Below are 72,089 nucleotides of genomic sequence, written 5' to 3'. Positions count from 1 at the left end.
CATCAACGACTGCATCCTCTACCGCGGTGAATACGAGAATTTGAATGAATGCCCGGTATGCACTGCATTGCGTTATAAGATCAGAGGCGATGACCCTGGTGACGATGTTGAGGGCCAGAAACCCAGGAAGAGGGTTCCCGCCAAGGTGATGTGGTATGCTCCTATAATACCACGGTTGAAACGTCTGTTCAGGAACAAAGAGCATGCCAAGTTGTTGCGATGGCACAAAGAGGACCGTAAGTCGGACGGGGAGTTGAGACACACCGCAGATGGAACGCAATGGAGAAAGATCGACAGATGGTTCAAAGATTTTGCAGCTGACGCAAGGAACATAAGATTTGCTCTAAGTACGGATGGCATGAATCCTTTTGGCGAGCAGAGCTCCAGCCATAGCACCTGGCCCGTGACTCTATGCATCTACAACCTTCCTCCTTGGTTGTGCATGAAGCGGAAGTTCATTATGATGCCAGTGCTCATCGAAGGTCCGAAGCAACCCGGCAACGACATCGATGTGTACCTAAGGCCATTAGTTGATGAACTTTTACAGCTGTGGGGTGGTGTCCGTGTGTGGGATGAGCACAAACAAGAGGAATTTGACCTACGAGCGTTGCTTTTCGTAACCATCAACGATTGGCCTGCTCTTAGTAACCTTTCGGGACTGTCAAATAAGGGATACAATGCATGCACGCACTGCTTACATGAGACTGAAAGTGTACATTTGCCAAATTGTAAGAAGAACGTGTACCTTGGGCATCGTCGATTTCTTCCGAAAATTCATCCAGTAAGAAAGAAAGGCAAGCATTACAACGGCAAGGCAGATCACCGGCCGAAGCCTGCGGAACGCACTGGTGCTGAGGTATTTGATATGGTCAAGGATTTGAAAGTCATCTTTGGAAAGGGTCCTGGCGGACAATCAGTTCCGAAGGGAGCTGACGGGCACGCAGCCATGTGGAAGAAGAAATCTATATTCTGGGAGCTAGAATATTGGAAAGTCCTAGATGTCCGCTCTGCAATCGACGTGATGCACGTTACGAAGAATATTTGCGTGAACCTCCTAAGCTTCTTGGGCGTGTATGGGAAGACAAATGATACAAAGGAAGCACGGCAGGACCAGCAACGTTTGAAAGACCCTGATGACCGGCATCCGGAATGGTTTCAAGGTCGTGCCAGCTACGCTCTGACCAAAGAAGAGAAGGTCATCTTTTTTGAATGCCTGAGCAGTATGAAGGTCCCGTCTGGATTCTCGTCCAATATAAAGGGAATAATAAACATGGCGGAGAAAAAGTTCCAAAACCTGAAGTCTCACGACTGCCACGTGATTATGACGCAATTGCTTCCGATTGCTTTGAGGGGGCTCCTGCCGGAAAATGTTCGAGTAGCCATTGTGAAGCTATGTGCATTCCTCAATGCAATCTCTCAGAAGGTAATCAATCCAGAAGTTCTACCACGGTTACAGAACGATGTGATCCAATGTCTTGTCAGTTTCGAGTTGGTGTTCCCGCCATCCTTCTTCAATATTATGACGCACCTCCTGGTTCACCTAGTCGAAGAGATTTTCGTTCTCGGTCCTGTATTTCTACACAATATGTTCCCCTTCGAGAGGTTCATGGGAGTATTAAAGAAATATGTTCGTAACCGTGCTAGGCCAGAAGGAAGCATCGCCAAGGGCTATGGAAATGAGGAGGTAATTGAGTTTTGTGTTGACTTTGTTCCTGACCTTAAGCCGATTGGTCTTCCTCGATCGCGGCACGAGGGGAGACTAAGTGGAAAAGGCACGATCGGAAGGAAATCAACGATATGTATGGACGGCCATTCTCTGACTGAAGCACACCACACTGTACTGACCAATTCCAGCTTGGTGGCTCCGTACTTTGAGAAACACAAGAATATTTTACGCTCGGACAACCCGGGGAAGCCTGAATCCTGGATTAGGAAGGCCCACATGGAGACTTTCGGCAGTTGGTTGAGAAAACATTTAATGAATGACAATGATGTTGTAGATCAGCTGTACATGTTGGCCAAGACACCATCTTCGACTATAACGACTTTCCAAGGGTACGAGATAAATGGGAATACATTTTACACGATCGCCCAAGATAAAAAGAGCACCAACCAAAACAGTGGTGTCCGCTTTGATGCAGCAACCGAGAATGGGCAAAAGGTCACATATTATGGTTACATAGAGGAGATATGGGAACTTGACTATGGACCCTCCTTTAAGGTCCCTTTGTTCCGGTGCAAATGGTTCAAGCTAACAGGAGGTGGGGTAAAGGTGGACCAGCAATACGGAATGACAATGGTGGATTTCAACAATCTTGGTTACCTTGACGAACCATTCGTCCTAGCGAAAGATGTCGCTCAGGTTTTCTATGTGAAGGACATGAGTAGCAAACCGAGGAAACGGAAAGATAAGAAAACGATCAGTGCATCATGCGATGATCCAAAGCGCCACATTGTTCTTTCAGGGAAAAGAAACATCGTGGGAGTGGAGGACAAGACAGACATGTCAGAAGATTATAATATGTTTGCTGAAATTCCGCCCTTCAAAGTGAACACCGACCCAAGCATTAAGTTAAATGATGAGGATGCTCCATGGATACGGCACAATCGTAAGCAAGCAGGGACACAAGGGAAGAAATGATGTGTAATAATTTATTGTATCAAACCTTTTGTCAAACCTTCAAGGGGTTTTAAAATGAATTAGTTTTATTTTTCTGATTTTTTGATATATAATTGTATTTTTAAGATTTTAAAATGAATTAGTTTTATTTTTCTGATTTTAAAAGGAAAAAGGAAGAAGAAGAAAGAAGGAAAAAGGAAGAAAAAAACAGAAGAAAAAACAGAAGAAAAAAGGAAAAACAGAAGAAAAAAACAAACAGAAGAAAAACATAAAAAAAACAGAAGAAAAAAACAGAAGAAAAAAGGAAAAAGGAAAAAAGGATATCAAACCTTTTGTCAAACCTTCAAGGGGTTTTAAAATGAATTAGTTTTATTTTTCTGATTTTTTTGATATATAATTGTATTTTTAAGATTTTAAAATGAATTAGTTTTATTTTTCTGATTTTAAAAGGAAAAAGGAAGAAGAAGAAAGAAGGAAAAAGGAAGAAAAAACAGAAGAAAAAAACAGAAGAAAAAAGGAAAAACAGAAGAAAAAACAAACAGAAGAAAAACATAAAAAAAACAGAAGAAAAAAACAGAAGAAAAAAACAGAAGAAAAAAGGAAAAAGGAAAAAAGGAAGAAAAAAAATATGCCACCTACTGGGCCACCACGGCCTGAATACGACTAGAAACCCATTAAAGGGCCAGGATTCAGGCCCGCAGAAGGCCGAGTAGGCCCACAGGCACATAGTGACAGAATAGGCCCGTAAGCCTGCATTTGAGAGGAGCTCGAAGTGGTGAGCGCAGCCGCGCTTATAAACCACTGTCGAAGCCTCTCGGCTAGCGAGGTGGGACTAAACATCCCACCGCACCGCGCCAGTTCTAGCACAGACCTTTAGTCGCGGTTGGGGAGGCGGACCGCGACTAAAGGGTACCTTTAGTCGCGGTCCGCCTCTCCAACCGCGACTAAAGGGTCTTTCTGCGCGGGAACGGAGGCGGCGCCAAAACCCTTTAGTCGCGGTTGGGGAGGCGGACCGCGACTAAAGGGTACCCTTTAGTCGCGGTTGGGGTGGCGGGCCGCGACTAAAGGGTACCTTTAGTCCCCAACCGCGACTAAAGGGTACCTTTAGTCGCGGTCCGCCTCTCCAACCGCGACTAAAGGTGCGTCTATAAATACTGCACTTCGCAGTTTTGCCACTTCCCATTCTCCTCTCTCTCGACGCCGAAGCGCTGCCCCGGCCGACGCCGACGCCGAAGCCCTGCCCCGACGCCGACGCCGACGCCAAAGCCCTGCCCCGACGCCGACGCCGACGCCGAAGCCCTGCGCGCCGCCGCCCCCGTCCCCAGTGAGCGCCGCCTCCGCCCGTGCCCTGCCCTTGCCCGCTGCCCGTCCCTTGCGCCCTTGCCCGCCGCCCGCCGCCCGCCGCCCGCCGCCCGCTGGCCCTGCCTGCCGTCCTCCGGCCCTTGCCCGCCGCCCGCTGGCCCTGCCCTTGCCCGCCGCCCGTCGTGGGAGAAGAAGAAGGAAGAAGAAAAAGGAAGAAGAAGAAGAAAGAAAAAGGAAAAAGGAAGAAGAAGAAGAAAGAAAAAGGAAAAAGGAAGAAGAAGAAAGAAGGAAGAAGAAAACAAAAGAAAAACAGAAGAAAAACAAGAAAAAGGAAGAAAAAAGGAAAAAGGAAGAAAAAAAGAAAAAGGAAGAAAACAACAGAAGAAAAAAAGAAAGAAGAAAAAAAAGGAAGAAGAAAAAAAGAAAGAATTTTTAAAATTAAATACGTGAAAATACGTGAAAGAATTTTTTGTGTCTAATAAAATCAATTTTTTGAAATACACGAATAATTTTTAAACACGTGAACTATTCTGAAATCCCTAAACATTTTTTGAATACACAATATGTTTTTATTCCTGTTTTTTCCACAAAATCATCAATATTTTTTGAATACACAATTTGTTTATACGGAGAGGGGCGGCGAGGGGGGCGGCGATGCGCGCGGTGTTTTTTTAGGGATCGAGAGGGGACGGCGAGGGTTATAAATGTGTTGTCCTCGCCTCCCCTCTCCGTGACGCCGTCGTCTGCCGCCCCGTCTCGCGCTCTACCGCGACACCCTCTCCCACCCCTTCCTCGCCCCCTCCTTTCGCCACCGCCCTTTCGCCACCGCCACCGCCACCGCCCCCCTTCTTCACTTAATTAATTTGTTTTTACTACATGTTTTCAGGACTGACATAATGGCGGACGATAGAGCTGACCCGATTATGGACAACTATGATCCGGACGGTGAAGCACATATGTTCGGCATCATAAACGGCGATATTCTATATGTGCCGACCGGAGAAGAAGAAGATGATATCTCTTCTTATCTGAACCTTGACGGTGAAGATGAAGGGCGCCGTCAGCAAGATGATGCCGAACAAACGTCGATAAACGACGATCTTCAAATGGAAGTAGCAACCACCTCCGGCGCCGAGGTATATATATACATTGAGCCTCTGGTGATACAAACTAACTGATTTGAATAAATATGTGTGTACTAACGCGCGCGACTCTTTCTTATTTTAGCCCTCGGCCGGATCGTCGAAACAATCGAGTACGTCGTCAAAGCGTGGCGCAACCAAGACGATGAAACAAGGAGAAACATGCACCATCGAGGTTGTCGACAGTGCAACCGGCAGGCCGCTGGAGCCCCGCAAGAACGCCACCAAGTTTGTCAGCCAATGCGGAGCCATTGTTAGAGACAACGTCTCGATCACCGTCCAGGAGTGGAATGAGCCAAAGAAGGCACGAATTGATGGTTTCACTTTTGTCGATAAGAGAACAAAAAAAGATTGCTTCAAGAAGCTTATGGAACATTTCGTTCTACCTCCGGAATACAACAAATTCGATGAGGAGGGTAACAAGATTGAGGAAAACAAGGAGAGGAGGAGGCTAGTCAAACAGTTCGCTCTTCATAAGATGGCCGACGCATTCCGGAAATTCAAGCAAAATCTAGCCCATGACTTTGTCAAGCAGAACAAGACTCCGGATTTCAAAGGACAATATGAGAAACTGAAACATGATTGGCCAGAATTTGTGAAGCAAAAGAAATCGGAGCAGTTCATTCAAATATCGAAAAAAATAAGGAAAATGCGGCTAAGAAGGAGTACAATCATGTTATGGGGCCAGGAGGGTATCGCCTTTGGGAGCCTAGGTGGGAGAAGATGGAGAACGAGCTGAGGGCGCGAGGAATCCGTCCAGGTACGGAGGGATGGGACCCAAGGGCCAAAAGCTGGTGGTACGGGCATGGGGGAACGCTGAACCCGGAGACAGGGGAGTGTGTTTACCGGGGCAAATTAATTAAACCCACCCAAGCCCTTATTAACGCAATGAGGGATGCTCAACAGGGGAAGATCAAGTTCAACAGAGAGAACGACGCGCTGACAAAAGCCCTCGGGAATCCTGAACACGGAGGACGTGTACGAGGCATGGGGCACATTCCGTGGAAAATAGGGTTCCCCCAGAACGATGACCCGTACGGTTACAGAAGCCGTAAGAGAAAGATGGATCGGGAAGCAGATGTTGTGGCGCGGTTGGCATCGGAAATTGATGTGATGAAGAAAACCATGAGTGTACTAGTAGCCGAAAGAGATGCAGCTCGGGTGCAGCATGAAGATCATCCAGCGGATCTCGGAAGCCAGCAGCGGAGAAGCAGCGTGGCTTCCACGGAGGCCCCACCGGCTGGTGCAGATGCACCGACGATCGAAATTACTGCACCGGAGCCTCTGGTGGTCCAAATTACTGCACCGGAGCCTCTGGTGGTCGAAATTACTTCACCGGAGCCTCCTCGCTACCCCGTGGACGATATAAAGGAGATGAAAGAATGTCATCTGTATTATCCTATCGGGAACATGTCCATGAAGGTAGCCATCGGCAGTGCTTTACCATGTTTACCTGGAGCACTCCACCACAACAACCCCATTCAAGATGGCTATGCTCGTGTCACGGTGGAGGACATAGTCCAAGGGTTTGAGGACCTGGAGATTGACATTGCTACACCTGAAGGGGAGAAAAGACTTGGAGATGTCAAGCGCCATTTCATTCTATGGCAAAAGAAGTTTATCAAGTTTCCAGGCGAGGCGCCAAGGACAACAAGTCCACCCCCCTACGGTGGTGGTGGTGGCGGTGGCGGTGGTGGTGGTGGTGGTGGTGGTGGTGGTGGTGGCGGTTCACCTACACCTCCGTCACGTCAGCCGACGCCGCCCCCCAGTCCACAACGTCCGGCGGGTGATCAGCCGCCGCCCCCAGTCCTCGTCCGGCGGGTGATCAGCCGCCGCCCCCAGTCCTCGTCCGGCGGGTGATCAGACGCCGCCCCCCAATCCACCTCCGGCAAAGAAGCAGAAGCAGTCCTGGATTATTAACCCGGACCCTTATGTACCTAAGACCACAAAGGTACCGGAGCCATCACTGAAGCCTCTCCCCACAAGGCCTTGGGAACGTAGTGCCGAGGAAGTCGACGCGGCCGCGGCTGCTGATTTGGAGAAATGGAAGGCGGACTGCAAGAAGAAAAGAGAGCCCGAGCCCAAGCCAGTATTTTCTGATGAGCAAAAGAAGTGGGCTAAGTCATTTTTGAGCACACCGTCCCAAGCCGCGAAGAATCTGCCTAACGACTATGCACGTGAACTTCGCAGGCAGGCACTCATGTTTAAGGAGAACAAAGAGCGGGAGAAGGCCGAAAGTAAAAAAAGCGGGAAACAAGTTGCCCAGCTCGGGGAACAAAGTAAACAATCGATTGCCCCGCTTATAGTGGAAGCCTTCTGTCCGGATGCCCCCGAGATCATACAAGCTGCGGCAGCACAGGGATTGACTGTAACGAGTGCCAGAGAACAAGCGGCCAACTTAGGTATTACTCTTCGTGAACTGTTAGGCCTTGATGAGGCGCCAGTGAAGGAGGTAGTAATTACATATGTCAAGAATGGGCCTCTCGTCGAGCCTGCAGAGGAAAAGGATCTACCTCCACAAATGAAAGGTCTGCTGAAATGGTACAAGGGTTACATAAAAAATAAAAACGCCAAAGAATATATTTATGCGGAAGTTAGACATGAGCATCACTTCAAACATTACTATGTACAAATTGAACTGAGTGAATTGTTCCAGCTTTTCAATCTGCGCGAGCTCGATAAATCTATCATCAGTTGCTACGTTCTGTAAGTGATTTATTAATTTCTACCCCATCTCGTTCATATTGCCTGCACTATATATATGTCCTAACTATATTGTTGTGTCCGCTATTATACATGCAGAATGAAGATTAAGGAATGCAGAGTAAGGAACATCCATGATGTTGGGTTCATTGACCCACACATCGTTAATGGACATGTGTTGGAGCGTTACCCCGCCGACGTGGAGGCAGACCTGTGGCAGTTTCTTACAAAGCAGGAACTCAAAAGTGATATTCTATTTCCTTACCATTTTGAGTGAGTGTTTCTGTCTTGAGCACATTCTCTTTTGTTTACTCCATGCATGGTATGTGGCCGGCTAATCGATGAGTTATGCATGACGTACTGTGCATGTATCGTGTCCGCAGGTTCCACTGGATTCTGCTAGTAATTAAAGTTAACACCTCAGAATGTCTCGTCCACGACTCTGTGAATATGGATCCAAAGCTTTGGGGCGGCATGAGAAGAATGCTGCAGAAGTAATTATTTTCATTCATTTGCGCTCTATATCGATCGGCCTATTTCGTTCATTTCCTAATATCAAGTAACTAATTAATAACTCTCTTGTTCATTTAATTTTCTTTGCCTCGTAGGGTTTGGAGACGGTTCGTAGATACAAAGGTCGGTGAATTCAAAAAAGAGCTAGAATTCAAAATGTTAAAGGCTAAGAATGCTGGGGATATTCAGCCACCGGAGACCAATCTATGTGGATACTATGTCTGTGAGATGATCCGGAGATACACCTCTGAGCGGGTTCCGAGTGATACCAATGCTAAGAGGAATAACCTCCGGTGGATGCTTAGTCCAGAAGCTCGCTTCCGACCACTTCAAGAGGAACTAGCTGGATGGTTCAGCAGGGAAGTCCTCCATCCTAAAGGAGAACACTATTACGAGGACGTAGAACTTTATATGCATTAAATCATGTATGGAAACTTGTTCAAAATTGTATATGGTCATCCGATGATATTGAATATATATTGTATATTCCTCTTGAATTCTTTTTGGTTCTAATTTCAAATTTATTTGAAATTGTACATTCATATGCATGTATGTAGTACCGTAGAATATATGAAACTCCTTCAAAATTAAAATAAAGCACAAAAGAAATAAAACAATACAAATTAAACAGAAAACAGGTTTAAGGGGGGGAGGTTTAGGGGGGGGGGCTAAAACCCTAAACCTGCGGTGGCCTTTAGTCGCGGTTGGCCAGAAGAACCGCGACTAAAGGTCCTCCGCCCCGACGGCCACCTGGCGCCCACGTGGACGGGCCTTTAGTCGCGGTTCTTAAGCAAGCGCGATTAAAGGGGGGGGCCTTTAGTCGCGCCCGGTCGGTCGCGGTTGCGCAACCGCGACTAATGGCAGTTGCGAACCGCGACCAAAGGCCTTTTTTCCACCAGTGGAGGTCTTTGATACTAATCGTTGTCGGATCCAAAGACGGCTACATGGTACTAGTGTTACTTGGTGCCTTTTATTCTTTCTTTTGTTTGCTTTTCAGCCGCTTCGTAGACCTAGGGCTTTTGCTAAATTTGAATTTGTAATAATTATGTTGTAAGTTGTGTGCCTCTTCTTGGTGTAGAGGAGAAGTGAATTTTCTGTAAAAGGAAAAAAAAACTTGTATAAGTAATTTCTCATGAGACCTTTTGAAGGGCTTTGTTTTTTGCCTTTTAGGGAGGGATAGACAGACAGAGAGAGAGAGAGAGAGATGGTGGGGGGGGGGGGGCGGTAATCAAAGGAACCCTCTATTTTTTAGGGTGGAAAACACAACCAGATCTCAGTGATCGTTTGGTTTTTTATTCAGGGGAAGGTCCAATTTTCTTCTTATAAGCCACATGTGCTCGTTTTGCTCTCAAATTTGTTTTTGACGTATCTTTTTTTTGAGTTGTTTTCGACGTATCAAACCTACTATACTCTATCATATCTGAAGTATTTTAGCTCCTACCACTATTTGGAAGTAAAGTTGGACATGAGCGAAAAAGAAAACCATGCATGTAGGTAGTATATTCGTGAAAAGTTTGATCCCCAAATACCCGTGAAAAAAGAACAAGACCAATTTTTGTTTATTTTGCATACGTCCAGAGTTGTCATATTGAAAAATCAACACATATATGTGGTACTTCATATACCGCCCACGTTGTGGTATGCTTTTTTTAGCTTTCCCTATGAATTTGGTACTCCATAAACCCAAGGGGGAGGGGGGAGGGGGGGGGGCTTAAGAGAGCTTGACGATAATTTGGATACTAAAGTGAACCAACAATTTATTATTTGAAGATGCATGGATAACAGACTCAAACATAACTCAAGTAAGCCTATAGTTCTTGAAATGTTTTCTTCGAAAAGATCAAATCTATTACAATGATTCACCTGAGGTACAAAGCATCTCAAACATAATAAAAAATACATCAAGGTTAAGAAATCCCGTGTGTACCTAATCCATGTGTTCTTGGTGTAATTTTTTATCTATATAATAGCAAACAGTATAACCGCATGTTTGTCTAGCCAAAAACAATAAAATTTATCAACAAAAATACATAGTTCATTGAGCGTGGGCTTCCAGTTAGATGTTTTTACATGGTAAACAATCAAACTTGGAAAAAAAAAGGCAAATTTTAACATGCTCGGAATTACCCCTTCTTTTTACATGTGACGTAAGAATCTAAGAGTTAATCAGACCACTAATTAATGGGACAAATCTAATATATATTCTTACCTCTCATGTGAAAAGATGAGGTGGGGAGGAGCATGTTAAAACTACTCAAAATGGCAAATTTTAACATGCTCAGAATTAGATTTTAATCAGATCTACACGGTGGCTAAGTTGTCATTTTGATTCCCACAAAAAAAAAAACAGATTTAATTTTGATTTCAATCAGATCGGAACTAGATCTGTGCTGTGAGGTGACTCGTGCTTGATTGTGGTTGTACCCTGTCCGGCATGCACACTCAGCGTAACAACTTAAAGATCAGAATTAGATCGATATAAAAGCATGGGCTTTTCAGTTAGTAGATCCTTAATTTTACCATAAACAACAATCTACGCGGTGACCGAGATATCATTTTGATTTCAATCAGATCGGAATTAGATCGATATAAAAGCATGAGCTTTTCAGTTAGATCCTTAATTTTACCATAAACAACAATCTAGGCGGCGACCGAGATATCATTTTGATTTCAATCAGATCGGAATTAAATCGGTATGAAATGAAAAAAAATGATTCAAAGTATTATTCATCATCCAAAACCGCGCAATAATAATTTTAAAATCAGTCTAGCAAAACGAGATATGACGATGAAGCAACCTGCGGAACAGAGCTGGCGATGCGGACGCTGGTGAGCTCAGTGGGCTGGAGGTTTGTTTCCTCGGTGATAGTAGTAGTAGTAGACACGACTCCAGCAACCTGAGGAGGTGGTGCGCACATGTGTTTATTTTTGACGTAGATGCGGTGGATGGTGAAGCACATGTATGTATGTATGTATGTATGTATGTATTACATACCGTGGAGAAGACGTCCTTGATTGGCTGTAGACTGACCGACATGATTTCCGTGTAGTAGCGGAAGGAGACCCTGCTGTAGTGCTGCTTCAGGCAAGAAGTGGATTCTTTGCGGTAGCAGGTGGTGTTAATTAAGGAGGATAAGTCGAGTCATGACTTATGAGGAAGGGGCACGGATAGGGTATATATAGCTGCAGACGAGTGTGGATCCCGGTCTTAAGGTGAGAGAGACTCGTCGATAGGTACGTCAAAGACACTGCCACGAATATCTTGGGCGTCTAGCATTCGCAGATTATTTTTTTGGCGGATGTCTCGCTGCAGGTGGGCCCTCACGAATATCCTCGAGCATATTGTGCACCTGCCACCTGGAGTTGGATTCACACCCCGCCCAATCCCCCGCCACACATCCAGATCCTTCGCCGCCGTTAAACGCCCGTCCATGCTCCTCTCGACCACGCACCATGGGTCCCCGCTGACGCCTTGCCTTCTCCGCCGCCAAACCTAGGGTTTGCTGCTCCATGCTACGTATTTCTGCTTTTGATTGATTGTCTAAACGTACGCCATAAGTATTTTCGATACTCCCTCCGTCTAGGTGTGCAAGGCTAGTCATAGTGGAGAGTAACTTAGACTAGTAATATGCATATGCTACAAGTCTATGTTACCATCTTCAGGCTGGTTATAGTGGGGAGTAACTTATATTAGTGTCATATGCGTGACACTAGTCTAAGTTACTACCTTCATAATGCAAAATAACATAACAGTGGTATCATAAATAGCTTCATTTATTAACTTGTAGACTCATCTTGTCTCGAGAAGCTCTATGTTACAGTAACATATTGTCTTACCACCTCTTATTAACTATTTGCTACATAAGCAAGATTTTCTTGGAGTGCGCTATGTTACTACCTAAGTTACTCCCACTATGACTAACCTCATAGTGGAGTATGTGGTATCATGCAAGCCATCATTTATTAAGATGTAGACTCATTTTTATCTTGGGATGTGTTATGTTACAGTAACATATTATGTTACTCCAACCATCTCTCTCCTCATTAAATACATTCCATGTAAGCAAAATTTTATTGGGATGTATTATGTTACTTGCTATGTTATTCCCACTATGACCAGCGTAAGTCATCTTACGTCACTAGTAGAAAACGAAGCTTTATCATCGGTTCGTAAGGGCCTTTAGTGCCGGTTCTGCAACCGGCACTAAAGAGTGGAGACTAAAGCCCCCCTCACTTTAGTACCGGTTCGGCACCACTAGTGCAGAACCAGGCTTTAGTCCCGGTTCGTAAAGGCCTTTAGTGCCGGTTCCATAACCGGCACTAAAGGGTGGAGACTAAAGCCCCCCTCCCCCTTTAGTACTGGTTCGGCACGAACCGGCGCTAAAGTGCCACCACGTGGCACGAGCCAGGCCACGGGTGCGGTAGATCATTAGTACCGGTTGGTAACACCAACCGGTACTAAATGTTTGTGGCTTTTGGTTTTATTTTTTATTTTTCCTTTAAATTTATGTTATCAATTTAATTTAGGATTGTTCTACGTTATAATGAGTTGTTAAATCATTAGGTGAAATTACCGCAGATTAGTTTCGACTGGATGCATGTGGATCCTATATATAGCTAGCTGAGTGATCAAGTATATGCCATATCCATATTACTTGATCACCTAAGTGATCAAGTAATATGGATATGGCATATACTTGATCACTTAGCTAGGATCCATCCAGTTAAACTAATTTGCGGTTTCTTTCATAAATGATATATATAATAACTCATCATCATTATCATCATCATCACCACCATCATCACATATTAATATATAAACTCTTGCATCATATCATCACCAACAACATTATACTAGCTAGCTAAAAATCATCATAGTCATTACCGCTATCTAATCACTACCAACACTAGCTTAAAGAAGAAACATTCACTTATACCAGAAGCAAAGATATCATCGAGTTCAACATGGTCATGATATTATAAGCATTCGTAACAAGCAAATCACTCTTTGAGATTAAGTTCAGGACGAAGAATGCGGACATGAGAAGACAAGTACTAAGAGCATGAACTAGCTAAATCACTCATGTTGCTCCCTCTCAGGTAAAATAGCATAGAACATGTATAGCTCTCCTGATTCATCATACTGGAGCATGCAGATGAATCTGTCTCCTAATCGTGGGATGCGCTTCTCCTTGCTGCCCCTAGCACTTCTCTGGGATCGTTAACAATTTTGCTCCAATCTTTCGCTATTAAGCATTCATCGCTTTCAGAAATCCTGAATGCACTCATGTGCAATGTAGGATATCTTGGTCGTAAGCTAACCATTGACATGCGACCTTTAGTCTCGATCCACTGAGGCACAACTGTCATCGGGAGTCCCCGTTGAAGAACATTGTATAGTAATTAATGTACTTAGCAATGAAAGTTTAGCTCCAAAAATAATGTATGCAAAAGATGCACTAAGGACAAATAGTAAAAATCTTACTATCTTTCCATTATAGATGTGACCGTAGTTCAATACGATCATTGTTGGTCGCACATTTTGAGTACTAACATTTCTAAGTGCAGGAAGAAAATTTGTCTTGACAGTATGAAGATCCTCAAGCCATGAAACATAATGACTTATCTCCTCGCAGTTTAGTTCATCCCCGGGACAGTAGTAGGTCCTGTCTACCAAGCGCCGGACATGTTTGCTTGAACCGAAATAAGTTGACAATAGAAATTAGTTGTCAACTATTTTTGAATAAAAAATATCAAAGACATAAACATGGTTGAGAAAAACTCACATAATGGTAGAACTGGAGGCGTCTGCACATCGACCCAGATGTCTCTATTACCTTTAATATCATCTTCCGGACGAATATCAAAGGTGATAATCATATCAGGCTCAAATGCATAAACCTTGCATGGTTCTTGCTAAGTTTTGCATTCAAAATGGGTGTACGTATCTGCATTGTATAATTTGACGTTGAAAGTATACCCATGCTCGGTCTTCAAGTAAACTCTCTTTACCTCCATATCATTCATAGCACTGAAATCTATCTTATCCAAGACAAAAATTCTTGCATGACAGGGGATGCCCTAGTAGAATAGTAAAAATTTAAAATTATAAGTTGAAGCAAATGAAGCATAAGTCATGCTTTATTACGAAAAAATAATTGCCGTTGTGACTTACTGTATCCACTTCGAATGTCTCATCCAGCTTGATGCTGAAGCGCCTATCATCAACAAGGAAATTTTTTTCGCACAGGCCGCCTTGGTCTTCACAGTGTTCACACATAATGAAATCTTTTTCATCGTCAGACGACATTTCGTATGTTCATATAGGTGAAACATTAAACACTTACTATCTAACATTAATTAATATCTAGCTAATTCTAATATTCATCTAACATTTGACATTAATATCTAACATATATTTCTATCTAATTCATCTAACATTTGACATTAATCTAAGATTTATATAAACTAAAAATATAAAAAAAATTAAAAAAAACAGAAAAAATCATTAACAAATAACAGAAAAAAAATCATTAACATTAACATCTAGCTAGTTAAGTTCTCTATATAGGTGAAACATTATTAGTTCTATTATTTCAACTAATTGAATTAGTTCTATTAATTCAACTAGCTCTATTAATTCAACTAATTCAACTAAGCATTTACTAAAAATAAACTAGTTATATTAATTCAACTAGTTCAAATCTCATATACCTAATTAATATCTAGTTAATTCATCTAACAATTGACATTAACATTTAACTTTTCTATCTAATTCATATCTAACATTCGACATTTATCCAACATTCTTATCTAGGTAATTCATCTAATTAACAATTTGACATGCATTAATCTAAAAACAGAAAACAGAAAATAACTAAAAAAATGTGTGTGTGTGTGTGTGTGTGTACGTACAAGCGGGGGCTGCGGCGCGAGACGGCGATGACGGGGACGGTGCGACGGGGGCGGCGACGTCGACGATGGGGGCGGCGACGTCGACGACGGGGACGGCCGGGGCGCGCTACGATGGGGACGACCGGGGCGCGCGACGACGGGGACGGGAACGGCCGGGCGCGATGATGGCGACGAGGACGGGGCGCGATACGGGGCGGGGGCGGGGGCGGCGACGGGGGTTGAGCGCGATGAAGACGAACATGAACTAACTGAAAATTTTCGTAAGTGTTGTATATATAAGAGAGGCCTTTAGTACCGGTTGGAGCTACCAACCGGTACTAAAGGCCAACTTTGGCCAGGAAGAGGCGGGAAGAGCAGGCCATTAGTACCGGTTGGTGGCTCCAAACGGTACTAAAGACCACCCGCGGTGCACGAAGTTTAGTCCCACCTCGCCGGGCGAAGGGCAGTCGCACTGGTTTATAAACCCAGCCGCGGCTGCCCTTTTGAACTCCTCTATAAAGCAGGCTTCTGGGCCTAACTACGACGCGCTGTTCTGTGAGCCTGCTGGGCCTTGTGGGCCTGAAATTGCACGCCCATGGTCTAGCAGGCCCATAGGGCAGCGCCCCAAATTTTTTTATGTAGTTTTTTCTTTTCTGCTTTATTTTTTCTTTTATTTATTTCTGAGTAGTTTTTTATATATTTTTTCTTTTCTGCTATATTTATTTTCTTCTATTCATTTATTTTTATATACCATGCCAAGTTTTGACTTTTTTTTCAGAGTTCATTTGCAGTGCTTTTCAATTTCGAGGTCATTTAGCTCTCAAAACAAATCATTAAATGCATAAAAAATAGCAAATGAAGGCAGAAATTGTTGAAAGTTGATGACGTCGCTTTGAATGGTGCATACTGAATACACAAAAAGTCTGGAGTTGTAATAAGTTTAAAAAATGAAATGCCTTTGTAACAGATGAGTTTTCGTCAGAAATCCGGATACTTCGAAAGAGATTGTCCAGTTTGTAAACGAAGTGCATCCAGTTTTTTCCGTAACCCTCTGTACTTTTCTGCACATGCTATGTGGGTGAAATGATGATACCATGCCAAGTTTCGACTTTTTCAGAGTTCATTTGTACTGCTTTTCAATTTCATGGTCATTTAGCTCTCTAAACAAATCGATAAATGACTGAAAAATAGCAAATGATGTCAGAAAGGGTTAAAAATTGATGACGTCGCTTTGAATGGTGCATACGGAACACAAAAAATATAACAGCATTTAGATCATGATCTTATATTCCTTTACAGTCTGAATTGTCAATATGATCTTATACATCAAAAATACTTTGATCATCAATGATCTTTTTGTGTACAATCTGAATTGTCAATATGAGTCCTCAACGATTTATAAACCGTTGAAGACTCATATTGCGGCCACAAATTCTACACATAGAGTTCAATGAAGATCAAATGCTTGTGATAGTTTGAGAAGTAACATATTTAAGGTGGTAAAAACCTTGTTAGGGGAGCGAGGTGGGATTAAAAATAGCTTGCCATAACCTCATTAGTACCGGTTCGTGATATGAACCGGCACTTGTGATGGTGGGGCCATAGCCTGACCACAGGCTGCCACAGCCTCTTTAGTACTGGTTTGTGGCATGAACCGGTACTAAAGGTTCGCCATGAACCGGTACTATTGATCGTCGCCACGAACCGGTACTATTGATCACATTAGTGCCGGTTCTGTTACAAACCGAGACTAATGTGCTTCACAATTGACCCTTTTTGTACTAGTGCACGAACCGCCACTAAAGGCCCACCATGTGGCGTGAGCTCGCGCCGTGGTATGGGGGACCTTTAGTACCGGTTGGTGTTGGTACTAAAGGTTTTTTTTTGAAAAAAATTTCTAAAATTTTGGAAAAAATTGAATTTTTTTCGATTTTCCGAATTATTTGATGCTTTAGTCTCTAATCACTCCTCTTAACTACTCAAGTGTGGATCACTCATTCCAAATCGTCTAACTTCCCGGCCGGTGACCCATCCTCTCACTCCCCCAGCCTGAGCACGCTTAACTTCGGAGTTCTATTCCTTCTACTTTCCAAGTCTGCACTTGTTGTTTTCCTGACAAATGTAAGTTGTCAATCCTATTAACCCTCAGCAGTTTAGCTTGAGCATTAAGTCACACGTTTCACCGTTTGAGTTTGAAACTATTATTCTAAAAAACAGTAATTAGTTAGTAACACTAATATTTCTTAAATAAGTTTGAACACAGTTTGACCATAGTTTGACCACAGTCTGACCATAGTTTGACCAGATTTGACCAAAATACAAAAAATTGAAATAATTATTTAGTAACACTAATATTCTTGAATAATTATGTAGTAACATTAATACTTCTTGAATAAATAGTTTGACCATAGTTTGACCAGATTTAACCAAAAAACTAAAATTTGAGCATATCTTTTTTTCCTTTTGGAATTGGAGGATTCTAAAAAATTGCAAACAGGTCGTAGGCGGTCAAAATCGGATGCGGATTTTCATGCTGAATTTTTTGATATATTATACGTTTTTTCTAACATCGTATGCAAAACTTATAGTCGTTTTATATTTTCCCTACACTTTTTGCAAAACATGTCCAAATTGAAGTTTTCAAATTTTCCTAACTAGTAGATGTAGTAATATAACTACCCCTCGAAGGATTTTATTTTTTTGAAGTTTTTATCATTTTCTTTTGATTTTTTCAAAACTGAAATGGCGATACACCGGGAGGGGTAGAGTTTGGAAATTGCCCTATAGTCCCGGTTTGTGTCTCCAACCGGGACTATAGGTCAGGCCCCTTTAGTCCCGGTTCATGGCACGAACCGGTACTAAAGGTTAGCCCTTTAGTACTAGTTTGTGCCACGAACCAGTACTAAAGGTGATCGTGGGGCCCCAGCCTGACGCTGGCCTACCACCACCCCTTTAGTACTGGTTCGTGGCACGAACCGGTACTAAAGGTTCAACACGAACCGGCATTAATGCATAGCCGTTCGAACTGGCACTAATGGTACCATTAGTACCGGGCCAAAATCAAACCGGGACTAATGTGTCTCACATTAGGTCCTTTTTTACTAGTGCGTTGTGCACCGCGACCAAGGCGGAGAGGAAAATGAGAAAACTTAATGTCTTTTTGCTAATTAATAGCATTGCATGCAATGAACTAACCACTTCATGTCATGTTTGGTAGTCTCAAGTCATTAAAAGCATGCACGGCCCACCTCTCTTATTGGTTGATATGTCACAAAAGAAAAAACGAGGAGATAGTTAATGTACCGTGCCTAAGTGTTTTGGGATTATTTAATTTTCGTAAGGTGACTTACACACCTAGATAGAGGGAGTAGAGATAATGGTGGTGATGGCTTGCATCCCTCGGTTCGCACTGTCTTTGATGCTGAGAATTGGCACATTTTTGTGAATCCTATTTTGGCCTGCTCCGCTTGGGGATGGAAGCCTGCATGTCATAATTGTTTCGATCATTCATCGGCTTGTGCTTATCTTTGACTTCTTGATGTAGAGAGAGTATCTTGATCTATAAGAGGTTAACACCGTGCCTTGCCCTAGAGAGGGTAATTTGGGGCTCCATTTGTGTGCCTCTTGTTGGAAATATGAGCAATTTACCAAATAATTTTGCTAACGGAAATATTAGATAAAGCATGACTAATATAGCAAATATAAAGCAAGTCATGTAATCTGACAGAGAGAAGGTAAACAACGTCTGCATATATGAACTTGAGCTAAACACATCTTGAACAGACACTAGAAGATGTTGCTTATACGACATAGAACCTAACATATGTAGGGCAGAAACTAGAGCCAAGAACTGTAACAGGACTCCTAACAGAAAGAACAAGAACGCGTACGGGACAGCAGCAGAAGAAGCACTGGACTTGGGGTCGACATCCTCTCCAGCCATGTCGTCGATGAGGTTGTCGACGTCGCGGAAGTAGTCAGTAGTCGCGCAGAGCGCTCCCCAAAAACCTTATCATCCTTCTCCCGTACAGGACTCAAAGTGGTGCGATTTCGGAGGCCTACTATCCCGACTCGCGGTGCACGCCGCAAGCCGGGATGAGGAAGACTGCAGCAGCTCAGAGAATGGAACCGGTGGCGAGAGGAAGAAGAAGTTCTAGTGCATCTCTCTGGGAGGAGCGACCTCCCTTTTATAGGCACATCAGAGGGACGCGAACAGCCTATGACGGGAGGTGAAGCAACGGAGGGAGACGAAGCGAACAGGCAGCGGCCGAATAGGCGCGCCATTTGAATTCAGTGTCCACTCCAGAAAACGTTTCAGCTCCCGCGTGACCTTTCGTATACCCGTCGTGCGTGGCAAAAACTTAGACATCGGCTCGGCTCATTCCCGTGGCGCGTCGCGTCGCATTGTGACGAGGCGTGGCGTGGCGAGGCGGGCGGCGGAGAAGGAGCGCGCGTGGATGTCCATCTTGTTCTCATGCTCATACATGTGGGGAAAGAACCTCCCTTATAAAGAGGTCCAACTCCGTCTAAACTAGCAATGTGGGACTAAACTTTAGTAGTGTCCCTTGCCTTGCACGAATGGGCTAAGTGGGTCTCTAGGATTTATTAGGAATTTCTGAAATTGTTATTGGGCTGGCCCATAAATAGATAAAATTCCAGCAATCCCCACCAGATCCTAGAGGCACATAGAATTTGCCTTTAGTTCCAAAATACTGTTTTATATACCGGTACTGCAGTGGAGACTGTTAAGTTGAACTTCCACCTAGAACTCTATGCTACACTAGTAAGCAACTTGAACAGTGGACTGGGCCTTGAATTGCAAGTTTTCTGCAAATCTAGCTTCACATAAAGCCTTGACCGATACGTGGCTACCGTGGGTCTTCCCCGTGGGTGGAGCTTATGTGTCATACTCCGAGACCTTTCATGAGTTTATTAGAGAGAACCCTACTCTCATAGATTACGACGTTTAACAATCAGACTCATATATGTGTGTTCTTCAAAAGATGTTCTGCAGGACAACATCTCTGCTTAAAAGAGCCACTTAGAACACATTAAGATATACATCAACCTGCCATGCAGATTAGAAGAGTATTGCATCTTCATGGAGTGGTATCAGTTGACCAACAGCTTGTCTTCCACATCTAATTCACGGGATCTCCGATCACAAAGAATAGGTTACCACTGTGAACAACTCATATTGTGGGTCTCATACCCATCTCCCTCGATGCATTATCTATTATATTACGTGATAGACCCTTAGTAAAAGGATCTACCAGATTTTTAGACGTTTGGATATAATCCAATGCAATAACTCAAGAGTTTCTCATTTTCCTGACAGACGTTAACCTTCTCTGAACGTGTCTTGATGACTTCATGTTATCCTTTGAGCTGCTCACTTTCGTGATCACAGTTGATTGTCGCGATTCATAAGGATACCCGGTATAGGTTTCTCAACAACCGGCAAGTCATTCAAGAGCCGACGAAGCCAATCTGCTTCGACCATAGCTGTATCTAGTGTTGTGAGTTCTGCTCCCATTGTTGACCTCGTTAAGATGGTCTGCTTGCAAGACTTCCAAGAAACAGTGCCATTTCCATAAGTGAATACATATCCGCTCGTGGCCTTTATCTCATCAGCATCTGAGATCCAGTTTGAGTCACTATACCCTTCAAGCACCTTTGGATGCCCAGTCTAGTGAATTCCATAATTCGCAGTGCCTTTCAAATAACGCAAAACTCTCTCTAGAGCTTTCCAATGCACATCTCCTGGTTTTGAGACAAACCGGCTCAGTTTGCTAACAGCAAAAGAGATGTAAGGTCTTGTAGCACTGACTAAGTACATAAGCGAGCCAATAATATGATAATATTTCAATTGGTATCTAGCAATTCTTCAGTTCTTTCGAAGCAACACACTAGCATCATATGGTGTTGGAGAGGGCTTGCAGTCACTGTAGCCAAAGCGACTCAAGATCGTTTCCACATAGTGAGATTGAATCAATGTAATCCCACCATCATCATCTCTCAACAACTTGATGTTCAGAATGATATCAGCCACTCCTAAATCCTTCATCTCAAAACAGCGGGATAGGAAATCCTTGACCTCCTTAATAACATTCAGATTTGTTCCGAAAATCAATATGTCATCAACATACAAGCAAAGCATAACTTCCTCGCCCCCACCATGGCGATAGTACACACATTTGTCAGCTTCATTCACAACAAAGACTGCAGCTGTTAAAGTTCTTTCGAACTTCTCATGCCACTGTTTGGGTGCTTGCTTGAGTCCATACAAAGACTTCAACAACTTGCACACTTTCCCTTCCTGACCATCTATTACAAACCCATCTGGTTGTTCCATATAAATTTCCTCATCCAACTCTTCATTTAGAAAAGCAGTCTTAACATCCATTTGATGAACGAGAAGACCATGTGAAGCAGCTAGTGAAAGTAGAACTCGAATAGTGGTCAGTCGAGCCATATGTGAGTAAGTATCAAAGAAGTCTTCACCTTACTTTTGGGTATAACCCTTAGCCATGAGCCGAGCCTTGTACTTTTCAATAGTACCATCAGGCCTAAGCTTCTTCTTGAATAACCATTTGCATCCTATAGGTTCACACCCATAAGGACGATCAGTTAGCCAAGATGGAATCCATCTCACTACGAACCGCTTCCTTCTAGTAGTCAGCATCTTCAGATGCATAGGCCTCTAAAATAGAACTGGGAGTGTCATCTATAAGATACACAAGAAAATCATCACCAAAGGACTTTGCAGTCCTCTGTCTCTTGCTCCTAGTAGGAACTTCATTGTTTTCCTCCACAGAATTTTCAAAGTGTTCCATCGAAGTGGCAGGTTCGGTAATTGTAACTGGTTCCTGATTAGATGAACTAGGCATCTCTTGATTAGATGAGGTAGCCATATCCTTCATGGGAAAGATATATTCAAAGAAAGTCGCATCATTCGACTCCATGATCGTACCGACATGCATGTCATGTACCTCAGATTTTACAACCAAGAATCTATAGCCAATGCTATGAAAAGCATATCCCAGGAAAACACAATCCATAGTCTTTGGTCCAAGCTTCCGCTTCTTTGGAATTGGAACATTGACTTTCGCCAAACAACCCCAGGTTCGTAGATAAGAGAGTTTTAATCTTTTCTTCTCCCATTCCTCGAATGGATTTATCTCTTTGTTCTTTGTGGGGACTCGGTTTAGGACAGAAGAGGGACGCGAACAGCCTACGATGGGAGGTGAAGCAACGGAGGGAGACGAAGCGAACAGGCAGGCGCGTCGTGACGAGGCGTGGCGTGGCGTGGCGAGGCGGGCGGCGGAGGAGGAGCGCGCGTGGATGTCCCTCTTATTCTCATGCTCATACATATGGGGAAAGAACCTCCCTTATAAAGAGGTCCAACTCCCTCTAAACTAGCAATGTGAGACTAAACTTTAGTAGTGTCCCTTGCCTTGCACGAATGGACTAAGTGGGCCTCTAGGATTTATTAGGAATTTCTGAAATTGTTATTGGGCTGGCCCATAAATAGATAAAATTCCAGCACCTCTATGCATTTGTTGTTTATGTGCACCCTGTGGTCTTTCAGTAGTCATATTCACTTTGTCTCAAAAAAGTAGTCATATTCACTTTCGCGGAATTGATTCGCTCACCGTTATTTGCGATGTTCCATTTTATATTACCTAGAGCTTCATGCTTTGGTATGCTCAAAAAGTTACATTATGTCACTTTGCTCAAAGGCTGCACGTATTTGGTTGAAGCAAAAAATTGTCTTGCAGTACAACTTTGTTGATTGTAATTTTTTTTGCACTTAATTGGCATCTAAGAAGCTTTTGATTTAACTGGCGTAAATCCTTTTGCTTGCTGCATTTATGATTAGCATTTAGTTCTTTTCTCTGCCAGCAACGGTGGTCGCCCCGATCAATTAGAGGTCTTCTGCCTAGTAATTAGTTGGAGGATTAAACTCTCTGCATTGATTATGACTGCACATGTTACACATATATATATACATGGATTACAATGGCAGGATAAGGCTGCAACTGAACTAGCTAGTCCTGTGGAGACGTGAGCTGCGTGCGGGACGAGCCAGTCGTGGGCGCAAGACCCGGGCGTGTTGGTGGCATGGAGGATGTGGAGGCAGTTGGTTGTGTTCCAACCCCCCCCCCCCCCCCCCCCCCCCCCGTAGTCGAGAGACAGGGACGTTGAGGCTGTCCCGGAACTCATTGAAGATGGCCGTTGGCAGTCCCTTAGTGAAGATATCCGCGAATTGAGATGAAGTGGGAATGTGCAGAACCTTGGCGTCGCCGATGCTGACCCATTCATGTACGAAATGCAGATCAATTTCCACGTGCTTTGTGCGCTGGTGCTGCACCGGGTTGCTGGAGAGGTACACGACACTCACGTTGTCATAGAAGACAACAGTGGCGCGACATGGCGGTCGACGGAGCTCGGTGAGGAGTTGGCGAAGCCAGCATGATCCGGAGACGACGTTGGCGATCGCGCGGTACTCGGCCTCTGCACTAGACCGGGACACCGTGTTCTGGCGCTTCGAGGACCAAGAGACGAGGTTGGGCCCGATGAAGACGCAGGACCCGGATGTCGAGCGGCTGGTGTCTCGGCACCCGACCCAGTCGGGGTCGGAGTAGGCGACGAGGTCGTGTGTCGAGGCAGAGCTGTGTATGCGCAGACCGAGGTGGGAGGTGCCATGCACGTACCGCAGGATCCGCTTGACGAGCTGTAGGTGCGGCTCGCATGGATCGTGCATGAAGAGACATGCCTGCTACACTGCATGAGTAATGTCCGGCCTCGTCAGGGTGAGGTACTAGAGCGCTCCAGCGAGGCTCCGGTACAAGGAGGGGTCGGCGACGGGCGCACCCTCGAAGGCAGACAGCTTGGCGCGAGCGTCGAGAGGCGTGCTGATCAGCTTGCAGGTGAGCATGCCCGCCTGATCGATGACCTCGAGCGCGTACTACTGCTGCGAGAGGAAGAGCCCGGAAGCGAAGCGCTGTACGTTGACACCGAGGAAGTGATGCAGCTCGCCGAGGTCTGTCATGGCGAAGGCTTGGTGCAGAGAGTCGATGACGTGTTGAAGGAGGGCGTCGCTGCTGGCGGTGAGGATGATGTCGTCCACGTATAAGAGCAGATACGCCATGGAGTCGACGCGGTGCAGGATGAACAACGAGCTATCGCTGCGGGAGGCGATGAAGCTGAGGGCGACGAGGTGCACCGTGAATCGCGAGAACCAGGCACATGGGGCCTGCTTCAGCCCGTACAAGGAGCGTTGGAGACGGCAGACATGATCCGGGCGGTCGGCATCGACGAAGCCGGAAGGCTGCTCGCTGTAGACGACCTCGTCGAGCTGGCCATGAGGAAAGGCGTTCTTCACGTCCAGCTGGTGGATTGGCCAGGAGCTGCTGACGGCGAGGCTGAGGACGACTCGTATGGTGGATGGCTTGACGACGAGGCTGAAGGTTTCAGTGTAGTCGACGCCCTCGCGTTGGGTGAACCCGTGCAGGACCCAGCGAGCCTTGTGGCGTGCCAGCGAGCCGTCGGCGTTGAATTTGTGCATGTAGATCCATTTGCCGCTGATGACGTTCACACCTGCAGGACGCGGCACTAAACACCAGGTTTTATTATGAATCAGTGCATCATATTCCTCACGCATAGCGGCATACCAGCGGGGATCTTTTAGGGCAGTGCGGTAGGTAGGAGGGATAGGGGAGATGACATCTACAGTGAGATTCATTTGGTTTTTAGGAAGGGCAAAGCCGAATTTGTCGCGCGTGCGCATAGGATGAGGATTTTGTGGGGGTGCTATGGCGACGCCGCGTGGTGGAAGCGAGGTGCTGCGGGGCGCGGTGCCGGGCGTGGGAAAAAGGCGGCGAGGGGAGGGTTGCATGCGGTCGGGGGCGCATCGCGGAGCCGCGTGGCGGAAGGGAAGGGGGCGAGGTGGGAGCTGCATGTGAGGGTGGGGTCCACGGAGCGGGCGCAGGGGGCGGGCTGGTGGGATGGGGGCCCGCGGCGGGTGCGGGTGAGACAGGTGGGCTGTTGTGGGGAGGCGCATGATCCGAGGAGGATCTGGGCGAGGTGGGAACCGAGGTAGGTGGGGGCGATCCCGAGGCGTGGAAGGGCGGTGGACGAGGTTGTCGGGCGCTAGGATTTTCTGTGGTGGGATCGTGTGCGGGAAGCGTGGATTGGAAGGGAAAAATACTCTCATCAAATGTGACGTGCCGAGACGTGTAAACGCGCCGAGTGCGGAGGTCGAGGCAGCGGTAGCCTCTATGCTCGGGAGGGCTACCAAGAAGAACACACGGGGTGGATCGGGGTGAGAGTTTATGGGCGGCGTATGGTGCGAGGTTGGGGTAGCAGAGGTACCCAAAGGTGCGTAAGTCAGTGTAGCTAGGGTGAACACCGTGTAGGAGAAAAGATGGTGTGAGGTTATGAACCACGCGAGATGGACGCTGGTTGAGGAGATGAGTAGCCGTGTGGAGAGCTTCGACCCAATACGGCGGCGACATGTGAGCTTGTGCAAGCAGGGTGCGAAGAATGTCGTTAGTGGAGCGAATGGCGCGCTCCGCCTTCCAATTTTGCGGAGAAGTGTGCGGGCAGGAGAGACGAAGGACAATGTCGTTGTCGGAGAGGAAGGTGAGGAGAGCGGTGTTGATGAACTCACCCCCATTGTCATTTTGGATGCAGTGGACGAGGGAGTGGTATTGTGTGAAGATGTAACGACAGAACCATACAAGAATAGCGGCTGTTTCAGACTTGTTGCGCAGAGGAAAGGACTAGGAGAAATGAGTGTAGTCATCCATTATTATTAAATAATATTTAAAGCCGAAAAAACTGGATACAGGCGACGTCCAAAGGTCGCAATGAACTAGCTGAAATGGGAAACTAGTAAAAGAAATGGAGGTGGAAAAACGGTAATCTAGTGTGTCGCCCTCTTTGGCATGCATCACATGTAGGAGATGGTGCGGGCACTTTATTACATGTAGGGGAAAGGAAAGACTACAGTGAGGCTTGAGTGGCCCGGCTTGGATGGCCCAGGCGGCGGTGCCAAAGCTCGTCAGCGGTGGTGCTGGTGAGGACGGTGACGCCGGAGCCTAGGAACGGGTAGTGCGGGCCGGAGCTACTGGACCTCATGATTAGCCTCTGAGTGAGCAGGTCCTTCACAGAAAAACCGTAGGGGTCAAATTCAATTGAGCAAGAGTTATCAGCAGTGAATTTACAAACAGAGATTAGGTTTTTAACTACGTTGGCAGAGACAAGGACGTGGTTAAGATGAAAGGGTTTGGGAGGTAGAGAGGCATAGCCCAGGGAAGAAGCAGACATGGTGGAGCCGTTGCCTACCACAACGTGAGGAAGATGATGAGCTGAAACATCATAAATCCGAGTGAGTATACCTGCGTTTCCGGAGATGTGCGAGGAGGCACCGGAGTCTGAGTACCAGTCGGCGGTGCCGGGATGCTGCAGGGACATGTTGCTCATCGCCGCGCTGAGCATGTTGGTATTGTCCCAGGAGCCAGGGGCGGGTGATGGTGGAGGCGGTGCGTACATAGAGGACGGCGCGCCGGGGTAGTAGACCGGGTACGCCTGCACCGGAGTGGCGGGGCGCGGCCCGAGAATGCCAGCGGCGTGCGGAGGCACCCATGGAGCATGCCTAGGAGGAGGGAAAGGTGCTCCCCAAGGCGCGAAGTACCCCATCCACGGCGTCTGCCCGCCGGGGAACTGCTGCTGCTGTTGGGGACGGCTGCCGCCGCCGTTGCTGTTGCCGCGTCCATGACTGCGGCCATTGCCACGGGCACGATCAGAGGAGCCGCCGTGTCCGGGGTTGCCCTCGCCGTTGGGCCGAGCATGATCGCCGGAGCCAGGGTGGCCGCGATCGCCAGGGGAGTGGTTGGTGGAATTGCCGGGGGGAAGCCACCGACGCTCGTGCTGATGGTGAGAGCGGTGGCCCCCTCGGTGCGATCACGGGCGTCGAGGGAGATCTCTTCCAAAAGGAGGCGTGAGTGCGCCTGGATGAGGATGGGGAAGGGTACCTGGAGAGGGAGCACCGAGGCGAGGACGTGGAACCGACGCGAAAGCCCACGGATGAGCTGTAGAGTCAGGGACCGGTCGGTGACCGGTTCATCCACGTCGGCGAGGGCGTCAGCAAGGGCCTTCAGGCGGCGGCAGTACCGCCGACGCGGAGGTCGCCCTGGGTGGTGGAGCGGAACTCAGCCCCGACGTGGATCACGCGGGCCGGCTGATTGTCGTGGAAGAAGTGAGTCAGCTGGCTCCAAGCGTGGTGCGTCGTCTTGTCCGGCGACTTGATGACATCGTAGAGGTCGTCGGATATGGACTCATAGATCCAGAGCAGGATGGTGACGTCGGCGTGGCGACAGTCTGCTGGAGGGGCTCGGAGAAGTGGTCGACGTGCCCCTCGACATCATACATGAAGAGCACGCACCTGAAGATCTGCCGCCATTTAGAGAAGTTGCCGGCGGCGAAGTCCAGCTTGAAGTCGAGGAAGTGGCCGATGTTGAGCTGGTGCATGTTGGGGATGCCGGAGGAAGATGAGGCGCCGGCGGACGGAGGACCCGTGAGCGGGAGGGTGACCGCGAGCAGCGCCGTTGCAGGGGGCGCCGTGGCCACGGGCAGGGACGCCGTGGCAGAAGGCGCCGGGGCAGGAGGCACTGTGGCGACGGGGAGGGGCGCCGTGGTGACGGGGAGAGGTGCCGTGGCGCCCGGCAGAGGAGCGGCGCTGATGGCAACGGGAAGGATGGGCGCCGAGGAGGACATGGTGAGGTCTCAGGGAGAACTCGCGCCTGATATCAAGTTGGAGGATTAAACTCTCTGTCTTGATTATGACTGCATATGTTACACATATATATACACGGATTACAACTGCAGGATAAGGCTGCAACTGAACTAGCTAATCCTATGAAGACGTGAGCTACGTGCGGGACGATCCAGTCGTGGGCGCAGGACCCGAGCGTGCTGGTGGCGTGGAGGACATGGAGGCAGTTGTGTTCCAACATAATTGACCTCGACGGCCCGCGGTCCGGCGGTGGAAATGACCGGAATCGGCGGCGGCAGCGTTTCTAGCTTCGGCGATGGCGAAGGATGGATCAGGCGGGAAAGGCCGGGGGAGTAGCTGCGGTGACGGTGGCTGGAGTGAGGTGATTGAGAGGTAAGAAGTATCAGCGGGGCGGTTGGCTGCACGCAACTGCCTTTTCGTTTTGTGCTACAAATATGCATTTTTTCAGGGGAAATATGCAGCACTTGTAGCAAAAGGTTTATGGGTTTGAAAAATCGAAATTCAACATCTCTAAGATGACCTGGCAGCATATTCGATAGCAGAAGTTTAATGGGTTTGAAAATTCGAAATTTAACTTCATTTCAAAGCATATTTGATATTTTCCTTGTTTCAGAGGTCTTGTCAACACAGGTACATGAACATCTATCTCACGGTATGTGATGCTTTCTTACGCAGTGAACACCACCCTTCCTCCATACCTTATTCCGCATTCAATTGTATGTTTGAACTTCTGTTTTCTCATATGTTTGAACTTTCAAATTGTGCTTTCAGCTAGATGTTCCTACTAAAATGGTGACGAACTTTCATCAAAGGGAACTTTGAAAAAACTGAAACTACATAGACTCCTCTCCAAGTAGGGAATTCAATTCTGAAAGTTTCACCCCCCCCCCCCCCCCCCCCCCCCGCCCCTACCGTTACATGCCAGAGTAGCCTACATACACCACACCCGCAAAAAAAAAGCCTACATACACCACGGCATGTACCAAAATACACCAAGATTTGTGAACATTTTTACTAAAACTCGTGGACTCTTTAGAATTCGTGAATTTTTTTTAAATCCACGACCTCTTTTTGATTTTAAAAAAATTCCCCAAAATTTGTGAACTTTTTTCAAAATAAATGAACTTTTTACAAATCCATGATTTCTTTTTCAAAATGCATGAACTTTTTCCCTAAATTGTTGAACTTTTTCCAAATCTGTGTGCATTTTTTGAAAATTGATGAGCTTTTTTGAAAACTGATGAATTATTTTTCAGCAACAATGAACTTTTTACATTACACTACTAAAAAATATCTAATGTGTGAAACTTTTTTTCTTTTTTATATAATCCATGAAGAAATTCCTAATGCGTGAAACTTTTTCAATTTTATTTACTTTTGATTTTTTCCAAAACACATGGACTTTTTAGAATCCATGAACTTTTTTCAAATCCATGGTTTTTTTTCCTTTCCATGAACTATTTTGCATTTCTACATTTTTTCTCATTTCCGTGAACTAAAGAAGGGTCAAATAAGACTATTTTCCTGATAATGTATAACTAAGTGAAGTTGACCTAGTGGTTTATGCCTACAACTATCATATATCCGACCGACATTCGAATATTACAATTCGCAAATTAATAGTTTAGTAGTTTTTTTTTCTTTTGCATTCTCTGTAAGTTGTTGTACCTCGCGGACGGCACGAAGTGGACAACAAGCTGGGCGATACTGGGCTAGCCCAGTTTTATCCTCGCGCACCTCGCAACGCAACCAATGCCAGTCACGTCGACAATCTTCGTTTGGAAAACCGATCCCAGGGTTCTTTCTAGACTGGGATTGCATAGTTCATAGTGCAATCGATAGGGGTTTTGACATGGGGGTTCGTTTCGCCCAACCTCTACAAGTTCAAGGTTTAAAATGGAATTTTCCCGGGGCGGGGTGGCGCTTGCTTGAGGAAATGTGTTCGTGTGGCCGCAAATTTTGTAGAGCTTGAGACTTGAGAGATTACGGGTCGGCTGTTCATATCGAACGTACACTAGAGGACAGCGAATGAGACAACCCTCTCGTGGAGGCTGACTTGTGGGTCCAGTTCCCGATACTACCGATTGACCGAGATGTTGGAGGCGCTCAACCTTAACGCATGATGTGATGTCCCATCTAGGCGAAGAGAGATCTGGGTTGCCTTGCTATGACTGCGACCCCCGCCCACCATGCCCGGTTTGGATTGTTTTTTCTTTTGAATTATTCTGTTTTTAATAAGTTTTTTGGTTCTCATTGTCTCTTTCATTTTCATTCTACTTTTTTGTATATGTCAACAACATTTTTCTAATACACATTTAAAAGTTATCCAATAAAAAATTATCATTTTTAAATATGCGATCAACATTTTTTCTATTACATTTTTTTTCAAATGCTCGATTAACATTTTTTTAAATGCTTGATTAAAAGTTTTCAAATAAAAATATTAACACTTTTTGAATACAAGGTCAACATTTTTAAATTCACACTTAACATTTTCCCAAGGCTTGGTTAACATTTTTCAAATCACTTGTTCAATATTTTTTCAAATAGTTGATTAACATTTTCATATACACGATAAAAAATTCATCATTTTTTAATACATGGTTAACATTTTTATATACACATTTAACATTTCTCAAATGATTGACTAACTTTTTCGAAATACATGTTCAACATTGTTTTTGCAAATGCTTGATTAATATTTTTATATACATGATCAACATTTTTTGAAATACTTGCTCAACATTTTTCAAATACTTGTTCAACATTGTTTTTCAACAGCTTGATTAATATTTTTATATACACGATCACCATTTTTTCTATTACAAAATTTTAACATTTTATCAAATGCTTGATTAACATTTTTTATATATTTTCATCATTTTTAAATGCTTGATTAACAATTTTCAGATAAAATATTAACAAATTTTGGATACATGTTCAACATTTTTTAAATACACATTTAACATTTCCTACAGGCTAAGTTAACATTTCTCTACTCACTTGTTCAATATTTTTTCAAATGCTTGATTAACATTTTCATATACACGATAAAAAAAAAATCATTTTTTAATATCTGGTCAACATATATTGTATACACATTTAACATTTCTCAAATGATTGATTAACTTTTTTCAAATACATGTTCAACATTGTTTTTGCAAATGCTTGATTAATATTTTTATATACATGATCTACATTTTTCAAATACTTGTTCAACATTGTTTTTCAACAGCTTGATTAATATTTTTATATACACGGTCACCATTTTTTCTATTACAAAATTTAACATTTTATCAAATGCTTGATTAACAATTTTTATATATTTTCATCATTTTTAAATGCTTGATTAACAATTTTCAGATAAAATATTAACAAATTTTGGATACATGTTCAACATTTTTTAAGTACATATTTAACATTTTCTAAAGGCTAAGTTAACATTTCTCTACTCACTTGTTCAATATTTTTTCAAATGCTTGATTAACATTTTCATATACACGATAAAAAAATAATCATTTTTTTAATATTTGGTCAACATATTTTGTATACACATTTAACATCTCTCAAATGATTGATTAACTTTTTTCAAATACATGTTCAATATTGTTTTTGCAAATGCTTGATTAATATTTTTTATATACATGATCAACATTTTTTGAAATACTTGCTCAACATTTTTCAAATACTTGTTCAGCATTGTTTTTCAACAGCTTGATAAATATTTTTATATACACGACCACCATTTTTTCTATTACAAAATTTTAACATTTTATCAAATGCTTGATTAACATTTTTTTATAAATTTTCATCATTTTTAAATGCTTGATTAACAATTTTCAGATAAAATAATAACAAATTTCGGATACATGTTCAACATTTTTTAAGTACACATTTAACATTTTCTAAAGGCTAAGTTAACATTTCTCTAAATTTTGGATACTTTTTCAATATTTTTTCAAATGCTTGATTAACATTTTCATATACACGATAAAAAATAATCATTTTTTTAATATCTGGTCAACATATTTTGTATACACATTTAACAATTCTCGAATGCTTGATTAACTTTTTTCAAATACTTGTTCAACATTTGTTTTGCAAATGCTTGATTAACATTTTTATATAAATGATCAACATTATTTCAAATACTTGCTCAACATTCTTTTTCAACCGCTTGATTAACATTTTTATATACACGATCAACATTTTTTCAAATACATGATTAACATTCTTATTATATACTGGTTAACATTTTTCAAATGCTTGTTCAACATTGATTTTGCAAGTGCTTGGTTAACATTTTTACATACATGATCAACATTTTTTAAATACTTGCTCAAAAATTTTCAAATACTTGTTTAACATTTTTTTCAAATGCTTGATTAACATTTTTATATACATGATCAACTTTTTTCCAAAAACATGTTTAACATTTTTCAAGTACCCGTTTGACAATTTCAAATACTTGTTCGACAATTTCAAATACTTGTTCAATATCTTTCAAATAATTTTTCAATATTTTTCACATTTATTTTGCAAATTCCTTTTGTAATATATTTATTTTGTAACATTTTTTTTGTAAAATATTTTAAAGTATAAATAAAAGTACAAAAATAAAGCAAAAATGAAATCAGAAAACGTAAAAAAAGGAAAAAAAAGGCTGTGGCTGCACGCGCATGTGGGCCAGACCAACTAGCTCGCCCCTTTAGCGAGTCCGAAGCCAGGACTCGCTGATGGCGAGATTTGGGCCGAATGCGTCGCTACGACTACGACCCCCGCCCACCACGCCCAGTTTTGATTACTGCAACGGTAATTATTTTATCAATCATTCTTTTGAGACATATGTTATCCTTATTTTATATACAGAGTTTGCAACAGGGTGGGAAGGACGCAAGATATGCTTCCTTTCACGGGTCGTAGGAGGCCCCTTCCACTTTATTCAGAAGCCTAGGGTTTTGCACTTGTAGTCGAAGGTAGTCATATGCGTCACAGCAGGTCTGATTTCATCACCTGCAAAGAAGTCTAGCACGCAAATTTGTTAGCTGCATGCCCTGTCACACTCCTGTCTCGATCGATCAACAAAACAAAATTAGCGAATGCTACATTTCAGCGGGTCTTTGCAGACTCATGGAAAAAAATGCCATGAAAAATGGATACCCTACATGCTGACAGGGATCAAGTGACACGTGGAATGGTAGCCAACGTGGCTAGAAATCTTGTTGGAGAAATTAATGGATGGTGTACTGAGCTCGTCTGATGATTCAGATAGGTAGTAAGAGCAGAACTAGTAGATCTGCTATATCCTCGCCGGCTCGTATAATTCTGGCGTTTTTTTAATAGTTTTTGCTCTTTTTCAGGCCCGAACAGGTCGGCTGCCCATAAAATTTGTAGGAAAACAAAATCACAAAAAGAATAGAAGATATTCACCTATTTTGAGATCAAAATATGTACTTTGAATGATCTTCATGAAACTTAATAAATACTCCACGTGCTATTATAAAATGTTCATGTATTTACGAAAAATATATTCATGGATTTAAAAATTCTTATGATTTAAAAATTCTTTTATAATTTAATAAAAAATCTTTGCACAATTTTAAAAATGTCTTTATTTTTTAAAACTATTATGCTTTTTTGTAACAAAAAAAATGAAAACTAAGAAAGTAATATTTTAAAAGTAAAAGGGAAATAGGAATAGATAATTAAAGAAGTAGAAAAGGTCAGAAAATAGAGAAATAAAAAAATGAAACAGCATGGAAAATAAAATAGCAACTAAAACTCAAGGAAAATAAAATGAAAAAACATGCCAAAAAAATTGCGGGAAATCGCATTTTCTTTCCGTCGTTGGGTGAAGAAAACCAATAAAACTGAGATTCAAAAAATCACATGAAACCGCATCTTTCTAATCGGAGCACAAGAAGCGGGAAAACCCTATATTATGCACCTTGCGTCAAACAGTCGGGCAAACGCACAGGGGAGCGATTTAGGCCGGCCCATCGGTAGCTTACGTACAGCTTTCACGTACCGGTTTTGGGAACCTTCCAGAGGATTCCCGGCCGGTTTTTGCGGGTTTTGGGATTGTTCTAGAAGATTTCTGATCCTTTTTTTTCTTGCCTATTTTCACTTTTACCTTTTTCCTGCTTTTTTGTCCTTTTTCTTTTTTCTGTTTTGTCTTTTCTTTTTAATTTTTACTTTTTTTCACCAAATTTGCAGAAATTTTTCTGTTCGTATTTCTTAAAATTTGTTCATTTTTTCAGATTTTGTTCCAGTATTTTAATTTTGTTCAAAAATTACAAAAAAAGTTAAGTATTTCAAAATTTGTTCACTTCTCTACAAAAATATTAGAAAATTTGAGAAAGATTAAAATTTCAACAACGTTTAGAATTCCTGAATTTCTTCACTTATTCAAAAAAATGTTTGAAAATTTAAAGAAATTTAAAATATGCCAAAAAATCGTTTTCTGAAGTTTTGTTCACAAATTCAATAAATGTTCATGAATTACAGAAAATGTTCCTGCTTTCCAATATTGTTCTTAAGTTAAAAAATGTTCAGTTTTTCAAAAAAATCGCAGATTCATTTTTTTTTGGGGGGGGGGGGGTTTATAAAATATTTTATTTTTCCAAAAAAATTCCTATTTAAAATTTTTTTAAATTCCGAAATGTTTATGTTTATAAATATTGTTCGCACATGCAAAAATGTTTTAAGCAATTTACATAAAGTGTTCGTATTTTCAAAAAATGTTCATCTTTTCAAAATTTGTTCTCGAACTAAAAACTGTTCATGTTTTCATAATTTTTTCACAAATTAGAAAAATATTTAGGGAATTTCATAAAATGGTTGGATTTCCTATTTTTGTTCCTGTTTTTTGGAAAATCTTTGCATTTTCAAAAAGTTATTAGTATTTTCGAAAATATACTCGTTTTCAATTTTGTTCCTTTTTTTCAAAAATGTTTGAGATTTCCAAAGATGTTCGAGTCTTGCAAAATTTGTTTGACTTTCTAAAAACATTGACTTTTGTGAAATAGAAAAATTCTGTTCGAAATTTCAAAAATAAAGATTAAATCTTTAGCTCCCTACAGTTTGTATAAACTGAGCTGCCAGATTTAGGCAGCAAAAATTATGTATTATGGTGGGTAGGGACGTGGTTCACTCACGTGATCGTGTGTTCTATCCTACTCATGCACTCCTTTTTGAGAGATGTTTTTTAATTTTTGCCGCTGTTGTTTGTTTCTTTAAATGTCATGCTGTAATATTTACACGAAAGCAGCCGTGGCGTACTGGTTAGCAGCTTTAGCGGGGAGCCACTAGTTAACAAGCGCTTCTTCGGAAGCCTCGTAACGATCAGCGCCACTTGACGTGCTTTCAGCCATTCGCCACGTGTCGCGCTCTGGGCACTCACTCCGAATTTTTTTTTCCGCACTCGTTTTCGGCTATTTAAACGGTTTGTTCCGGATTTTTTTCGACGTTTTGGTTTTCCACCGGTCTTTCCTAGCTTTGCGCGAAAAAAATGTGTTTTCTTTTTTTCCCTTTCGTGAGAGTCACGGTTTGCTTACTCGATAGGCACGGTTTTGTTTTCGCGAGAGTCACGGACGTGCCTCTCAAAACGGAAAAAAACATGTTTTATATTTTTTTTCTTTCGCAAAAGTCACGGTTTTGCTTCTGTGAGGCACGGTTTTGCTTTTGCGAGAGTCACGGCAGTGCCTCCCAGAACGGGAAAAACACGTTTTCTGTTTTTTTTACTTTCGTGAGAGTCACGGTTTTGCTTTCGCAAGAGGCACGGGTGTGATTTCGCGAGAGTCACGACCCGTGTCTCTCGAAAACGAAAAAAATGTGTTTTTTGTTTTTTTCCTTTCGCGAGAGACACAGTTTTGCTTCCGCAAGAGGTATGGGTGTGCTTTCGCGAGAGTCACAGCCGTGCCTCCTCCGAAACGAAAAAAAAGTGTTCTCTTCTTTTTTTCTTCCGTGAGAGTCACAGTTTTATTTCCGTGAGAGGCACGGTTGTGATTTCACGAGAGGCACGGGCGTGCCTTTTTCGGAAAGGGAAAAAACTCTGGCTCCCGGTTCGGTTTTGTCCGGTTTTCTCGTGAAATAAAAGTTTGTCAAAACCTATCAACATGGTATCTAGTTTTGAAGATCTCGACGCAAGGAATCCAAGGATGAAAGCGGTACGAAATTTGGACGCACGGTTTGAGAGATAAAATGTTTTGAATAAACGAATCTACGAAAAAAAAGGGAAAACTCCAGGTTGCGACAAGTGGCGCGCATGCACTTGTCACAACATGGGGAGTTGGAGTGATCTTTGCAACGAGTATTCCTTAACTATGATTTCGGCTTCAGCGTTACTGCTGCTGATCCTGTGTTCGATTCCCACCAGGTGCGTAAGTTTTTGTTCCTTTTTATCGCGCGCAACCACGAATGGCCGGCCCAGATCAGTGAATCGCGCGCGCGGCCCACTAAGCCCGCCAACTAGGTTCCTGTGCGAAACCCCAGCATACTGACGCAGAACGCGTCAGATAGGAGCTCCCCAAGAAGCGAGCGCGGCGTGTATGTAGCAATAGGTTTGATATATACTAGATGACCCGGTGCGCCAAATGGCGCAGAGACCCATTTGAAATCATGTTCGCGTTGAAAATATTTGCCTTTTTTAGTAACTTTATGTTTGATCAAGGATAGAGACCATGTCAAACCTGAAGTGTTTTGAACGTGTATTTGGACAATGTGCTATTTGGCTCTATGTTACCCAAGTAAGGTGCAAGGTCCAATTTAAGCATCAACGGTAATGATTCTAAACCTTTTATAACAGAAAACTTTGCGTTTGTTAGTAACTTTGAGTTTTAGCGAGCCGAGTATTCAAACAATGCATATGAGATTGATATAGAACTAACTTAATAGATATTTATGTTCCATTACATGGTACTTGGTAGCTTAAAAGAAGATATTCAGATCACTTGATAATGGCATACATTGGCTTTATAAATGTAAGCTATATTAGCAGAGGCAAGAGATGCATTGTCTTGCTCGCAGCAAGGACCAACACGCGAGAAGGTGGTGGTATTAGGTAGAGTCATCGTACATGTCCCAGCAGTATCGAACATGATTTCCTCGTCTAAGCAGGCATGCCTACGGTCAATGGCGGCGCCAGGATTCAACCACACCCCCGGCCGGCCCAGGAAGCCTCCCAGCATTGTAGCTACAGTGCTCTCTACAATATACGAAGCGAATCAGCCTCACGCCCCAGGCATCCGCCCGGGCTGCCTGGGGCCTGTCTCTGCCGCTGCCTACGGTCGCACATAGTTGTTGTAGCCATCACCCATGTCTCCAGCATAACCCTCAACGCAGCTTGAATCTGAGTCTGGATCCTATGCCTTTCTTCTGCAATAAAAGACATGCCACGTTAGTCGCTCTGAAGCGAAACCACAACATCATGAATTTCCAAAAGAGTCTATTTGAGATTACAGATAGTGATTGAAGCAGTAGGGTCCAAGGTAGCGCGATCATGGATGGTTCAAGGTAGATCGATCATGGATTTTGTTTGATGTAACACACACTTCGTCTGATAATGTGAGAAGCTTGTTTGTGATCTTTACATTTACCTTTTGATCTTCCTAGAAGTGATTGGCATTGCTAAATCTCAGTCTGACTAAGATTTAACTAAGTCTCAGTCGATGCTATATTAGTGGGATCTTATGTGAAGATTTGTGCAAAAAAATAGTTTTTTTTCTTTTTCGAATGTTATGTCACTTGACTGAGAATTGGTTAAGTCTCAGTCGATTGAGACCTAACCACACCCAAGTGCCATATGCTCTCTGTGTTCTATGAACCCAATGGCTTGAGCAACTGCATGATTTATTGTTGCGATCCCATTCTTAGATATGGTGCTTGATAGCGCAGTTCGTCCCGAACTCCCGATGAAACGCATAGATCCTCTTTTATGGGGTAAAACTCAACTACTAACATATATCCACCCTGCTCAAGCCTAAGTGTGAAGTAGACTGGTTTAGGGAGGTCAAGCTTTTCAACATGAAATCGGCCAAAAACTTGACAGCCCACCAGCTCCCTAGGGATTACTATGAAATAGTGGACCCATAGACCCGCTGAATCCATGTGCACATTGAAAAGAAAATCCATAATTTACTTGATTTGGTTGTGGGTAAACACATATGGTAACAAATTTAACGTCCTTAGATAAATAAATAAACAGTGAGATCTATGTTGTCTCCATGTTCTTAGAGGTCTATCCAGAATCATACAATCCGTTGGAATTTGTGTTGTTTCTGTCATCTTCAAGTCTCAGTTTTTTATATCATCGCCATTCAATCTCGAGTCCACTAAATGATAGCTAGTTTTGTTCTGAAATCTGGCATATGATCCTGTAAAGTAATAGCCAGAGTTAGTTTTGAAATAATGATACAACATAAAATAAGTTAATGATACACAACAAAAAATACTTGTGTAGAAGTGTCAAACAAAATACCTCCAGTGAAGTATTCCTTAAAATTTAACGTCCATGGACCGCAAGATAACTTACATAATTACGGAACTTAAACATATTACATAATTTCTTTTATCATTTTTATAGATAGTTATATAATATAGTTTTAAAGTTATCAAATGGTCATGACTGTAACAAGCCCTGAAAAAAGAAAAATCGCACCCACACAGGTGAATGAGGCACGTCTGATAAAATATAATGGATTGTTTGGAAGAAATAATCGATTCTTTTTATTTGTAGAAGATAAAGAAAATTTGTTTGGGTCCAGCCGTCCAGAATCCATTCCCACCGCCTACGAATCCATTCCCACTAATTGACAAGCTCTTGTCACTTCCTAATACAGTAGTACTGAAAAACCAGCAGTCATCCTCTCCACCGCCCGTCACATCTCCCCCATTCCCCATTTCTCCCATCACCAGCTCCCTCCCTCCATAGCCGGCGGTCAGCGAGATTCACAGCCACTGATCCCCCCTCCTCATGTCGAATCTGGCCGCAGAAGTGGCCGAGAAGGCCCTCGAGCTCGGCATGCTCGCGCCAGCGCGCTCTAGGCTCCATCGGAGGCGGACGCGGAGGCGCAGGACTCCACGCCTCTCCTCTGCCCTGCTCCTTCTTCGAATCCAGTCGCCTAAGTGCTCGAGGAGGCGCTCGAGCTTGGCATGCTCGTCGGCGACACCGGGCCCCTCCCTCCTCCTGTTGCCTCGCCGCCGCCATGAGCCCCTCCACCCTCTCCTGTGTGATTGTACAGCTCCAGGTAAGTCTCTCTCTCCGACCCGACCGCCTGATGCAAGCTTTGTTGACGAGGAGAGAAAAAACAATCCCCCAACTGGTGATAAGATGGGTGCTGATGTACTTCATACGATTTCTTCCTTTCCAGGCAGTCTGTTGGCACAATGAATAATGTCTGCTCTTCGACTGGAGCAGTTCTTCCCTGTTGGTAATCAGAGGATACATGCTACTAATTCTTCAACTGAAATTAATTTTCAGTTTGATCCAAGAGCAAATCATGAACCTCAAGTTTTCTTAGCACCTATGCCAAAGAGAAGAAGGTTAGTTTCTTTCAAGAATGAAAGAACTGGTACCAAAGGAACTGCTGTCAGTAAAAGACATTATGGGAAGCAAGCTGACACCCCACCGCAACCTGTGCCTAAAGCAAATGAAGCAAGTGCAGGGGCCAACCCTTTTCTATGGAGCACAATTTCAAGCTCATCAACCAACATAACCTTTGGCACTAATAGCAATCGCACATATTGTGGACAGCTTCACAATGTGTCCCTCACTGAGAAATCACCATGAATGTTCCCTTTCAAGTCACTTCATAAGTTGTTCTGTTATTGGGCTTTGTTAGATAAGCTGATTTAACTGAGTATTATTCTGCTCTAGATTGTTGCTTCTGGTTGTGAGTGAATCTAAGAGTTAACATGGTACAATATCTTCTCGAAGATGATGTATTCCTTCATAAAAAAGGATGTTGGAGAAGTTATTATTGAAGAGGAGTTCAGTCTCATGTGATTCTCAAGAGCTAAAATGGAACAAGAAGTGCAGGCCTCTCATGTCTACACTAACTAATCAGGTAGCATATGCAAAATTTTAAGCATACTACATTCAGATATGACAATTGAATATAAAAACTGGCAATAATGTACAGTACACTATTTCTAAGAATTTCTGCATTAGAGGCTTGTTGCTTCAGTTCTACAATCAGTCAGTTGTTAATTTGTTGTTTTATAACTAATTCAGTAAGAGATCTTTTTCCCAGTTGGCCAGATTATCTGCCGATGATATGATCGCAGTGAATAATATGTGTTGCCTATGTTCTCATGAAATTTGAAATACGTAAAGTAACCCGTTGCGTTATTTTACATGTGTATTAGTTCTTCCAAACATATAGCCTTTAAATACTTATATTACAGTACAAGTTATTCACTCAATTCTACAATTTTCAGAAAAAACGTGGTATCAGAAAAGGGCGAATAGGGGAAGAATCAACATAGATATTGTCCCGGTTTTATCCCGTCCTGGAGGTATAATTTTTTTATCTGATTAATGATGGCAACAAATGTTTGACATTATTCATACTGTTATGAAATGAACTTTTCTGCATGCAGCAATTGTAAATGTCTTTGAGATTCCAAGATAATATATCTTCATCATTCTTTCATTATTCCCAAGTTACATTTTTATGCATTATTCTCCATTAGTTCTGATTTACCTGTCATCTCACCTCATTTTGTCAACTACTCGTTTGTCGTATATATAGAACCCTCATGGTTGGTCTGTTGGTTTGAGTTATTTTGTCCCCAATCTTCGGTCCTATCATCTAATTTCTTGATTCGATTACTGCGTTTGTCTTGGCTACCACTTCAGCACAAACATTTATCTGATGGTGGTCAAATTCAACAATGTTAGCAATTACTCTCTGGACTACTGAAACTTAACCTCCTTAAAGCATGGACCAGACCTGCTCCTAGGTGCAAGCTTTGTTAGTCGAGCAAGTGCAAAAAAACTATCAAAAGATAATCTCATGCTTAATCCAATGGAACATAAATAATCTAGCGAGATCCAAGTATGAAAGGAAGTAATTCAACATTATCACCTATTTCTTTAAATTTGCATGCCACAAAAGCAAAATCTTATTTCTTTAATCCACCATTTCCTTTAATACTTGAAACTGGAAATGAAATTCCATGAATGCTTTATTGAAGAACAACTACGATTGATTCTTAAGAAATGTGCAGGTACATATGCCAGAACTACACTTACTATTTCTTATTACCATATCCTTCATTCACGAAAAAAATCCCTACATAAGATTGACCCAGCCAAATGACTAACAAACATGTAGCCATGGCCAATACTGCATGAATTGGCCATGAACTTCTCAGCACAAACTCTATCTATTTCACACTTCTCCTCTGTTCTCGTTTGGACTCTATAAATTAAAATATCACACATGCATATGCAAAGCCAGTGGAAGCAAAGAGAACTTACATTGGAAGGAGGCACAATGAATCTGAAGCACGCTCCAGAAGCAACTGCAAGCCGACGGAGCGAACAATAGCAGCTTGGACCGATGGAAGATGACGAAAAAAGCAGAGGCCTACAGGAGGCAAAATGCAGCAGTCAGGGAGCGGGTAAATCCAAAACATAGCAAATAATGGTGATGGAGACACGTCAGCCAAATGGTTCCATGGCAAGTCAACCCAAAGTGCGGCAACAACAAAGAACCAGCGGAGCTGCAGCAGAGAAGAGAGGCAAAAATGAAAGCAAGAAGAAACCCAAATCATTGCAAAGAAAACGGGGTACTAAAAGCCTAGTCTGTTCAGAAAAGCTTTCTGGGTGTGTACGACATGTATATATTTAATAAAGTGTATATGCACATAAGCATGACTACCAACAACCAACAACATATGAGGATTTGACAAATGTGGGATACCATAGCCATTTTTAAAATTTGCATATCTTTGTGCATATACTTAATACCTCGATGACACTATATCCAGACTACTTGAGAAAGTAAATAATCAAACGACACTAACAGAGAAGTTGTAGAGTTCTACCGTTTCCACTTTACAATCTCAATAAAACAATATAGTTGTTCTGCAAGTAATTACATGACATGATGGTCTACAGCTACAAGAAGGCTGGGTGAAGTCTACGATGGGTTCTTTTCCAAGCAAAGAGAAGGCTGAGGCGACTCTGGTCTACAGCTACAAGAACGCCATCAGCAGGTTCGGGACGAAGCTCACGCCCGCGCAAGTCGCCGTGTTGAGGAGTGAGTTCCCCTCTTGCTGTTATGCTCTGCTCTCACAGTCAACTGAATCCCTTTAGTTAGCAATAAAACTACAGTTGCAAGAGTTTTTTTAATTGCATGAGGAACAGTAGATGGTCAACTAAGGCAAACCCATAGTATAACCGTTAAGATCAGGTTGGTGATTTTAGTCGATCTGTTGTCAATAGTGAGGTCAATGCAAGGCCTACTCTCATGGTTAATATGCTAATTCTTGACACCAGAAAACCAAGAAAGGTGTACCATGAGCAAGGATCGACATTATAAATGTATACACTATTATGTATAAATGGCCAACGGCTCCAGCAACTATAGCAATTAAACCGTGAGCACCAGGGCATTAAGTAAAAAGGCAAATAAATAGTTACTGAACCTAGCCTTGTTATGATACCTATTCAAACTAAATGAAGTACAAAATATATAGATAGCAAATTTACCGAAAGTAGAACGCACACAACCGCTTGAACAGCTCTAGCAGCCCGTGAGATGCAAATCAGGATACCTCACAAAATATTCTAAGTATGCATTGATCAATATCTATGCAAAGCAAACAAAGGAGGTTTCTACACTATGGATCAGAAATATTCACTGTTTAACTTGTTCAGGCCAAATCCATTGCCAAGACTCCTCAGATGTATTCCTTAATTAAAAGTTCCATATGTTCAGAAAATAAAGTATAATACCATCAACTCCAGTTTCATAAACTGTTATTGGAACATATGTACAATTTTGTAACTGAGTATACAGACCAGTGCTAACCACATATAGTTGTTTAGTCCGAGCTAAAATATACCCATGTTAACAGTTTTGTACATGGGTAGTTTGGATATTTAATCTCAACAGGACAACATCACATTTTATCCAAAGTACAACAGGCAAAGCTTGAATCTAACTATCATAAGAAAATACACAAACCGATCTAGCATAAATAATTTGGCTCGGTGTATCCATGTTAACAACTGATTAACGGAATATATTGGGTTGGGGTACCAAGGCTAATTAGTTACGTGATTCCTAATCAGGACGCCTACTCACGTGTGACCATCTGTAGCATTTCTTTAAACATGGTCTTTGCTTCAATAATGTCAATCTACAAAGCATTCACAATACGGAAAGGTAAATAAAATGCAGCTTCCATCAGGAAAATGCACAGAATAATTAGCATCAATCAAGGGAAGCCAAACCAAGCAGGGAACATCACAAACAGAACAGAGCCATATAAGTAAATGTGAATGGAGGAAGTAAAAGCAAAGAGAGAGGAGCACCTCGGCTAGATTCGAGGAAATCGTGTTCCACTCCTAGGCTCCTAGCGCTCCTGTAGCCGACCCCTCGTCCGTGAGATGAAGCAACATAAATTGGGTTTAGAAAGCAACAGAATCACACTAACATATAGTATAGGAAGATGTGTTACCTTCCTAACAAAAATATCGATGCTTGTCGATTTAGTTCCTAACCACATCTTGTTAAGAAAAACATAAATTAAGAAATCAAAATCAGGTTTTCAAAGAACCTATGAAATCAAGAGGAAAAACTGGGAGGAAGAAGATGGCAAGGCCAAAGATGTGCAACCTAGATGGGGGGTGAGGGGCGAGGATCGCCGAGCAGCGGTCAGTAGTGATGGTCGACTCCACTCCACTGCAACTTGAGCGCTGCCTTGTTGCACCTTCCCCATGTCCGTCCTCACGCACAGCAACACCGGATCGGTAACATAGGGAGCCGTTGTCTTGCAACTAAGGAAACCATTGAATGACACTGAAAAAGAATCATGAGTCTGCAGACTCAGGGGCTTACTGCGCTTCATCAAGAATAACAATTGAGCCAATGATATCAATGTCCATTGCTCTCCTGACAATTGGACTAATTAGGTTGCTATATGGGCAGAAAATCAATTGTGCTGCTTTTGCCATGCATGGTTTGTGCAGCAAAATATGGACATCCTGTAAATAACTAAAAAGAAAGGTGGCATTAGAATAGATTTCAGAATTCAGTGGTGGCATAGTGTGTGCCTCAGGATTCATGGAAAATCTATGTAAACAAAGAGATAGACAAACCTTTGACTTGTGTTCCGACCCTAGGAAGATCCTCAATATCAGGAACTTCATAGCAGCCATCGGTCCGAAGGGATGGACGATGACTCAGTTTCTGTACATTCCCGCCAATACATGTTTCTCCTCGCATTATTAGTAGGGAAAGGGGGAAATTTGCTCAAGGTTAAATATGTTTTCGCGTGAAAGAAGCTAGGAAAACTCACTTGAATTCTGGGCATCCTTGAACTTTGTCATCTAGAAGCTTCTTGCTGATGGAGAAAAGGTCTCACTAAATGGTTTACAATGAAGAACCCAAATGATTAGTAAATATATGTGTCTTGTATGTCACAATTCCTCGTCAATTGGCTCAGCCATGCATACGGTCTTATTGATGCAATAGTGCTTCCTTGAGGCCTGCATTGCATGATTACTGACTGGTTAAACTACATGCATTTTAAATTCGGAATATTGGAGCCTCCCCCCCCCCCTCAACACCCACTACTACATGATGATTAAATACATGGCTTGGCGTCAGTTTTGCCACTTCTACTTAACATTGGTTGAATAATTCATTTCCTTTTCTGAATGAGAAAAAAAGAGGCAGGAGGTGCACTGAGATGAGAACATGTTAGCTACCAAGATGGCCATCGTCTTGCACAGCTCCATGACCACCTGGGTTATCTGACAGTGCGTCCTCCCACAACCGATAGACAATGGAACCAAGAAACTAATCAGGATTTTTTGAAGGGAAATGAAATCAATCAGGATTCATCTAATCGATTCAAGACAAGCAGCCAAGAAACCTGGCTGGCAAGATTGCCCCATCATTTCAGTTCATTTGAGAGCAGATCTTACGTGATGTAGTAGATGGTCGGCGCATTCTTCTTCTTGGCAGCCGCCGCCTTCTCCGGGATGTCTGAACATCAAGAACCGGGACACCCATGGGAATGAGCAAACCAATCCAGAACGAGCAGGAGCGCCTCCTCAATCCAAGAACCAGTGAGAGAGATGCGGGAAAGAGAAGAGGGAAAGTAGTAGTACCAGTAGTGGGCTGCTGCCGGGTGTTGCCAGGGATGAAGGCGTCGTCGTGGAGGAGGGGGGTTGGCGGCTGGGGCGTACCGAGCTGGGCAGTGGCGCTGCCAGGCCAGCGCGACGCAAAGGAGGGAGAGCGACCTGCCGGTGCCGGCGGGCGACTCGAGCAGCGCGTGGGAGCGGCCCTAGCGGTAGCTGCGGTCGAGCGTGGCGATGATGCGGCCCATGAAGGCCAGCTGCGCCCCGCGGCCGCCGGGGTGGCAGCAAAGTCGCCGTCGTCGTGGGGCGCAGATGGTTGGCGGTGCGGCTTGAGAAGTGAAGGGGAGGAGGACGTGCAAGGCGGTGGATGAGAAAAGAGGCGAGTGGGTGGAGGCGCGGGGCTCGAGGGAGGAAGGGGATTGGAGGCTAGGGTTTTCACCGCGCACTCCGCACGTCGGGTTTTCTCGTACCCAGAACAGGAGACAAACTCACTTCATTGCTTGGGCCTACACTCAATGAGTCCCACATGTCATTGACTCCTAATGGAATTGGCTATGTGCAACCAGAACGAACGGCCCAACGACTGCCAGCGGTAAAAACAGTACGATGGTGAAACGATCGCTCGATCCAGAATCGCTAGCGCTCTCAGGTGCCCTGGTTAGGCGGGTACTCTAGCAGTCTTTATATGTTAGATAGATTGCCTTTGCAGGCCGTTACTAAGGGGCATCTCCTCCCGAGAAGCTGATAGGTCCGTCTGTTCATCGCAGATAACCATCAGCGAGACATGTTACAGATACAATTGACAAACCAAGCCACAAGCCAGTACGGTTAACTTTTGAGAAATGAATCAAGCAGTCACAGCTTGGTGCTATCAAGACCAGGCTGTGGAACAAGCCAGTATGGTGTATTTGATCGGGGCTATCAAGGCCAGGCTGTGGAACGGCCTAATATATACTCCCTCCGTTCCAAATTAGATGACTCAACTTTGTACTAAAGTAGTACAAAGTTGAGTCATCTAATTTAGAACGGAGGGAGTACGAACGAACGCCTCTCCCTTGCTGACATCCACATTGCATATCATTGCTCAGCAAGTGCAGACAGCCTCTTTCCACATTGCCTTTGTCCCTCTGTTTCATCCCCCCAGAATTCAAATACACCTTCAGAATTTCAAAAGCATGCTTTCAGCCAGGATGCCCCGATTGAATTGCTCAGTCTCTCAGCCATGGAGTTCGACAAAAAGCTTCAAAACAGTGCAAACCGAGATGCTTTCTACCAAGAGGGGCAAACGTTTCACACCTCAACCATGCATCGCATTGCACTAATCAAGTTCAAAAAAGATAGTACTCTACTGAAGAGCATTGCATTGCACTATCAAATTAATATACTAGTATTAATTGCTATGGCAAAGCTGGTGTACTAGCAGCTTCCGCGGTCTCCTAGATCTTCTTTCAGCTCCGTTGCAGTAGGGAACAGCTTCATACTTTCACACTAGATCTTCACCCACTGAGATAGCTGCTTCAAAATGCTGTTGAGCGCCTCTGCGGTAGTCCTCTTCCGCCCTTTGCACAACTCGGCAACAACGACCTTCATCGCATTGCGCACATCTTCGCCGTGTTCACTCCGCAGCTGTGTCAGTTTATAATCATAGTCGTCGTCCACCGCTCCCTACAGTAGTCATGGTATATACGGCTATTGCTGGTTTTGAAATCTAGTCAAACAATCCTTCCCACAATGTAATCTGGCGATACGTCTCACATTCAGTGTGGCAAAACCTCAGGCCCAAGTTCATAAACAAAGCAAAATGAAGTTCATCACTTCCATTCAAAGAATAAAATTGTGCCAAAACGAAATCCATTGATGAAATTAAAACAAACGAAACCATGCCACGCAGGGCCAGACTCGAGTTCAGGAATACATAAGTGACACAGCACCACACAGGCCGGAGGTTCCGTGCAGCAAAGCCTTCTGACCCATATTCAGAAATAAGCAAAAGGAAATTTGATAGTACAATATTTCCAGGGCACATGCCCAAAGGAAAACAGGGCGATTCCTTCACAAGCTCGCTACACATCCATCATGGTTTTTGCACGTCTTCAGCATTGACAGGCTTCCAACATCTTCATCGTGGTACTATGTCTGATGATTTGCCCGTCGAAGCGAACCACGCCATCAGTCCTCCACCACACGAAATGTATTGTTCAGTTAATGTTTTCCTGTGGGCAAAGCAAGAACAAAATCACAAACAAGTTGGTACAGTTGTACATGCTGAGATCTAGCATGAGCTACAATTTTGTAGGCTTGCACTAGTCACAAACAGAACTGGGGTACAATTTGTCTAAATAAGAGGTGGGGTCAGTATGCAGTGTTCATATACACCTTGCGTCATCTAACGCCACGTGTAGACATCCAGGTCTTCACCATGAAGTCGCTGGTGCTGCTCCTGAAGCTCAGGCACCCAGCGTGAAGAGACCTCTTGCATATCCTCGCCCAGCCACAACTGTTGCAAACTGTCTAGCCCCTCTACATGGCTTAAGTTTGGACAACCACCTACACGCAGCTCTGTCACTTGAGGGAGGTTGCAGATCCTCTCAAGGCCTTCACAATACCCAATAAGGACCTCAAAGAGGACTGGGCGGTCCTCCATGGCCTTCAAGTTGTTTAGTCCTCTTAAACTGAGTTCCTTCAAGCAGGGGGTGTCCTTTCCAAGTTGTTGCGGGAGATCCCTCAGCTTCGGGCAACCGTGAAGTTGCAATTTCAACAAACGGGGCAGCAATCGCACCCTTGCAGGTTGGGCATCCTCTTTTCGGATCTCAGCAGCTCCATCCTCTCCGCTTACATCAGCAACAACAACTTCTTCCTCAAAAAAAGACCACTCCTCCCAGTTGGGCATATCTGCGAAGATCAACGATTCAAGTTTTGGGAAGGCAACAAACTCATTACATACATGATCACCCTTCTTGCAACCAACAAATTCAGGTCCAACCTTGGTAACTGCATGCGCTCCATCAATTCTCAGATATTTCAAGTTGGGTAGCTGCCAGATCGGTGGAAGTTCCACACATCTCGTACATTTCTGAGTCTCAGGTGTATTAATGAAGACAAATAGGTGGTACCAAACCAAGTGGGATACTGCTGACCAAAGAATTGTAAAATACATAAGAATTCCAGGTTGTGCGGAGGTATTAGCTGCTCAAAGACCTTCTCAGTATTACCAACATCTTCTTCTGAATATGACCCCTCTCCACTTTCAGTCCACTCTAGTGTTAGTTTTCGTAGGTGTCTTTTGTCCGTAAGCACTGCATTTCTACTGCTGTGAGCTGCTCTTTCCAATTTAACAAGACAAAGATACCTCATCTGCGACAAAGAAGACAACTCTTCCAACTTCCATCCATCTTGTACAACGGCACTATCACTTCCAACACCAACAGGATAATCTCTCAAACAAGTAAGGAACTTCAATTTCCCTATGCCTTTTGGAACCTGATTTATTTCTGTGCCAAAAAGATCAAGACATCTTAAACTGCACAAGAGGGTCATTGCCAAAGGAAGACTGCAGATTATCACACCATCTCAAGCTCAGTACTTGAAGGTTCTTTAGGGAGCCAATGGATTCCGGAAGACAAGATATGCCAGTATAATCCAGATTAAGTAGACGTAGATGTATCAATTTTCCTATATAGTCTGGAATGCTTTGCACAAGTGTGTAATTCAGTACAAAAACACGAAGAAGAAGAAATCTCTTGAACAATGTATCCTCAGTTCTCTGTGGACCACAAACAGTTAGGAAAGTCCTCACCTTAAATTCCACCTTATCCTTGCTAGGCAACACTAATATATCCTTCTTAGCCGCGACAGCAGTAACACGTCGCAGTTTTGACATATTTTCACTCCTTAATGATTCAACATCTCCAACAAAACATTCTTCTCTTGATATATTTAAAGCAAGCTGTCTTAAGAGGTCATGCATTTTGCATTCAGCCTGGTCAAAACTTATCATTTCTGGCTGGAGGAGATTCCGGTGAATTAGCTCGTGGTAGTACTCTTCTGCTATGTCTTCTATTAGTTAACCTTGCTGCTCCTCGATGAAGCCTTCAGCAATCCATAACCAGGTAACTTCATCACGTTCAATGACAGAATCTTCAACATACAAAGCACAATAAAGGAAACACTGCTTCAAACGATGCGGTAACTCATCATAGCTAAGATACAAAGCCTCTTCTATTTCATCCAAGAGGATGCTCTCAGATCCAACATATTTGATCAAATACTTTCTCCACTCATTCTCCGTTAGATCTCTACTTGCCAAGGCACTAGCAGTAACCTTGATTGCAAGAGGAAGGCAACCACATTTACGAACAATCTCAATCCCCGTATTTCTTAAATTCTGCACTTCTTTCTCTTCATCAATGTTCATGCTCCTCCAAAGTAGCTCCCATCCCACCTCCACTGACATGAGATCAACTTGATGGGTATGGTCTACACATATTCTCTTTGTAATTTGATCATCTCGTGTGGTCACCAATATTATTCCGGCAGTTGTTTCATTCAATGCAGGTCTTAGTAAATCCGTCCACACATTGGAATGCCACACATCATCCAGAACCAAAAAGAAACTCTTTCCTTCAATTGTTTCTGCAAGCTTCCTCTGCAGCTCTTCTATGGTTTCACCTTGCTCATGATGCACACCAATATTCCGAAGAACCTCTTTCAGAAGATTTACTTCATTGTAGTCTCGTGAAACACAAATCCATGCATGCATCTTGAAGCTTCCTTTTATTTTTTGGTCATTGTATATTTTCTGCGCTAGTGTTGTCTTTTCAACTCCTCCGGTTCCAACAATACCAATCTTGTAGGACTTGTATTCCTTGTGTGCAAGAACTAATTCCACCAACTTCTTGCTGGAATACATTACCTCCTTTCCCACAAGGTTGGGCTCAACAAGGTTGGAGCTTCTTATCAGTTTGGATGATGGACTATTTCTTGTAGGCTGTATACTAGTGTTGAATGTTAAGAACATCTTGTCCTTTGAAATGTTCTCTATCTTTTTGTTGAGGCTTCTAATCCGAACAGCGACATCACGACGTGACCAGATGTTACAAAAGCAAGAGGAAACTGAAAGGCCTGCACATGTAGCTGACGCTTGATGGTGATGAAGGATCATCAGGAAGTAGCTTGCTTCCTTTACATCTAGCCACATCTAGGATTTCATCAACATCATATATAACATCTCTCAGTTGGCCAAGCCAATTGTTTACTGCTAGCTCTTGTGTCCTCCTTTTCTCAGCATCATATATGCAACATTGTATCAGTTCTACTCGTCGCAGGACTTGTCTGAGCTCTTCTTCCACCCCAAGGATTAGTATGGCCTCATCTGTAATGATATTTTGCAACTTACTGGTACATGATCTAAGCAAAGATTCAAGTATGGCCGCCATGGATCAGACAAACTCAGCAAGGGAGATCCACAAAAAACACCCAGGTGATTTGTTTCAGTGAATGGAAACTGAAGGCTGGAAATGAATGCATAAAATGTGTCAGCATGCTTTCCAAATGAGCAAGTCTCCAAAATCTATACAGGCATAAAAGAGTCCATGAGTACAAATACAGATACAGTACCCTGAATAGGGCCACATATTGAGGTCTGAATCCCTGAGCTGGCACTCTGTCATTTCGTTGTTTGTGCTTGCAAATTTACATGTGTTTTCATTCTGAATGTTAAAATGGTTTTCAAGTTTGCTTGGGTCACTGAATGGCAGCTGCATATAGAAGCATACATACTGAACCAGGGAAAATGTTGCATTAAGTTAATAACAACAAGTAGTGCATAGAAGCCATATATTTGTTTGCCTTACCCATCTTATTCCTGATCGGTTTCCCACATGCTAGCCTAGAATATTTGCTAATTTATTCCATCGTAGTTACAAAACTAAGATAGCAAGTCTTTACCTTACAAACCACTCTTCCAACAAGGAAAACCCACTGATAGTAAGAACCAATAGTGCTCATCTTGAAGATGCAATTTGCTCCAATGGTCATCCAATTGCTATTCTTAAAATCTCACAATGCTAAAAGGAAAACAGAGGAAAGAGAATGTGATTGCTGCTGCTACACCCGCAATATGAAGAAAATACAAGATTATGGATCAACTAGTGAACAAATGGAGTTACATGCACCCACTGTGTTACAGATCCAGAAGTGCAGAGCAGTGCGGTTGAATATATATAACTGAAAGCAGATGTATGTTAGCACGAACCAGTTCCTGCCTATACAGAACCACATCAATCGATGGTGATCAGTGGGGTAAACTGATCAGAGTTCTGCAAGGGGACCATCAGGAAAGGAAGGACAAACACAAGCGACCAAGAAGAAACTTGCTCTGCAGTAGAGTAGAGGTATACATACGTAAGTACAGTGATTAACTAGAGAAGGAGAATGGAACGAGCAAAATCAACAAATATACCTGTGTACAGACCGATGAGAGTGCTGCAAGAGGAGATCTGAGTTAGCAACTTAGCATGAACAGGATCACTTCAATCATCAGTGCTGCAAGAGGAGATCTGCGCGTGCAGTAGAGTAGAGGAGTATGAACGCTGATTAACTGAAGAAGAAGAAGAAGAAGAAGAAGAAGAAGAAGAATGGAACCAACAAAATCTTGAGATTTCTAAGGTTTCCTTACCAGATCCAATCGGAGCATACTGGAGCCGTCCCCCATCCTCTGAAAAATGCACTTCAGGCTGTGGCTATGACTGCTCTCTCCACTCCAGTATAGTGTCGGCCTCAAAGTAGCAATAATTCATGTGCCAAGACATGAGCTGGCCCACTGGCCATTACTACTTTCATCTTGTCATGTCATGTCACACCTCTGTAGCTACTGGCCCCATTGACTAGCTGTACTGTTGAACTGTTGGTCTTGTTCAGATTAGCTCATCTTTTTCAGCAGCTCATGCAAAGTTTTAAAAACGTAAGGTTCAGCACTTGCTGTTCAGAGATACGGATCAAAATTATTATGCAGGCCTACAGCATCACCATGCTTTCCAAGAAACACGCAGGTCCAAACTAGTCATCGCAAAGCATGTTTAAATGCATAAACAGTCTCATCCAAAAAATAAGTGGAGATATATAGAACTATTTATATCCAATAATAACACAAGCTGTAAAAGAAACTTTCAGTAGTACAAAATCTCTAAAATTTCTACCCCATAGGAAAACCTGGGGATTCAAACCTTTTTTTTATCAATACCAAGCTATACTTGGATTACCCTGTGACACATGTGGATGTGGTAAGCAATCTAAACTATTTGAAAAGTTATACTTCGATGATTGTACTGCAATACCAAAGCGTCCAAGCTCTACTTCAATGCGGCCATCAACATAAAAGCACCCAGCTGCTGGCCATCTGTACCTGCTCTGTTTTCCTCTCATGAGTCTCATCAGCCATGGCCTTTAACCGTTCACCGGAAAAATACGCAATGCCACATGCATACTGAGAGTGGGCATTTTCAGTTTTAAAACTAGAATCTTCAAAATAATCAAAATTATTACTGACAGAAGCTTATGCTAGATTCTCTACCAACTCTGCTCTAGCTACTACTTCCTCCAATCCAAAATAAGTGTCATTGTTTTAGTTCAAATTCTGATTGTCAAATAGTAAATCATATTATTATTCAAAAATGCAGTTATTCATCCATGACATTACTTTCAATATTAACCCTCTACTGCATTAACAATAATCAACATTAACACAGTTTCAGAAATAAAGACATTTTCGTCATTGATCCATTAATCTCTTCCTAATTACGTATAAAAATATATAAAAACATCCAGGCAGGAACATCAAAAGGGTGTCATAATAAAAGGACCCATACCTCGAAAGATGCATTACAACTTATACATGAGAAAACCAACTAATAGCCAATTTTTTGGAAGTTCTTTCGGATCTATCATAGTTTAGGAAGCTGCTACAGCCACAACCCCACACACCTGAATCAACCTGACAACCTCCTTTATCTGAAAATCCTTTTGGCCCTGCTCTTTTATCTGAAAAATAATTCCTGAATAATCCAATAGCACATCATATAAATCAAATAACTTCCCCACAAAAAAATCAAATTAGACTATTTTATTTTGCAAGAGAGCTAACCATGGAAAGTATGTAATCACAAAAAGTCCTTTTTTTGCGGGTGATAATCACGTAAAGTCCAACACAGAAAGAAGAGAAGAAGCAAAAACTAGTCTCGACGAGTCTCCATCAACTCACTTCCCGACAACATCCGCCAAGGGAGGATGCAAACCAACACCATATATTATGATTAGCGAGATGTACGGCAGAATCTGCACATACCACAATTGCCAGTACAAATCACCTAAAAGAGATTTGCGACACAGTTCACAAAACCACTGACTTGTTTGATCACAGTTAGTCCAAGCAATCAAGTAAGTTCAACTTGGGGCTAGAGGATAAGAAGAGAACACTTGTGAAGAATACTTAAGAGATGTGCATTAGCTAGCTAGTTGTGACCCCTGATTCTCGTGAACAACCTAGCAGCCCACTGGGACAGCCTTCTCTTCAGTGTGAAGCCGACCACGATGCCAACAGCACGCAAGTCGACAGAGACTGCAATGCAGATTACCAAACGAATGTTAGTTGCAAGGAGCACAAGAAGCATCAAGGTTAGTGTTACAGATATATATGGACAAAATGTAACAATTGCAGCCTAAATCTAGAAATGAAGACTAGAAAGATGATGCCAAATGTGGAAAACATGGGAGCATTTAACTCTTTAACCCAGATGCATCAATCTATTTGGCATCTTGGTGGACATATGCAGCTTTGCTCAGCAGCTGAAGACCACTCTCAACATTGCCTCGGCTCCTAACCCAGCTTTCATGCTCAACGTATGAACTAGGGAATTTCAGTAAAACAAAGGATTCAGCGCCATATGAGCAGCACATGGCGAATTCAGCGCCAAATCGAAGGAGTTGGCGAGCATAAACATAAACAAGAGGTCCGGCCGAGGGTGGAGGGCACATACCCTGATGCCCTCCCTGGGCACGAGCACTTGGTCGGAGAAGGGGGCGGCGGCGGCGAAGCCGAAGCGTGAGGATGCGGAGGAGGAGTTGGCCATGTCCTCGCGCCTCCGCGGATCCGGTGTGCTCCCGACTCCGCCGGCTAGTCGGGGTTCAGCGGCGAGCGGCGAAGAGGAACGGAAGCCGCACCTCGTCTGCGGGGAATTCTTTTGAGATGTCTACAGCGGAGACTTTTGAGACCAAGGTTGAGACAGAGACGACATTCTGGCAGGTGGGACCGCCATGCTCCTACTTGTCTTTAATTTTTATTTTTATTTTTCTGAGGGGATTTTATTGTTTTTCTTAATAAATTCCTTTACGACATGTGTCAAATGGTTCCAAGGCAAGGAACAAGAGTGACACGACACGGCCATTAAATTCACTGTTTTTCCTTTCCAAAAATTCTTCCAATATACTCCCTCCGTTCCTAAATACTTGTCTTTCTAAAGATTTCAATAAGTGACTACATACGGCGCAAAATGAATGAATCTACACTTTAAAATATGTCTACATATATCCATATATTGAGTTCATTTGAAATGCCTAGAAAGACAAGTATTTGGGAACGGAAGGAGTATTAATAAGACGTAACAGGGGTTCAGACATCCGTATCCATATGTATAAAAGGTACAAAAAAGATTATAATCACATCTTTTTTTTCGAGGGATTACAATCAAATCTACTGATCACCTGGCAACAATTACAAACATCGGAGAAAGCCGAAGACGCATCAATGCATGATCGTCATCGCCCCTACCTAATGTCCACCATAACAGTTCCGAGTAAAAAACTAACGGATCCACTCAACTAGTATATGTGCCTACTATAGTATGTGCAACACTTTTTATTTCCCTTGTTGAAATACTATAGTACTACTAGTACAATGCCCGTACGTTGCTACGGGCCTTTTAACATTAATCTAATCCTACGTAAATTTATGGTGCGGAGGAGACGTATCAGACAACGCCCATCACATTCAAAAACAAAGCGTCGAGGTAAATTTACATTGCACATTTACGTCAATTGGTCAACATGCTTGCCTTGACTTCAGGAATGCCTCCGGCTGATGAAGGTCGCCAGGTAGGGTTACGCTAATAGAAATATTTTGATTAGAAATCGATAGAAACTTTATGAAAAATAACGCCTAGCTTGGAGCCTTGGACTTGCAAAGCCAGAGACGTGGTCCACGTCCATGGGCGAGGAAGGGAATCGTAGGAAAAATTGGATACACATATTAGTATTTCAGGTCTGCCCAATACATAGTGTTCCTGATATTTTGGATATTTTACGCCAAGTTTCTTACTAAACACAACAGGCCTCTCGCAATCTAAGAGGCTTCTTTGGTTTTGGGTGGTTCAACAAGAGGTATTGCTTCAACACGTTGTTTCCCAGTTGAAGCTCTCTTCTTCCGACTGTCTAGATAGGGGCTAGAATATATTGAGAGATAAGAATAAATGCTAATAGTAAATAGAACAAAATCGTAGTTAATCCAACAAGTTTCTTGGCAAAATTTCTGATCACAAAAACGGAAAATTCATGTTGTGCGATTACAGCGGCAGTACACATAGGAGTGACTCCATTCTGAAGCATCTGCCTAATACGGGGGCAAGATGTGAAATTACATCAATATACTTGCAAACATAAGACAGAGCACAGACTTCATATCTTTGCTATCGGCTAGAGTTTCAGCTCCGATCCCTAAGTTAATATTCACATCTTCTCAGTAATAATGCAGTTATGCCCAACTTCTGGTGACACAAGGATCATGGACTGATTACAGGTCACGATTACAACATGAACACAAGAGCAAGTATACACATGCCAAAAGACAGAATATGCGTTGACTGAATAACCTGCATGGAAGGCATTAGCACTACATTAATGTCCCTAAAATCTACACCAAAAATGTAGCAAAAATCATGACAATTAGAATATATTGCAAAACAGAATGCCAAAGACAGTTCAGTATATATTACCAATGCAACTCAATTATCAACAAAATGAGCTAACTAATTTAACTGGGCAAAAATGGATTTGATTGTGGTAACCAGTTAGAACACAAGGTAACAGTGTCTCACGTGCTTGAGGCTGGTGCGGGGTAGGTTGGACCTAGCGAAGGACTGGATCCATCGGTGCGATTTATGCAGCCATATCTATCTGCAAGGGCGAACGGCGAGATGGTCATAGAAGAAGCATTAGAGCAACAAAAGTCCTCGTGAACCTTTGGTTCTGTGGAGGGCAGGTAAAAGTAAAATTTTATTCCAAAATTATTTGATAACAAGTTAAGTTTGAATGTGAAATTTGAGATTACAACAGTACAAAAAATAACTATGAAATGCTGAGGATCATCTCCCTTCAGAAATGTCATTAATTAAGAATGCTAAAAAGATCATCACAAATTACCTGAAGGCCTTATCTCTGCTGTAAAGAGATGATTATAGGGGTACTTATACAAAGACAATGTCTTCTCCTCAAAGTGCACGGCGAACACGGAATTGCTGCCTTTAGTCTGTCCTAATTTTGCCATGCACCCCATGTCTGATTATCCACAAGAGCTCTGACAAACAACGAATCAGCGGGACCATGAAACAGAAGGACAATAAATTTACGAGGAAGGTAATTTTCTGTTATTGGCAAAACATTTGATAATCAACACCAACCACTACTTTGTCGCGCATCTACTACCAAAATCGCAGCTTCTCTTATAGATCATAAGTGTGTGTGTGCGCGCGTGTGTGCGTGCGCGTGTGCGTGCGTGTGTGCGCATGCACGTGCGTGCGTGCGTGTGTGTGCGCGTGTGTGTGTGAGAGATATCTCTAAATCGAATAAACCTCCAAGTATGCAATTCATGAGCACAAAACAGAAATTATAGTTCGGTATCTCTAAAAAATGAGGCGAGAGGAGAGAAATCATGACTCATCTCACCCAACAACAAGGTGGAAACTGCAACCCAAGAAAAAGATGCCCTTCCCTCTCTCGGTGAAGAGCATGCATGCCTTCAGGAGGTGCCGACCTCAATCTCCTTCCTTCCTTGGATGTGCTATCTAAGTACAAATTCCAGAAAAAAAAATACAAATCATCCAAAGGAGATTACTTTCCAGTAGTCAGGGGCCGCAAAATGCAGCCATGACACACCTATTATACACATGCATTCACCTTTAAGAGTGACTAATCAGTAATCACTAAAAGGGAGTAGGAAATAAACAAAATACTCGTATTACTGTTAAGAGGTAAATAAAACATATCATTTTTTAGGCTTTTGCAACCAGTGGCAAGAAACAAATACATGTGCATCCTACTGCTGATTCCTCACAATAATAACCTACTTGATCAACACTGGTACAAAAATAAATATTATATAAACGAACTAATCTTGAAAAATGGTAGTTGGATTAAGAAGCAATTAATTTGAAGAGACCAAGAATATTTGTGGAGATGGAAAAATGACTCCTCGTTGGCGTTCCAGCAAATAGGCTGTGAGCAACTCATTCTGCTACAGAATAAAAGAAATTACGGAGCTAACCAACGTGCAAGATTGATTTCTATAAAACAGATTCACTTATATGCAATGGCATATGAGTGGTGGCAGGGTTATCTCACCACGGAAAAGGATTCTGAATCCCATCTCGCCGCAGAGTCCACACACCACAGCTCGCTGCAAAGGCTATCTCGGCGCCTGCCTCAAAGACACGAAGCAGGGGCGCTTGGAGCGGCCGGCATGGAGTTGACGAGCACGTGGCCACGTGCTCGAAGGCTTGTTCTCCTCTCCGGGATCAGTCTGGAGTAGTGTGAACCTCAGAGGAAGATCCCATTGTTGTTCGGGCTCAGGGAGCTTTTCGAGGAGCGTAAATAATGGAGCAGCAGCTATAATGATTGGTCCTCACCGTCCACCACCTCTTCATCCGACTTTCCGGGTGGGCCGAGATTGTGGTACGATGGTGGCCGAGGCTGAACGCTGCGAAGCCTACCTTCGAACCACCATGTGGTTGCGCCCACCCGCCACTGCTCACTGGTCTGCCGTGAACAACTGCCTTCCACACATACAAGCCAGCAGCAGCCAGCCAGTCGCCGTCGAAACCGCTGCTCACCATGCGTGATTAGAATATGAACGGAAGAGACCTAGGAGTGGGCTAAAAGAAAAGGAAAATTACATTGGTGCAAAAAGAAAAATTACCTCACTGCCTTTGCCGTGGAGCAACAATGTGGCGTGCTGGTGCGATCGGTATAATCTCACACAAAATCTTACTTGAAAACAACATCTCTGGTAAAATCTCCACATCATTGACCTCATCGGGTTTCAAGTATATGTTTCTCTCCTGGCATATACTCTATTAAATTAAGATGAATGAGCATCAACCACTCTAGCTAGTCTCAAGTAAAAGAATGAAACATTACTTCTGAAAGAACTACAAAAGAATGGTGTGCAGGAGCTTACTTCAAAACAACATCTCTGGTATAATGTCCATTGAAATAGCCATCTATTGAGTTTCCTTGATGACTCCTAGCAAGAATCAGTGCAAGATTGTTGGCCACTAAAAATTAGGTACGCAACATTCAAGTAGAGACCAAAAAGTATCAAAACACCTACCAGAAGTCATGCAACCTTCAACCATGACAAAGGAACACCCTTTCACTAAGACCGCATTTAATGGACTAAAATTATTGATAATAGCTAGGTCTTACCATAAGCGATCTGCTGTCAAATATTTTGCACTCTTATGTTGTCAATTATCAAGATAAAACGTCTCTAGACAGTCATTTCTACAAAACCCACCAAGTGACATTATAAAGAGCACTGCAAGTGATGCTCCAACAGGTAGCCAATGGATAAACCTACACCTGCCAGGGCACCTTGGGTGCTAGCTAGTCTTGCTTCAGAAAAGGTAATGGTTTCAAGAATCAAGTGAATGGATCGTCCAAGGCTGAGAGCATTTTCTTTGCTGCGGCATCTGAAGAAAAATGTGGGGTAAGAAAATTCAATCAGACAACGTAAGAACTGTAAAAACACAACATCTCTTAGTTCTGCACAGATCAATGCTTTATATATCTAAGTGGTTCGTTATGTTTCTGACAAAATTTCAGATTCAACCAAAGCAAGTACAAGGCATATAGCTGCATTTGATCCAATTATCAAATTCAGTCGTATTTTCTAAAATATGAAGGCTTGCAAAAGTGTGAGCCGTTGAGGCAGCTGATGAATTATATGATTCGTTATATGATAAATTAAGTTAATTTTTGTATGAATCACCGTGATTCTACCTACCATTCTATTAGTAATGTGATTTCCTTTATCCGTTGAACTCACACCTCATGTAGACATTAGTGTCGAGGAATGTGAGAAACAAAATCCTAGAACAAAAGTACAATCATGTGCCTTTTAATTCCTACAACAATTATCCGATTTGCAAGAGAATAGTTTCTCCTCAGATCACACAACTCCTGCATAATAACAGAACCATATTTATCAATCTTCAAGTCGATGACCTGAAGCAAATTAGTGGTAGCAGTGTCAATGAGTTTTGATCAAGGAATATATGTCTATATACTTGAAGCAAACAAAACAAAAATATATTCAGTTTAAGGAGTTTAGCTATCACCTCATTAATTTGACCTCAACTTCTTTGGTGCTATAGCACATGTTTTCGCCAACAAGTGTTGTGAGGTGAATGTATTGAGATCAAGTAGTTTTAGTGCCATGGATAACCATTAATGGCCAACAATCTGGTGCAAAAACAACTCAACAAAATGTTTAGATCATACTTTTATATATGAATTATTAAGAGGGCTATTACTATGTACTACCTGTGTATTGTGGAAAAAAAATGTTCAGATCATTTTACCTTTAAGACCGCTGTAATCTGCTCTAATCTGCTATACACTCTGATAGTTTCGAATAAAGTTCAGTAGGCATAAGCCCGCCGTAGTTCCCTGTCAAGAAAAAAAGTGTGTTGGCAATGGAATCTTATCAAAACTGTAAAGTAAAACACACACCACTGAAGAAATCAATCTTTAAGAAAGAAAAAATAGTACCTTAGTAAATACAGCTATCACTGAAAAGTAGTTCCCAAGTATAAGTGATGGCCAGGCATCATTTATTTACAACGCGCCATCATATTGACAAGTAGCGGAAAATATAAATCAAGTCGCTGCCGACTCTGTATGGAGAAAATATCAGATATAGCCTGCTCTTATGGATTTGAAGCATCCCATATTAAGTGTAAGCGCCATTTGCTGAAGGACTATTCGCAGAACAGAAGATTTCAATACTATGGGAATATTATATTGCATAGCTGACCATCTAATTATTCGGAAATCTATAATTCTAGAAGCACAATGAATTCAAGAATATTAACACCGTGCCGAATGCTGAAAACTTTTGTTGACCAATGACCACCAACATGTTTTCAGAAAATTGTGCCACAAGCAGTATATGAAAATACAATGGTAGTTTCTCGACCTGCTATGTGTATGGCACACAAGTTCATACCATTTTACTAAGTTGACAATGTTCACATAGTTTAGGCATCAAGACCGAATGGTAAAGTAACTGAAACAAAGACAAACTGAAAGGCTTCACAAAGTTCTGTTGTCAGTTTTGATCAGGAAATGATAGACAAAGAAGCTTGGAGCCTTTTGAGCCGACTAAAATTACTTAAATACTTTACCATAAGGTCCATAAGAACTTGAAATCAGGTAAATGTGGATTTGTTTTTTTCAGATGGCAGATGTGAAATTTAGTGGGAAAGAGAGCACACATGTACATGTGAGGCCAGGCACAGCACTTTCTGTAACATATCCCCACTATCTAGATTATCATACTACAAGCATTTCACAAATTGTTAAACAACCATACAAAGAAACAGAGATATGCCCCCGCACACAGTACACTCCCCTTGAGAAAACTATAAAAAAGGGTCTTTCCGTCCTATGTGTTGACTCGCTTAAACTAATCAGCATTAGATGAGAATTAGATGGACTGCATGTAATCAAGCTAATTTCTTCGGAATTCAACTATGCGACGTGTGGTTGGATCACATATACTGTGCCTTGTGGATATGTCAAGCGAATCATCAACAACATACAACAAACAGAACAACACAATTCATCTACTCACCAAAGTGACAGACATTGATCACCGAGATTGAAAAATCATCAGAGATACACACTAAAAGGGACAACAAAAACAAGCACCAATTGGCATACATATTTGACGCACCTCTGCCTTTGATCTGCATGTATGTGGCGCACATGACGCCCACCGAAAGTTTGGCGAAGTTCCTATAGACAAAGGGGAAGCAAAGAGTAGGCCCAATTTAAGCGATTTCAAGAGGAAATTCATCATTTATTACTTTTTCTGATGGAGCGAGACTCAAAAGAACAAAATCTTGCACTCACTGTATCACGAGGTCGTGCGGATGCCATCTGCGGCGACCAACGCATCCACCTCCCGAAGCACCGCGCCTGGAGCGCGCCCATGTAGGCGGTCGCATCGTAGCCCGCGTCCCTACTGGCGTCGAGCGCGAGGGAGACGGCGAGCTCGCCCCCTCCCTCCTCCGCTAGAGAGAGCTCGCCGGCGGTGGAGGCGAGGAGATGCTGGTCCTGGGCGGACTTGCCAGAGAGCAGGAGGAACGTGGTGGCGGCTGGGGCTCCGCCGCTGCTGCTATGCTCGGCTGCGGGAGCGGGAGCAGCGACCCGGCGCGCACATCGGTGGGGAGGCTGGCCAGTGCCAGCGGCGGCTCCAATCGGTCCTCAGCGGCGCCTAGATCATCTTCTCGGGGAGAAGCTAGCCACCGCATCAATTTGACGAGGTTGAGCGCTGAGTTCAAACTCCTCGGCGTCATTGATAGAGAGATGGACGAAGGTTTAGGGTGTAGGTGGACCTGATCCGCGGCAGCCTTCCTGAGATCGGCGGCACCCTCCCTAGGATCGGTGGAGGCGGAGGCGTGCGTGGGGTTGTGCGGCGGCCTCCCACAGATCGGTAGCGGCGGAGGTCCGTGGCGACCGGTGCAGGCGAGGCGAGCACGCGCCGGCGTGAAGGGAAGGCGGCGGGCGGGGCGAGGCAGGGATGGGTGGCGCAGGGGACGGCAGGTATGGGCGGCGGGGCTGTCCGGCGGCGTGGGTGTGCTGCGCAGGGGTCGCCAGGTGTGGCGGCGGCTGCGACTGGAGACGGGAGACGAGGTAGGGCTAGCGAGGGATTGACAGAGGGAGTCCATCGGTTCTATCGCCACCGTAAAACCAATGGAGGGGAGTTGGTGGACGGAACGAAAAAAAAATCTACGAAGGTTAACCTACAAAAAAAACCGGACGAAAGTGGTGGGACGAAAATTGACTGGCGGAGACTACCAACTGCTCCATTAGGAGTAGAGATTAGGTACTACCTCTATTCACTTTTATAAAACATTTTAGACATTTGAACATTGTTCAAAATAGTACAAAGCAACATGTCTGGAACGTCTTGAAAACAAACGGAGGGAGTATAAAAGTATATAGTTACAATACTTGGACAGTTGGACTAAACAAACAACGCAACTTATAGTACTATACAGTAGGAGTATTACTAGTATTATTTAGTTGTACCTCATTTTTCTTTTAGAAATGGAGGAGGACCCCCGGCCTTTGCATCTGGACAATGCATGCAACCACTTCATTAATTATTCATATAAAACCTTACAAAGTCATACACCAGTAAGACTAAAGCCACCGACTAAACAACATCTGCCGCTACTCCTATTTAGTTGATGAAGGGATGTTGATAGTCTGGGCCTAATACCAAACAGACCTCGCAGCTAAACCTAACATCTAAGACCTGAGGTCCCAACCAGGACGCCTGTCGGGTATGGAGCACCCACCAGTCCGGCGCACTCCTCAACCAGGACACCTGCCGGGTATGAGGCCGCCGTAGCCACCTCCCACCACTCCATCTTCAGTACTGTACTGCTGGATCTACCTTGCCCGGTCTAGCTGCCGTCGACGCCACCACGGCGCCAGACAACGCCATCATCCTGCACGTATCCATCCACACGCGGCCGTTGCCGAAACTCTGCAGCGCCATGCCGCCGGGATCCGTTGTCGGCCTTGCGGTAGATGAAACACCGCTCATCATCGTCCCCTCCAGCCAGCTCCTGCTCCAAAACGATGCCCTCAGGAGGGAGCACGACAGAAGGCGATGTCATCGTTCGATCCGATAGACCCAGATCTAGGGTTTCCCTCAGAACATCCCGACCATGTTGACACAGTTTGCAACGACGATGCCTCAACAGGGGGCGTCGGAGACGCCGTCATCGTCCGCCATGACCGAAGTCGGCGCGATTTTCACCAGTAATAGCGCCACCACGATCTCGCCGCTGACTGGATCTGAGCACACCACTAGTAGAAAAAGGATCAAATATGAGACACATTAGTCCCGGTTTGTAACAGAACCGGCACTAATGTGTCCATTAGTGCCGGTTCCAACGGCTAGGCGGGAGGAGCTCTTTAGTACCGGTTCGTGGCAAACCTTTAGCACCGGTTCATGCCACGAACCGGTACTAAAGAGTGTGGTGGCAGGATGTTGTCAGAGTGGGGCCCCTCCAGCACCTTTAGTACCGGTTCGTGACACTAACCAGTACTAAAGGTCGTCCTATATAAACCCTTCGTCCACCCGCACTTTGTTCTTCCCCCTTTCCCCTCTCCCTCTCCTCTGTTCTTCCCTTCTTCTTCTCGAGTTCATCACCAATTTTGCCCAAAATTTGTCAAGATTTGCAGGCCCCCATCCATTCAAATGATTACAAAGGTTAGCAACTTTGTCCTTTCATCTCTTATTGCTAGATTAGCTCTTGCATTGGTTTATATATAGTGATTAATTGTGGGTTTTAGTAATTTGGGAGGAATTATATGTGGTAGTATTTGATTTATATGCAAATTGAGGTCAAAATAACACTTAGTTTGCATATGTAGGTGTGGTTTACTTAGTGCCTTCTAAATCTCCGTCGTAACCACCGTCAATCGCCCGCACCGTCCCGTCGCCGGCACCACCTTGTGGTGAGCCTCTTGTTCATGAAATTTTATATAAAAAATTGATGTTTGTGTGATTTGGATATATAGTTACTCGTATAATTATCTTACCCGTACGTTGTTTGTTATACATAGTGCCATGGTTTTGATATCCGTCCCCGTCGGCCCTCGTCCTTGTTATGATTCGGATGTGGTATATTCTCTTTTAAAACTATTTGTTGCATTTCGTGTTTATGACAAATTATGCCCATCAAGTTGAGATAGATATTTTTATCTAGGAGGTATGTGAACCGGAAATTCCAACCGACCCTATTGTCGAGAGGTTAAATTTAGTTGAAAGAGAAAACGAGTATTTGAAAGAAAAATTGAAAAGAATTGAGGGGGAGAAGATGGAATTGGAGTTGCATGTTGCCGATGTCGTCGATGATCACAAGATCAAGATGGAGAAAATGCGCTTGAAGATTAGAAAGATTAGAAAATATGCCATTGATAGTGAGGCTTGGTATCATTATGCTGTTGGATCAATTGTTACCTTAGTTGCGATCTTGATAACATTTGTTGTTGCATTTAAATGCTTTAGCTAGAGAGTTATTTGTTTGTTGCATTTAAGTGTTGTATGAACTTTATGTATTATATTAATTTGGTGTTTTCGGTGCTGTGTATTGAAGATGAGCCGGCAATGGATGTACGATGACCAATGCTCTCTCGAGTTCATTGATGGCGTGAAAACTTTTCTACTTGCGGCTGAGGCAAACAAGCGGGCGGATGGTTTTATGCCTTGTCCATGTGCTGGCTGTAAGAATGAATTAAATTACTCTAAGTCAAGAACCATTCACGTCCACCTGTTTAAGTCTGGTTTCGTGCCCCACTATAATGTTTGGAGCAAGCACGGAGAAAGAGGGGTTATGATGGAAGACAGTGAAGAAGAAGAGGATGACGACACCTATCCTGGCCATGGGTTCCCTGAATACGATGATACAACAATGGGGGAAGAAGTTGAGCCGGTAATGCGGGAAGAAGCTGAGCCGGCAATGCAGGAAGAAGCTGAAGAAGAGGCATCAGATGAGCTCGTTGATGATCTAGGTCGGGCCATTGTCGATGCAAAGAGAAACTGCACAAGTGATTTGGAGAAGAAGAAGTTGCAGCGCATGTTAGAGGATCACAAAAAATTGTTGTACCCGAATTGCGTAGGTGACAAGAAAAAGCTGGGCATCACACTGGAATTGCTGCAATGAAAGGCAGAGAATGGTGTATCTGACAAGGGATTTGGAAAGTTGCTGGTAATGATAAAGAATATGCTTCCAAAGGACAACGAATTGCCCGAGAGTACGTACGAAGCAAAGAAGGTTCTCTACCCTCTAGGGTTAGAGGTGCAGAAGATACATGCATGCCCTAATGATTGCATCCTCTACCGTGGTGAGTACGAGGATTTGAACGCTTCCCCGGTATGCGGTGCATTGCGCTATAAGATCAGCCGCGATGACCCTGGTGATGTCGAGGGCGAGCGCCCCAGGAAGAAGATTCCTGCCAAGGTGATGTGGTATGCTCCTATAATACCACGGTTGAAACGTTTGTTCCAAAACAAAGAGCATGCCAAGGCGATGCGATGACACAGAGAAGACCGTAAGAAAGACGGAAAGTTGAGAGTACCCGATGACGGGTCGCAGTGGAGAAAAATCAAAAGAAAGTATGGGAAGGAGTTTGCAGATGACGCAAGGAACGTATGGTTTGGTCTAAGCGCAGATGGCATTAATCCTTTTGGGGAGCAGAGCAGCAGCCATAGCACCTGGCCTGTGACTCTATGTTTGTATAACCTTCCTCCTTGGTTGTGCATGAAGCGGAAGTTCATTATGATGCCAGTGCTCATCCAAGGCCCTAAGCAACCCGGCAACGACATTGATGTGTACCTAAGGCTATTAGTTGAAGAACTCTTACAACTGTGGAATGGAATAGGTGTACGTGCGTGGGATGAGCACATGGGGGAAGAATTTGACCTAAAGGCGTTGCTGTTCGTGACCATCAATGATTGGCCTGCTCTTAGTAACCTTTCAGGACAGACAAACAAGGGATACCGCGCATGCACGCACTATTTGGACGATACCGACAATATATATTTGGCTAATTGTAAGAAGAATGTGTACCTAGGACATCGTCGATTTCTTCCCAGCAGGCATCCCATAAGAAAGAAAGGCAAGCATTTCAAAGGTGAGGCGGATCACCGGACGAAGCCTCGCCACCGTACTGGTGCTGATGTACATGATATGGTCAAGGATTTGAAGGTGGTCTTTGGAAAGGGTCCAGGTGGACAACCTGTTCCGAATGACGTTGACGGACGCGCACCCATGTGGAAGAAGAAATCTATATTTTGGGACCTTCCCTATTGGAAAGACCTAGAGGTCCGCTCCGCAATCGACGTGATGCACGTGATGAAGAATCTTTGTGTGACCCTGCTTGGCTTCTTGGGTGTGTATGGGAAGACAAAAGATACACCTGAGGCACAGGAGGACCAGCAACGTATGCACGGAAAAGACGGCATACATCAGGGTCATGCAAGCTACGCTCTTACCAAAGAAGAGAAGGAAATCTTCTTTGAATGCCTGCTCAATATTAAGGTACCGTCTGGCTTCTCGTTGAATATAAAGGGAATAATAAACATGGCATAGAAAAAGTTCCAGAACCTAAAGTCTCATGACTGCCATGTGATTATGACGCAACTTCTTCTGGTTGCATTGAGGGGGCTTCTACCGGAAAATGTTCGATTAACCATTGTGAAGCTATGTGCATTTCTCAATGCAATCTCTCAGAAGGTACTCGATCCAGAAATCATACCAAGGTTAGAGAATGATTTGGTGCAATGTCTTGTCAGTTTCGAGTTGGTGTTCCCACCATCCTTCTTCAACATTATGACGCACGTCCTAGTTCACCTATGCGAAGAGATTAACGTTTTGGGTCCTGTATTTCTACACAATATGTTCCCCTTTGAGAGGTTCATGGGAGTCTTAAAGAAATATGCTCATAACCGTGCTAGGCCAGAAGGAAGCATCTCCAAGGGCCATGAAAATGAGGAGGTCATTGAGTTTTGTATTGACTTTATTCCTGACCTTAAGCCGATTGGTGTTCCTGAATCGCGGCATAAGGGCAGACTGGATGGAAAAGACACGCTAGGAGGGGAAAAAATAATATGTATGGACGGACATTCTCTCACTGAAGCACACTACATAGTTCTACAGAATTCCGCCTTGGTGGCTCCGTATATGGATGAACACAAGAATTTGCTACGCTCCAAACACTCGGAGCGGTCTGATGACTGGATTACACATGAACAAACTAGGAGTTCTGCCAGCTGGTTGCAGACACGTACCATGCATGACGCCTCTATTGAAGATGACCTGTACTTGCTGTCCCAGTTACCATCTTCGAATATAATGACTTTCAAAGGGTACGAGATAAATGGTAATACATTTTACACGATCGCCCAAGATAAGAAGAGAACCAACCAAAACAGTGGTGTCCGCTTTGATGCAGAAACCAAGACGGGAAAGGAAACATATTATGGTTATATACAGGACATATGGGAACTTGACTATCGACGTGGTTTGAAGGTCCCTTTGTTTCGGTGCAAATGGGTCAATATGACACGAGGCGGGGTAACAGAAGACCCGCAGTACGGAATGACAATAGTGGATCTCAACAATCTTGCGTATGCAGACGAACCATTCGTCCTAGCCAATGATGTGGCACAGGTTTTCTATGTGAAGGACATGTCTACCAAGCCGAGAAAAAGAAAAGATAAGGAAGCGAATGCATCGTACGATGAGCCAAAGCGGCACATAGTTCTTTCTGGGAAGAGAAACATCGTGGGAGTGGATGACAAGACAGACATGTCAGAAGATTATGAAAAGTTTGATGAAATTGCTCCATTCACAGTGAATATTGACCCGAGCATCCCGTTAAATGATGAAGATTTTCCATGGTTACGGCGCAAAGGGACACACGCGAAGAAAAAGTTTCACACCCAAAGATCTGGGATGTGATCAGCTTCACTATCTTCTGTGTTTCACACCCAGGAGGGAATCTCTGTAATAGTTAGGGTATTTATGTGTTTTGGCATTTGAAACGCGAAGAAATTTTATGTGCAAACAAATTCTTTCATGCCTTTACTGATTTTTAAAGTTAAGTTATTCACAAACTAGTGATTCACACAAATTTCAAATAATTCAAAATTTAAACTATTCAAATTTGAAAACTACCGGCACTAGAAAGTTTCTAATTTTTGTACCTAAAGCAAAAATATTCACAAAGAAACTCTAATACAGCAACAAACAACTAAAAATAAATAAAACAAAATAAATAAAGCAGAAAAGAAAAAACTAAATGAAAAAAGCCCACCTACTGGGCCACAGCGGCCTGCATACGACTAGAAACCCAAATTGTCATTGGGTCAGGATGCAGGCCCGCTAGACCAATAGGCCCATCAGGGCATAGCAGCAGACGTAGGCCCGGAAGGCCTGCTTAAGAGAGGAGCTCGAGAGAGCTACCGCACTGGGGCTTATAAACCAGTGCGGGAGCCCCTCGGCTAGCGATGTGGGACTAAACTTGCCGCACCGCACCTGCGCCAGCGCACCACTTTTAGTACCAGTTGGTGGCACCAACCAGTACTAAAGACCCCCCTTTAGTACCGGTTGGTGCCACCAATCGGTACTAAAGGGGTGCGCTTCCCGCCGCCTGGCCTGGCCAAAACAGACCTTTAGTACCGGTTGGTGGCACCAACCGGTACTAAAGGTGTCCCCTATATATGAAAACACTTTGAAAAATTTCAGCTTCTCATCTCACACTTCTCTCTGCCGCTGCCCCGTCCCGCGCCGTCCCCGTCGACTCCGCGACGCCCCTGTCCTCGTCGCGTCGTCCCCGTCGACTCCGCAGCGCCCCCGTCGCCGGCCTGTCCCGGTCGCCGCACCGGCCCATCGTCATCCCCTCACCTCGCAGCCGTCGCCTTGGATCGACCTCGCCTCGCCGTCGCCGTCGCCTCGACCTCGCTCGCGCGCGCTGTGAGCCCCTCCTCCTGATGGGGAACGTAGTAATTTCAAAAAAATTCCTACGCACACGCAAGATCATGGTGATGCATAGCAACGAGAGGGGGAGAGTGTGATCTACGTACCCTTGTAGATCGACAATGGAAGCGTTAACTTGGTTGATGTAGTCGTACGTCTTCATGGCCCGACCGATCAAGCACCGAAACTACGGCACCTCCGAGTTCTAGCACACGTTCAGCTCGATGACGATCCCCGGACTCCGATCCAGCAAAATGTCGGGGAAGAGTTCCGTCAGCACGACGGCATGGTGACGATCTTGATGTACTACTATCGCAGGGCTTCACCTAAGCACCGCTACAATGTTATCGAGGACTATGGTGGAAGGGGGCACCGCACACAGCTAAGAATATGATCACGTGGATCAACTTGTGTCTCTAGGGGTGCCCCTTGCCTCTGTATATAAAGGATCAAAGGGGGGGGGGGTTTGGGGGCGGCCGGCCAAGAGGAGGCGCGCTAGGAGGAGTCCTACTCCATCCGGGATTGGACTCCCCCCTTTCCTAGTTGGAATAGGATTCGCGGAGGGGGGGGGGGAGAGGAGAGAGAGGAGGAAGGGGGGCCGACCCCCTCTCCTTGTCCTATTCGGACCAAGGGGGGAGGGGCGCGCGGCCCATCTCTATCCACCTCTACTCTCTTCCACTAAGGCCCACTAAGGCCCATATACCTCCAGGGTGGGTTCCGGTAACCTCCCGGTAATCCGGTTAAATCCCGATTTCACCCGGAACACTTCCGATATCCAAACATAGGCTTCCAATATATCAATCTTTATGTCTCGACCATTTCGAGACTCCTCGTCATGTCCGTGATCACATCCAGGACTCCGAACAACCTTCGGTACATCAAAACGCATAAACTCATAATATAACTGTCATCGAAACCTTAAGCGTGCGGACCCTACGGGTTCGAGAACAATGTAGACATGACCGAGACACGTCTCCAGTCAATAACCAATATCGGAACCTGGATGCTCATATTGGCTCCTACATATTCTACGAAGATCTTTATCGGTCAGACCGCATAACAACATACGTTGTTCCCTTTGTCATCGGTATGTTACTTGCCCGAGATTTGATCGTCGGTAGCCTATACCTAGTTCAATCTCGTTATCGGCAAGTCTCTTTACTCGTCCTGTAGTACATCATCCCACAACTAACTCATTAGTTGCAATGCTTGCAAGGCTTAAGTGATGTGCATTACCGAGAGGGCCCAGAGATACCTCTCCGACAATCGGAGTGACAAATCCTAATCTCGAAATACGCCAACCCAACATATACCTTTGGAGACACCTATAGAGCTCCTTTATAATACCCAGTTACGTTGTGACGTTTGGTAGCACACAAAGTGTTCCTCTGATAAACGGGAGTTGCATAATCTCATAGTTATAGGAACATGTATAAGTCATGAAGAAAGCAATATCAACATACTAAACGATCGGGTGCTAAGCTAGTGGAATGGATCATGTCAATCAGATCATTCACTTAATGATGTGATCCTGTTAATCAAATAACAACTACTTGTTCATGGTTAGGAAACATAACCATCTTTGATTAACGAGCTAGTCAAGTAGAGGCATACTAGTGACACTTTGTTTGTCTATGTATTCACACATGTATTATGTTTCCGGTTAATACAATTCTAGCATGAATAATAAACTTTTATCATGATATAAGGAAATAAATAATAACTTTATTATTGCCTCTAGGGCATATTCCCTTCAGTCTCCCACTTGCACTAGAGTCAATAATCTAGATTACACAGTAATGATTCTAACACCCATGGAGCCTTGGTGCTGATCATGTTTTGCTCATGGAAGAGGCTTAGTCAACGGGTCTGCAACATTCAGATCCGTATGTATCTTGAAAATCTCTATGTCTCCCACCTGGACTAGATCCCGGATGGAATTGAAGCGTCTCTTGATGTGCTTGCTTCTCTTGTGAAATCTGGATTCCTTCGCCAAGGCAATTGCACCAGTATTGTCACAAAAGATTTTCATTGGACCCGATGCACTAGGTATGACACCTAGATCGGATATGAACTCCTTCATCCAGACTCCTTCATTCGCTGCTTCCGAAGCAGCTATGTATTCCGCTTCACACGTAGATCCCGCCACGACGCTCTGTTTAGAACTGCACCAACTGACAGCTCTACCTTTAATGTAAACACGTATCCGGTTTGTGATTTAGAATCGTCCGGATCAGTGTCAAAGCTTGCATCAACGTAACCGTTTACGATGAGCTCTTTGTCACCTCCATATACGAGAAACATATGCTTAGTCCTTTTCAGGTACTTCAGGATGTTCTTGACCGATGTCCAGTGATCCACTCCTGGATTACTTTGGTACCTCCCTGCTAGACTTATAGCAAGGCACACATCAGGTCTGGTACACAACATTGCATACATGATAGAGCCTATGGCTGAAGCATAGGGAACATCTTTCATTTTCTCTCTATCTTCTGCAGTGGTCGGGCATTGAGTCTGACTCAACTTCACACCTTGTAACACATGCAAGAACCCTTTCTTTGCTTGATCCATTTTGAACTTCTTCAAAATCTTGTCAAGGTATGTGCTTTGTGAAAGTCCAATTAAACGTCTTGATCTATCTCTATAGATCTTTATGCCTAATATGTAAGCAGCTTCACCGAGG

General features: G+C 43.5%; 2 long non-coding RNA genes and 1 pseudogene across 12 annotated transcripts; 1 reads left to right on the top strand and 2 right to left on the bottom strand.

The window, feature by feature from the left end:
* Positions 1-38,090: 38,090 nt before the first annotated feature.
* Positions 38,091-45,915, bottom strand: LOC123060107 (uncharacterized). Of its 5 annotated transcripts, XR_006427769.1 has the most exons (10): positions 45,327-45,914; positions 44,922-45,201; positions 44,510-44,699; positions 44,310-44,400; positions 43,828-44,205; positions 43,670-43,717; positions 43,524-43,573; positions 41,460-41,568; positions 40,693-40,848; positions 38,647-39,498 (listed from the first exon to the last, which is right to left on the bottom strand). It is a non-coding gene; the product is annotated as an uncharacterized lncRNA (long non-coding RNA). The 5 variants fall into 5 exon arrangements; XR_006427767.1 differs by lacking the exons at positions 38,647-39,498; positions 40,693-40,848 and adding an exon at positions 38,091-38,349 and having other exon boundaries at positions 45,327-45,912; XR_006427768.1 differs by lacking the exon at positions 40,693-40,848 and having other exon boundaries at positions 44,911-45,201; positions 45,327-45,915.
* On the top strand, positions 38,935-64,361 carry LOC123060108 (uncharacterized). 7 transcript variants are annotated; one of them, XR_006427772.1, is made up of 6 exons: positions 38,935-39,222; positions 39,346-40,041; positions 40,415-40,492; positions 42,102-42,243; positions 59,179-59,328; positions 59,445-59,572. It is a non-coding gene; the product is annotated as an uncharacterized lncRNA (long non-coding RNA). The 7 variants fall into 7 exon arrangements; XR_006427771.1 differs by having other exon boundaries at positions 59,179-59,351; positions 59,445-59,567; XR_006427775.1 differs by lacking the exons at positions 59,179-59,328; positions 59,445-59,572 and adding an exon at positions 64,299-64,361.
* LOC123060105 (putative disease resistance protein RGA4) lies at positions 47,131-54,571 on the bottom strand (annotated as a pseudogene).
* Positions 64,362-72,089: the final 7,728 nt, after the last annotated feature.

The sequence above is a fragment of the Triticum aestivum genome, chromosome 3A, assembly GCF_018294505.1.
Source record: "Triticum aestivum cultivar Chinese Spring chromosome 3A, IWGSC CS RefSeq v2.1, whole genome shotgun sequence".
Taxonomy (NCBI): Eukaryota; Viridiplantae; Streptophyta; class Magnoliopsida; order Poales; family Poaceae; genus Triticum; species Triticum aestivum.
Note: the sequence above shows the minus strand (reverse complement) of the source record. Positions and strands in the feature narration are given on the sequence as shown.